We start from the raw sequence: 72,089 nt of genomic DNA on the forward strand, positions 1-72,089 counted from the left end.
AACAATTTAAGCAAGACTTACCTTCTTAGGGGTCAAACAGCGAATATTCTTTCTCTTTTTCTATTAGTAGAAAATCTCCGATAACAGCAACTTCAATTCCCCAAAAAAATAAAAAAAAACATCATTAATCAAAATTCAATGACATAGAAATCCACCCCCACTATCCACGTGGCGACGCAGACACCTGGGAAGCCCGCGAAGGGACGCGTTTAACTGTGAAGGTATCCGCGTGCGCTCGCCACGCTTCGGGCCTCGGTGGCTCGCTGCGCTCGCCACACTATTATATTCTCAACTCCACGCCGACGTGGATAGTAGGGCATGAAAAGGTCGGAGGACGCGTACCGCCGCCCCTCGCGGGGCTCGCTGCGCTCGCCACGCTTCGGGTGCGCATGGATAGTGGGGGTGTCGTTGGTAATGGGGTGGGAAATTACCATTATCAGTCCAATAAAAATTGCAATCAACTTTTTTGGTCCTTATACCAGACTTAGGTCTACATTTATTAAGTCGACACCGTAAGGTCGACAGGGTTGAATGTCGACATGACGTAAGGCCAACATAGGCCAAGGTTGACATGGGTTTAGGTCGACAGGAGTTTTTCACTGTGTTTTGGGGAAAATGTTGACACAGTCAACATGGACACAGTTGAAGTTGAACTGCATACACTATTTTCTTCTACAATAACGTCCTAGTGCATGGTAGGGCATGAAATACTGCCTGTTGGCACATGTCGGCTCAATATACAGTGCAAAACTCTTGTGAACCTAATGCCTGTTGACCTAAACCCATGTCGACCTTGGCCTATGTTGGCTTGAAGTCATGTCGACCTTCAATTCTGTATCCCCCACAGCCCCACCTCACCCCCCAACAAACACACCCCCCCTCCCCACAGCCACATAAACATGCCCCCCACCCTGTGCATGCCTCCCCCACCCCCATCCCCCCACCCCCATATCTCCCCCATGTCCAGCTATGTGCTGGATTACACTTTTAAGTACTTACTTATTGTAAGTCAGCCAGGGAGCCAGCCACCGATTCTGTGTGCGCAGTGTGTGGTGTGATTTCCTGGTTTCATGTACGTTTTGGTGCCTGTACAATGTGATTGACAAGAGGGCCGGAAATCGCGTCGCCGATGCGACGCGACACGATTTCATAGCTAAATGTATTGGCTGAGACGACTGACTTAACATATTAAACCTATGGGAAACGATAATAAATCGTGTGTCATCGCATCTTATGCCATAAGATTTTGGCATAAGATGCGACCACACTCAATTTAATATTACACTACATTTGTAATGTGCTCTATACCCCAGCACACCCCATACCCAAGCCCCCACTGCTCACCCCAACCACAACCAAAACCCCCCATCCACAATCCTCCACCATATTCAACCCCCCCTTTAGCCCCCCCACTATACATGTTTTGCAGAAGTGTGGCAAGCGCAGCGTGACTGCGCAAGGTGACGCAAATTATTTAACTGCACTCAGCACACATTGTGAAGTCAAGGCCAGTGGGAAGGGGGGGGGGGGTGGAAAGGGGTGGAGGGAAACATTGTTATCAAGCATATCATACCGTATCAATCATATCATACATCTGAGACAGTAAAGATGACCTGCTTTAACAATGGTTTTTTTTATATTATGTTATTAATATACAACTTTAAAGGCAGACAGATCAATTTTTTTTTTTTTTTTCAATAACTGTTTATTAAAAATTTTTGTTAGAAGTATACAATGTTTCCATATCATTTTGCGTACAATGATTGTATAAACATCTTAGGTGGGAACAGACAGTTACAGAAATAGCGATATCTTGAGTTTCTCATGGCGTAATAAGAGTTTTTCAAAGCCTTGCAACCATATATAATCAGCAGAAATACAGAATTAAGATATGGAGTGTACAGTAATATTTCTACTGTCAAACTTGCAAAAACCTGTGTGCGTAAGTACGTTTACAATGCAATACAACAAAACATGACAAAGGGAGGAGACAATAACCTGTAGGGGAGGGGGGGGGGGGGGTACAGCCCCGAAGTGTTACATCTTGATCTTCATACTAGTGTTATATTACATTATGAGAGAGCTTAATTACACATGTTGTATTATACATAAAAGTCATGAAACATACATTTAATATATATGATAGATGTGTCGTGTGCCAGCCATCCTATCGCATGGTTTGGCATCGTAAGCCAGAATTAGTAAGTATCGCATCTCAGAAGTTTCTCCTATTTGCCAGTGTTATTTTTACGTAGAAGGGCCCAAGTGGTGTTATCAAAAAGGCGTAGGATATGTTGTCGGACAGATTCATCTAGTGATTCTAAATAAATTCCCCACTTTTTGTAAAAGGTAATAACTCCATTTTCAACATCTGGCGTAATGGCTTGCCTCTCGTAATAAATTATTCTCAATATCATATTCGTTAGGTCAGATAGCCTAGGGGTAGACTTGTTAATCCAATGAAGTAGTATACATTTTTGAGCAACCACTAAAATGAGTGGCAATACCCTTTCAATTTCTTTCTGTCTGGGACCCAAATCCCACCCTTTAAAGTTGAGTAACAAACATGCCTGAGGGAGCCTCACCAGAGAGATGTGAAAGGTTTTGTTGATGAATTGAATTACTTTGTTCCAGAAAAGGGCTACTTTGCCACATTTCCACACATTATGGAAAAAATCCGCTATCTTTATTTTGCATTTTGGGCAACTCTGCGAGGCATCCTGCACCATGTGTGCCCTCTGGGCTTGCGACACAAAGGCTCTGTTTAGCATTTTGACATATGTTTCCTGTAACGATGCAGAAGACAAAGCCTTTGTGCCCGTATTTATAAATCTAAGCATATCTTCTATGCTGTTGAGGTCAGGGATGTCTTCTCTCCAGGTCCTGTATGATCTTCCCCAAATTTTGTGGACAGGAGGCTTATTAACGTAGCTGTAATAATATTTTACTTTAATGGGGAGACAACATCAACACAATTATCACAAGTGACAGAACCCATTAAAGCCTTAGGTGACTTTTGCACCTTCTGGCTAACCTGTGAATTCGGGCTTCCAGTAAAGTATTTAGACATATAACGTTCAAAACCTGGAGCTAGCTCTCTTGCCACTCCCGACCAGTCTGAGATAGTCAACAGTGACTAGGCATTCAAATGGAACAAATAACATAGATCTATTAACCACAACGTCTAATATGTAAACTGCAGATCTATTACTATCTTGCGCAACTTGCATTATACATTAAGCTACAAGCCTGAGACGCCTACACATTATGAGCAGCATAACAGTAGCATGTATGTATCACTTATCGTGAAAGGAGATTATGATTATTGAGCCGCATTATCTAGCTGATACTAGGCGAACAAAGCAAATGCTGGGGGAAGGTGTTGTAAGGGAAAGTTCAACTTCCAGGCATATAAGTCCCCAGAACATAAATGGACGTCCTGCCTCGCCAATGCGGCCTCCAAAGCAACGTTCAGGGAGCCTGTGCAGACGACTCAGCAAGTCCCTCTTCTACGTATGCTTCTGCGTCTTCCACCCTGGAGAATTCCTTGTAAGTATCTCCCTCAAAGACCCTCAGTTTTGCAGGGTATATCAGTGCAAACCGACGGGACGCCTTGTATAGCCTTGTGCACAGGGGAGAAAAGGCTTTCCTAGCCCTCGTTACTTCAGAAGAATAGTCCTGAAACATCCTCAAACGGGCTCCTTTCCAGGACAAGTCAGGCAACTTCCTCGATGCCCTCCATAACTCCTCTTTGTGCGTGTAGTTTAGGACTTTGAAAATTACAATTCTCGGTCTGGTTTCAGAGTCTCTGTTAGGCGGGCCCAGCCTATGTGCTCGTTCCACCACCATTCCCTCACAAGCATCTTTAACCCCCAGTAAATCAGGGAGAGTGTCCCGAATAAAGGTGTGTAACGCCTGGCCCTTTAAGGACTCCTCTAACCCTGAGATCCTCAGATTGCATCTCCTGGATCGATTCTCCAAATCGTCCAATTTGTTAATCATCTGGAGGTGATCTTTTTGAAGTGTTTCATGTGCCTGCTTCAATGTGGCCAAATCGTGGAACATATCGCCCACTCTGTTATCCACAACGGTGATGCGCTGTGAGAGCCCCTTAACTTGAGACTTGATGTCCAAAACAGCTCTATCTAGTTTGGCAGCTTGCGCCTCCATTAAAGGACCCATGGTTTCCTGGATCGCGTGTACTACTTCCCTGTAGGTGACAGGGGCGTCCCCTGGGGTAAGGGGGTCTAGTACTGACCTGCGACTGTTCTGTGAGGAGGGCAGAGAAGATGCGGTGGCTGAGGAATCCTCCTCGCGGCTGGGCTGCGCATTCAGTTCTGCCGGCGCCATATTGGATTCGGTGGCGCGGCGTTCCGTTCTGGTTTTACTCGATTTCCCCGGCATCTGGGCAGTCAGAAATCGGTCCATCTACTGGTAACAGGTACCGGGCACTCTGCGGTGGCTATTACAGCCTGTTGTGACCGCCGCAGCGGCACTGTAACGGTGGGTTGGTCGGGGTATGCACGGAGCTCTCTCACTCAGCTTCTGCACGCATCCAAGGCGGAACCGGAAGCCTCAGACAGATCAATTAATGGATTATTCATCCTTAGGGAGGAGGGTTAATGCATAAAGTGCCCTTTGGAAAAGATTATCCCTGGCCAATGTCTGTCTCCAAATGAACTCCTGGAGATATGATTTGAGCATGTGGCGTGCTGTTCCTCTGTGGCGTTTGTTGCGCCACTTGCACGCACCCCACATACGTTCGACGTTTTGTGTATGCACGCCTGTATTTGGGTCCACAAAATGAAATCTATGGTTTACTTGGGCATGAAAATAACCTGCTTGTGTCAGTTCATGGGTCGTATAGCCCCTCCAGCAGTCACTGTAGATTTCAGTCCCAGGCTCAATGTTTTCAATAATGGCGGCCACCAATGTGGCCGCATCCCTCCGCTCCACCATACATAAAAAACACTGGCCTGTCTCACGGCAGATGCCCCCAAAAACCCACTGCTGTGGGAGCATCCTGCCAACATTGTATTTTCTCTTCACAAATAAGGATTCATCTACTTCCACGATCCTTCCTGGACCACCAATCCTGCGCTGTGGCTGCGACAGGAGGTCACAAGTGCAGGCCTCTCTCATAGTGCGGCTATAGAGGACAGCAGTCTTCTTGGACATGGTCAGTTCTTCCGCACAATATTGGATCGAAGTGAGCTCCTTGGTCCAGGAATAAATAAATCTCGCCATGATGACAAGAGGCATGCGGCTTCCTGGGAAACAGCAGGTGGCACGGACGCTCACTTTTTTGCGGCACACTTTAACGTGGCAGCGCCACTTCATCTCTTTGACAGACATCTTCATATTATGCCCATTTTCACATGTCATGACGGAAGGGATCAGACTACAGCGTTGGAAAAACGTAATCGCATCCTCCTCCGATTTAGGCAGCGTAAACAAATTAGTGGCAGATGCCATCTCAGAAGCAAACACTATTAAAATAAAATGAAAAATCCACCATCAGTACTTTATCTGTAATATATTTTATCCACTATTATTACCCATGTTTTTAATCATTCAGTAACTCACCAATAGAATTCAGATGGATACTGGAAGCAGTAAAGGAAGTCTGGGAAATGAAACTCAGTCCAAATTCCAATAAATCGTAAATTATCTGTCAATAATCAGCAGCTCTCACAATATCAACCTCTCTTATCACCAACAAACCCACAAAGATTTCAATGTACAGATGTGACAGGGGGCCGGCTTGGGGCGGCTGTCATGACACTGATAATGATGATGTAATGTGTAACTGTGCAGAAACTGAAGGGGGCAGGATTAGCATGTACATATGAAAACACATTATTTTCAGTGTTTCTGTGCAGATGTGACAAGGGGAGGGCTTTCAAGGGTAAATAAACACAGTAGTGATACAGATGGCCATCCTATGGGCCAACCATAAAAGCGGGAACGAAATCGGATCGGATCGCATCGCATCGTTCAATATCGTGTATGTGCATTTGTGGTATCCGATGCGATCCGATTTTTATACGGAGAATACATAGGAGCGCAATTAACGTAGCGGGCGCCCAGATAGGAAACAAGTACCGAAATAGGATATAAAGGTGTGTTACAAAACTGCAATGTTGTTGCAAACATGGCTGGCTCAGAATCTGAGGAAGACCAGGTGTTGCAGGACCTGTTTGCCCACATGGACTCCAGCACCAGCTATATCCCCCTCAACCCAGACCAGCCATTGGGAGAACAACAGCCAGATGGGCCATCTACATCAGACCAATCGGCAGCTGGTCCATCTTCAGCCTCAGCAGAATCATTGGGAACACAACAGGTGGCTTCCCAACAGAGTAGCCTGGCCAGCACTTCCAGTACAGCGACAGGTGGCCGTGGCCGTGTCGGTGGCAGTGGCAGTGGCCGTGGCCGAAATAGGGCAACAGAGGAACCAAGCAGCAGAAACATGGCATTCGAAGCGCAGGAGCTTGCCATCCTGGTACCCCGCGCACGGGATTGGATCGAGTGTCCACAGGACAGGTTGACACACACAAGGAGATGGAAGATTTGGGAGAACATAACGGCGGAGATTAATGTGGTGGCTCCACAAGTTCGTGAGACGGAGCACGTTAAGAAGAGGCAAGTTCATGTGTGTTACATTTGAGCAGTACAAGACCAGTAATGTTTACATTAGATGTTAGATGGAGTTGGTCAATGGCCGGTCACGTTGCTTGGAGCCACAGACATGTTTGCCATGTCATTTAATCAATAGTTATTGTAGGGTGAGTGTGAATGTATATTCTAAGGGTTGTCTTTATATTTTCATTGAATGTAAGTTGTGTGTAATGAATGAGTGACATGTAGTAATATGTACACTTTGATTGCAGGTGGCACGACTTCAAAACCAACCTCAAGAAGAAATTGACCCAGCGGTGGGAACACAGCCACACCTCTGGGGCTGGCCCCATGCCTGGAAATCTGAAGCTCACCCCCCTGGAGGAGATGGCAAAGTGCTGCATTGCAGTAGAGGAGGTCCAGGGGGTGAGCACCATCGACAGCGAGGCCCCAGCGGAACTCATGGCTTCTTTTCTTGAAGGTCATTATTTGCCATGCCATAAGTAGCTGGTCCTAATTTTGCATGGAATGTGTTGTAATTGTAATTTTCTCTTTCACCAGCATCCTCACCGCTTGGGCCAGAATCTCTTGAGGTTGAGGAGTCTGTGCCACCTGCCACCAGTACCAGGCCCGTGCAGCAGCAGCAGCCACCGCCCGAGGCTGAATTCGACAGGTGGGTGCAGGTGCTTTCCCATATTCAGCAGCAGGGAGACTCGGCATCAGAGCGGATGCGTAGGACCGAGGAGGTCATGCAGGGTTTGGTCAGCACCCAGCAGACTATCGCTGGGAGCCTGCAGGCTATGGCTGCCACCCAGCAATCAATTTCTGCTAGCCTGCAGGTGCTGGCTGATCAAGCCCTGCGCCAAAATGACCTCCTCCTCCACCATAATGAGCTTATGGTGGAGCTAGTTGCCATCAATAGGGTCCTATTGTCATCCGTTTCTGGTGCAGTCCCACCATCAGCACTCCCTGCTGGCAGAGGGGGAACACCATCCCCCCCCCTCACCAGCATCTGCTCCACCTGGCCCATCATCTGAACGTGGCCGAAGAGCTGCTGCACGTGGCAAGGAGCCTGCCAGGGGCAAACGTGCCCGCAGATGAACTTGTGTCCGCACCCTTATGTCTTCCCAAATCTTTCATTGAGCTGTGTGTGTCAGCTTCCTGTGTCCAATTCCGTGCAGAGGGTACCCACATTTGCCCTCGTTTCGAATGTCATGTTTGGTTCCCCTGTTGCCCTCTTTCGGCTACCATTACGGTCTACTGTACTTGAAGTGTTGGTGCTATGCTTTGGTTGTGAAGCCACCTGATGTGTTCCTAATGATTCTGCTGTGGCTATGTATGTCAAAAAATCATGTCTTTATTATATATTTTTTAAATTTTATTCCTGGCATAGTACCTTTTAATTTGTTACAGTTTCCAGTTTATTTGATAAGTTCTGGTAATAAATGTTTTTTTTTTCCCAAAAATGTGTGGCTTAATTGATACATGTAGAAGTGACTTGTGTATTTCTATTATTAATATTAAGTTGTGTCCATTATTTGCAGTGTAAAAGTGTGTGAAAAGTGCAGCATATATGTGTGTGTTCAGTAATGGTCCATCTAAGCTGCAATGGTTCCAATTGAAGCAGTGACAAGCGTGTAATTAATGAGTAAAGGAGTGGATTGTATTGTGTTCAGCTGACATTGGTTGTAGTGATTAGGCGTTCCGATTGCCTAGCGCATGAACGAGTGGTGTCCGCAAAGCAATACTTGCTTATGGACACCGCATATTTCTTGGCTTTTTGTTCGCGTGCATTCGGTGTGCTGTCCGAATGCACGCCTACCAAAATGAGTGCACTCCCTCGTGTCCGCCCATGTTTCCGCCCAGTTTAGCTTACTTTGAAAGTACGCCCCTGTGTAGTTCCGAATGATGCCCATAATACGCCCATATTTCACAAGTGATTGCGGTGCACATTTCTGTACGGTATTACTGAGTACAAGTACGGAGACCATACGTGGCACATGCGCATAGCGTTCCCCACGCATGTGCAGACGGCTAAAAAACGCCATCCGAAAGTATTTGGAAATGTACGCACCGACCAGAATAAGGCCCCATGTGCACTGCAGGTGAGGCAGGTGTAAAACCCCATCCAAATCTAATTCTCTCTGCACAAGTAACACCTGCCTCACCTGCAGTGCACATGGTTTTGTCAGAAAGAGTGAACTAGAATAAGGGCCTCAGTTCCTGCTGTAGCCTACTGAAAAATACCCTGGGTACAGCGGTGCAGTGTCCATATCATGGATAAATAGTGTTATATATATATATATATATATATACACACTAGGTGATTCATCGCGCCCTACGGGCGCTCTTCACACTGCGCCCCCTTAATTTGTGAACATTTGCATATGAGAAAGATGGTTAGAATTGTATGAAAGATGCCATGTATTGCAACTTGAGTTATAGGGGAAATGTGTTAAATATAGAGCATATGATGTGGAGGGGGGTGTGTATTGTTTTGTTTAATTAAAAAGCGGTTACAGAGTAAGATGTACATTGATAGTGTGGAGGGTACAGTGACATTTGTGGGTGTGTGTGGGGGTGTGTGTGCATGTTGTCTAGGTTTGTGTGTGTGCAATAGTATAGTAGGGTGTTTCTGAGTCAGCGGCTCCCCACTGGCTGAGGTCACGACACAGGAAAACAGGAGGCTGGGTAGTGATAGGGGTGTGTGGGCATAAGGGGGACTAAAGAGGAGGGTGGGAGATACTGTGCAGCTTCTGCCAGTGGGTGAGGGGCCAGCGTGGCAGTACAGGAGTACAGGATGGTGGCCCTTAGTCAGTGTCTCCTCCTACTGGGTGGGAGTTCGGGTACATGAGAGCAGGAGGCTGGACTATGAGGCATGATAGGGGCATGTGGGCAAAACAGCGTCAGTGACTCCCCAGTGGTGGAAGTTACGGTTCAGGAGAGCAGGAAGCTGGGTAGTGATAGGGGTGTGGGTAGCGCGAATTGTGGGAGGGGGGGGCGCGGGGGGTTGCAGTGAATTGCGGGAGGGTGGGTCGCGGGGGCGGGGGGTTGCCGCAATGACAGGAGGGGGGGTCAGGGGTGGGGAATCGCGGTAGGGGGGTCGTGGGGGGCACCGTGAACAGCGGGAGGGGGGGCCCGGGGGGTTGGCACGAATCGTGGGAGGGGGGGTCGCGGGTGCCGCAATCGCAGGAGGGGGGGGGTGTCACAGGTGGGGCCGCGAATCGCGGGAGTCACGGGGGTGCCGCAAATTGCGGGGGGTGTGCTGCAAATCGCGGAAGGGGGGTCAAGGGGGGTGCCGCGAATCGCCACAAGATAAAATCAACACAGAAAGTTCAACATATGTAAATGTTGACATAAGTGTGGCACTTCATCTGTGTCCATGTCGACACATGAGAATGAATATGAAAACATTAAAAAAAGAAAAATAAATCTTCAAAAACTCATGTCAACCTTTTTCATTGTCGACCATAGCCGTGCCAGTGTTTTGCATGTGCCATTTAATCCTGGGGTTGCCATGAATCGCGCGCGGGGGAGGGAGGAGGTGAGGGGTGTCCGCGAATCACGGGATTAGGGGACGTGGGTGGATGCCGCGAATTGTGGGAGGGGGTGGGTGCCGCGAATTGTGGGAGGGGGGGCGCGGGGGGTTGCAGTGAATCGCGGGGGCGGGGGGTTGCCGCAATGACAGGAGGGGGGGTCAGGGGGGCACCGTGAACCGCATGAGGGGGGGCCCGGGGGGTTGGCGCGAATCGTGGGAGGGGGGGTCGCGGGGTGCCGCGAATCGCAGGAGGGAGGTGTCACGGGGTGGGGCCGCGAATCGCGGAAGTCACCGGGGGTGCCGCGAATTGCGGGGGGGTGTGCTGCATATCGCGGGAGGGGGGTCGCGGGGGGTGCCGCGAATTGCCACAAGAAAAAATCAACACAGAAAGGTCAACACATGTAAATGTTGACATAAGTGTGGCACTTCATTGGTGTCCATGTCGACACATGAGAATGAATATGAAAACATTGAAAAAGTGAAAACTAAATCTTGTCAACCTTTTTCATTGTCGACCATAGCCATGTCAGTGTTTTGCATGTGCCATTTAATCGTGGGGATGCCGTGAATGGGGGGGGGGGGGGGAGGTGCATACCCAACATGACCCTCTCCAGGAGGGACACATTGCTCTGTTTCTGGACTTTCTTCTTAATTTATGGATTACCATCACCTGTGCTTAAACACCTTTCTTATCAATTACCCGGTTTAAAACAGGTGATGACAATCATAAATTAAGATGGAAGTCCACAACCCAGCGTTACAGCTCCAGACACACTTTGAGTGACAGATGTAGCCAAATATATAAGAGATAGTTCATAAAAGTTTCAGTATAGTGTGAGAAAAAATGTTAATTCATATAAAATGCAATCCTTATATTTGAGGATTATTCTTTTCCACAAATACAGATAAACAGGTCACTAACTGATTAGTTTCTTATGTATAATAATGAGCGTTATGTGCTTTGTGGCAGAGGATAATTATACTCCTGGGTAATTGAACGTATTATAAATAAGGAACAGGAATCACATAGAGGAGATGCTTTATAAATCCTGTATCTCCACAAAACCGACAAGAAGCTCAGAAAAAAGGACACATTTTACTATTATTTATAATTATTTGATTTTATATTTAAATTTTAAAAAAGCACAAGTGATTTTCGTAAACTGTTACCCACTCATAGCAACAATTTACTTCTTTTTGAAACCCCTAAAGTACGTCTTGATAGTGATGGGCATGTAGTTATGTCTTGTATATGAATATTGCTCCTGTGTTACAGAGGAGGTTACTGACATACTGTATCTTGCACGAGACTTGCATTTGTAATTCTATACAAATATATAAGGAAAAAAATCATTTATTTCTGATGACAGGTATTTGGTTCTGGTTTGTTATTTTTGCTCACTAAAATGTGTTTTTAGATTAAACTAATCACATTTTTTAATGATAGTTTCATAGTTATTACGTCTTTATACTTTTCTACATTCTCTTCATAAACCATTTAAAAAAAATGATTCAAAAATGAGATCATTAAAGAAGAATCCTGTCCGTGTTGAATGTTCCATAGTTGAAGTTTATTTTTCATTGATAATCTTAGCTAATTCGATAAGCTTCAAGTCAAGTAAAACTTATTTTCGTTATAGGGCCTACACACATCCCGATTTTGGCCAGAGATATAGCATGCCAGATTTAGCATAGCAGATTTCCTTTGAGCACAAAATCATCTATATTGCTTAGAACGTGCAAAATGTGTCAACGATATGCCTCAGCGATTCTGCTTAGCGATTTAAACATGCCAGATTCTTCTTGGGCTCAGGGAGTGTCCAGATGAGCAAAATCGGTGGTCACTTGAGCACAAAAAAAAGACACCACACAAAAGGCGCCCGATATGCAGGGTCTTGCTAAACGATTTTGCTAGATTGATGGGACATGCTCATTCTTCATCTTAATGCGATTTAGACGCGCGGGGCCGCGCATCTATATCGGTTTAGCCCCCCCACACACACCGATGTATGCTTAGTTTCTAAGCGACCTTGCTAAATCGCTTAGAAAATGGCACAAAATCGGCATGTGTGTAGGCCCCATTAGACTGGTCATGCTAAATTATGGTCTGAAGATGCTGTGATTATGGGGGACATTTACCAAAATGGATTCGTAGAAAAAAGGTGTATTCATAGGGAGAAATACACCTTTTTTTACGAATTTGTATTTTCGGGATTTACAATCCCAAAAATACAACAATTCGTATTCCTAAAGATGGAACATTCGTATTTATATTTACAAATACGAATGTCTACACCATCGATAGGATACGACAGAAATCACCATTCAAAAGAATGGTGGTTTCTGATTTACTAAGCAGCCGTACTGATAATATGGCTGCTTAGTGGTGTAAAACACCCACGCAAATACGACAGGAAAATAGAACACCATTTTCATGTCGTATTTGCGTTTTAGCCTGCACGGATCAGTCAGATCCGTGCAGGCTTCAGTGTAAAAAAAATCGAAAAATTAAATAAATAAAAAAAAAACGGCGTGGGGTCCCCCCCACAGCCGAAACCAGCACCAGGCTGAAAGAGCCGGGGCGGTAATTAAAAATCAGGGAACCCGACAAATAGGGGTTCCCTGATTTTTAACAACTAGCCCCAGGCTCCTGCTCTGGGGCTGGTTCCCAAAATACGGGGGACAAAATGAGTAGGGGTCCCCCGTATTTTAAGAACCAGCCCCAGGCAAAACCAGCCAGCAGGGTAATGCCACAGCCGGGGGGAGACTTTTTATGCAAGTCCCCCCGGCCAAAGCATTAACCCTACCGACCAGTCAGCCTGGCCAGGGGCCCTGGGGGAGTGGGGACCCCCCAATAAAGGGGTCCCCCCCCTCCAGGACTTACCTGACCAGGCTGAAGCCTGGTGCTGTCCTCGATGCCCCTGGGCGGTGGGCATCGAGCTGATAGTTGTGTAAAAAATAGAACAAACTATTGTTTTTTACTGTGGCACTACAAGTGCCAGCAAGCCTCCCCAGCAAGCTGGGACTTGGAGAACCACAAGTCCCAGCCTGCTGGGCATTAAAGGGCCCGCTGGGTCTTGTAGTGCCAAAGTAAAAAAAATAGTTAAATAAAACACACTGACACCCATTTTAAATAAAAGTTTAATACACACATTACATACATACTGATACTTACCTTTCTTGATCCCGTAGGTAGCCCTGGTCCTGATGTCCTGTGTCGTCCTCCAGGTCCATGTCGGCTGTCTGCGTCGTCCTCCAGGTCCATGTCGACGGTCCGTGTCGTCCTCCAGGTCCATGGCGGTGTCCGGGTCCGAAGAAATCCATGTTGGAGCTGTAGAAGGAAATCCTACTCACCTGTTCCTGCGCTGAAGAAGTCTTCTCTTGATCCGACGTAATCCAGGTAATCATCATGCTGTCTCTGCATCGCGCTGAGGAGAGATGCTGAGATGTTTCATATTCGGTGCCTCTCCTCAGACTGAATTCTATTGGCCGCCTAGCAGGCCAATCAGGAGCCGACTTTCTCGTGGGCTCAAATGAAGAGAAAGTGCCAGAGGGTTCAGGTGGGGAATAAATTGGATTAGAGGTTGTGGAAGAGCATACCATTACATCTTGGATGTTTCCAATCTTGTCCTTTAGGTAGGAGGCAAGTTCTTGTTCACTGATCGTAGCTGGTGGGGGGAGGAGGAGAGGGAGGGTACAGAAGAGACTTAAATGTGTTAAAATGTAATTTAGGGTTGGTGGCATGAAAAGAGATGAGAGATTGGAAGTACGTTTGTTTGGCAGTGTCCAAAGCATTGCAGTAGGAGTGGTAGACAGTCTTATATGTGAGGAAATCAGTCAGATTATGAGATTTATGCCATTGGTGTTCTACTTTAAGCTGTAATGTGTATTGAACTGTGGTGCTCTTTTATTTGTACTGTATTTTTGTTATTTATTCAATGTTATGCCAAGTTTTGTCTCCCTGTATTGTTCCTTTGTACGGCGCTGCGAAACACTTGTGGCACCTTATAAATAAAATTATAATAATAATAATAATACTTTACGTGACTGAGTTCGTAACTTGTTATTTTGGTGTGCCACGGTTTGCATCTAAGCCTACGTGGGGTATAATGGGTAGCTGGAGCCACTTCATCAAGGGCTGTTTCAAGAGTCTGGTACAGGTGGGAAACAGCAGAGTCAGGAGAGGTAAGTGTAGAAATGAGTGAGAGCTGTTGTTGCAGAGAGGTGGAAAGTTGTGGAAAATGAATAGCATTAGTATTTCTATGGGTTAGAGTAGGATTGCATGATTGCAGTGTGTCAGTGAGCCTGGGGGTAATGGAGGAGACCGAGAGGGTAATGAGATTGTGATCGGAGAGAGTGAAGGGAGTGTTAGTAAAATCAGAGACTGTGCACAGCCTGGTGAAAACAAGGTCCAAGCAGTGGCCTTCCTCAAGAGTAGAGGCATCAGACAACTGGGAGAGGTCGAGAGAGGAGCTTGGAAGCCTTCAGGGATTGTGGACTGTCAATAGCAATATTGAAGTCACCCAGGATAATGGTGGAGATGTCAGAGGATAAGAAGTTGGGGAGCCAGGCAGAGAAATCGGTACTTGTGTAGTTTCACGGCGGCACCTTACGCTACGCTGTCAGCGCAGTCCAATGGCAGCCTAGTGCAGTCAGTGTATTGTCCCCACGGCAGCCCTGCGTAGTCAGTGTAGTGTCCCCATCAGACAGCGTAGTCACCATACTGCCCCTGCAAGCTGCAGCTCTGTCCCTGGCAATCCGGAAAACCACCAGATCCCCTGCGCTGGCAGATGGCGGCAGAGAGGTGAACATGCGGGCACTGGCGGAGAGGCGCTTCATCTGGCTGAGAAGCATGAGTGCCTCATACACTTGTGCATCTCAGTAAATCTTGCCGCAGGGTACAGCAACCTTGCCCGTGTCCGCTTCAGGGAGACAGACAAGGTTAGGGGTTCAGTCGTGCGTGCATCTCATGCAGAAATTGGGGGTGCATTACGCAAGTGTGTCTCATGCACAATAAAGGACTCATTTGCCAGTGCTCCATGTTACATACTGACAAATCCCCACTACCCATGCCAGCCTAAAGCGTGGCGAGCGTGGCGGTGTGGAGTTGATTTTATAAAGTGTGGCGAGCGGTAGCACAGAATGAGCCATGCAAGATGACGCATATTACTTGACGTGTATTCCACATCCGCTCGCCACGCTTCGGGCTCGGTGGTTCACTGCGCTCGCCACACTTTATAAAATCAACTCGACAACGATGTGGATAGTGGGGGTATGAACAGGTCGGGAGGACACCTACCACGGCATCAGCTTGCCACACTTCGGGCTGGCGTGGTTAGAGGGGGTGTTTCAGGAACACATTCACACCTGTCATGTCATCCATCTGAAACAATAATGATGACGTGTTAACTGTCCTAAGGATTTTACTGACATAAAGAATAAATAAGATAAACAATGAGCAATGTTAAATAATACCGTAGAACAACAAGTCCCAGAAAGGACTAAAACACATTTCTCCGACACAGCAGCTGATGTCGACTTAGCTGCATCATCCTCCGCGTCGGCTGCTTTGTCTGCAGTTGGGACAAGAGTCTGTGCATGTAATATTCGCAGGAAAGCGTCCTCCGCCACCTAGGGTTTTGCGCCATATGAATTCCTGCAAGTTTGAGTCCAGGTACCGGCGTGCAGTGGCCCTCTGCCTCTTATTCCTCCACATACAGGAGCCCCAGAGCCTCTCAATATTCTGGGTATGGACCCCAGTGTCTGGGTCCACAAAGTTATGATGGTGGTTGACGCGCATGTGGTGGTACCCTGTCTGCTGCAATTCTTGCATTTTGTACGCACGCCAACAGTGTGAGTAGATTGGTGTACCTGGCTCTATGTGTGCTTTGATTGCAGACATTGGGGTCCTGGCGTCATGGATGACCATTTGTGCGATGAAGCATTCACCGATCTCCCACTGAAGAGCCACTGCTGTGATAGGACACATATAACGTGGCTCTTATGCTGGACAAACAGACAGGGATGCTGACTACGCTGGCTGCGGGAACACATTGCTGACTACGCTGGCTGCAGGAACACAATGCTGACACTGACAGGGATGCTGACTACGATAACTATGCTAACTGTGGGAACACGACGCTGATACTGACAGGGACGCTGACTACGCTAACTACGTAAGCTCTGGCTAGCCGCAAACATACTGACTAGGCTGACTACGCTGGCTGCAGGAACACAATGCTGATACTGACAGGGATACTGACTACGCTGGCTGCGGGAACACAATGGTGACACTGACAGGGACACTGACTACGATGACTACGCTAACTGCGGGAACATAATGCTTATACTGACAGGGACGCTGACTACGCTAACTATGTAAGCTCTGGCTAGCCGCAAACATACTGACTAGGCTGACTACGCTGGCTGCAGGAACACAATGCTGATACTGACAGGGACGCTGACTACGCTGGCTGCGGGAACACAATGCCGATACTGACAGGGACGCTGACTACGCTAACTGCAGGAACACAACACTGATACTGACAGGGATGCTGACTACGCTGGCTGCGGGAACACAATGCTGATACTGACAGGGACGCTGACTACACTAACTATGTAAGCTCTGGCTAGCCACAAACATACTGACTAGGCTGACTACGCTGGCTGCAGGAACACAATGCTGATACTGACAGGGACGCTGACTACGCTGGCTGCGGGAACACAATGCCGATACTGACAGGGACGCTGACTACGCTAACTGCAGGAACACAACACTGATACTGACAGGGATGCTGACTACGCTGGCTGCGGGAACACAGTGCTGATACTGACAGGGACGCTGACTACAATAACTACGTAAGCTCTGGCTAGCTGCAAACATACTGACTAGGCTGACTACGCTGGCTGCAGGAACATAATGCTGATACTGACAAGGACGCTGACTCCGCTGGCTGCGGGAACACAATGGTGACACTGACAGGGACACTGACTACGCTAACACAATGCTGATACTGACAGGGATGCTGACTACGCTGGCTGCGGGAACACAATGCTGATACTGACAGGGATGCTGACTACGCTGGCTGCGGGAACACAATGCTGATACTGACAGGGACGCTGACTACGCTAACTACGTAAGCTCTGGCTAGCCACAAACATACTGACTAGGCTGACTACGCTGACTGCGGGAACACAACGCTGATACTGACAGGGATGCTGACTACGCTGGCTGCGGGAACACAATGCTGATACTGACAGGGATGCTGACTATGCTGGCTGCGGGAACACAATGGTGACAATGACAGGGACACTGACTACGATGACTACGCTAACTGCGGGAACACAACGCTGATACTGACAGGGACGCTGACTACGCTAACTATGCTCGCTTGGGGAACACTACACTGATTCTGACAAGGACACTACGCTGACTACATAACTGCCGCCATGAAACTATACAAGTACCGAGAAATCTTCCAGAAATTGAGATTTGGGAAGCCCAGGTGGGCGATAGCAGAAACATGCAGAGTGAAGGTGTTAGGGTTCTGGGAGTGTCCCCGCCAATCTAACTCCGTTGCCTCTGGCTGGAATCGACGGACGTGTGCAAGGCTAGGCTTCACCTGGGCCCGTCTCGGCTGAAGGGCGAATTAGGTCCGCCCCACTCCGATACAGGCAGGTCTTATGTATGGACAACACGTCCGCCGAGGCCAGGAGAGAGCAAGGGGACAACTAACTAAAACACCAGAAACGGGGAACTCCCAGAAACCCCAGGGGAGCAACAATGCTCAGCAGATGACACAAAATGAAAATGAATGCACTGGTACCAATAGTGCAATACAGGGTGTGGGTGTAACAATACACTGAGATGTAATAAGCAACTGTAACCATATAAAGCAATAGACAGGTGGGTAATCCCCAACTTAGCTGAGAGATGTAATGCAGCCGAGAAGTTGGGACACCGCAGCACAGCCTTGCAGGACAACCCAGAACAGGTACACTGGATCACGGGGATGACACTCTGGGTACACGGTACATCAAACAGACTGGACAGACAAGGGTTAACCAGCAGGGACCAGGAACACCACTGAACAGCACTTCAGGATCCAGGGAGCACAACAGACCGGCAGGGACACAGCAAGACTGGGATACAGGCTGGACATAAACTGACTGAAGCTGGACAGAGTGGACTACACAGTGAAACTGAACAATCAGGAATGTAAAAGGATATACTGGGGGAACCCCCGGAGGGTGTCCCACCCGGACTCACGGTGACAGGGGTGTCTCGGACGGGACTGTCACGGACCACGGCACCACTGCTTCCCTCACAGGTATGGAAAACTCTGGATAGTAAAACGGTGTACATATATGCCCTTCATGGCAACCAACAGTAATTTATGACATAAAACTGTTAAACTTTATAAGAGTGCCACGAAATGTGTTTTGTTTTGGTTCACGGCATCAGTTCGTGATCCACGGATATTCAAGAACGTACACTGCCTTTTCCTTTTCCTTCTTTATGTTATTTATGTATGTGTGTTCATTCTAGTTACATGTTTGTCTAGTAACCAATTTTAGTAACATTAATTAAAAGTTATATTTTAAGAAATCCATTCTCATAAGGAGAACGTGGGGAACCCCACATAAGGTGCCCCAGTCTCCCTCACTCTGTGTGAACTAGCCAAAACCACTTATAGCTATTTGACCACCAGAAGCATTGCTTCCCTACTTGCAGACCTCTATGCTCCTCCTGATAGGTGCATCTCTGCATATCTATCCAATCTACCCAACAGGTTAAACCAAGTGTAACCCGCTTTAATTTATACTTATTCCTACGACCAATCTAGATACGCAGGGATTCCCCGGCGTTATCTGTAGTTAAAGAGTGCCCCAAAAAACAGAGAGTCTTTCTCTTTCTTCTCCTTACACTCTGGATGGTAACAGGTTCTCAGGACAGAAGCAGCAGGTGACTTGGACAGGCAAACTGAGCTTGACAGACAGGACAAGTCTGTCTGTCAAGACAGGCAGGACAAGCCTCAGGACACGGGAACCAACAGACTGGACAGGTGGGGTAATGCCAAGGAACCGGGAACACTCTGGACATGCAGGACAGAACTATAACCGGCATGGGACTGAATAACCAGAGGGTTTATATAGAGAGCACAATGTGGTGCTGATTACACATTGCCTACAGGTGAGCACTGCAGGCTAGAAGCCTAATTAAGACACACCTGAGTCCTGATAACACACCACTGAAAGTAGCTGCAATGGCCCAGGCTGACCACTGGAGGCCACCAGCGAGTAAACACACACACATGCTGGAATAAACCCAGGGAGCAGAATCCAGGGAAAACAGAAAAACTGCACACAGAATATGTAAAACTGCACATTTACACCGATCCGCTGGAGGCGGATCGTAACAGTACCCCCCCTTAAAGAGGGGTCAAGGGACCCCGATACCAGGTTCTCCAAAACCCTGGCAAGCGGGTACAAACAACAAAAACAGGAACAAGCTGCGGCTGCAGCTTGTAACAGAAGGGGAAGGGTCGAATTTGCAGGGGCGGCACCTAATATGGGCAGCAGGCTGCCTGTGACCATGGCTGAGTGGAGCAGCAGCATGCAGCGGTGAGTGATGAGCAGTGCGTCCCCCTGTCCCTCCACCAGCGGCCTGCTGTCAGCAGCGCGTCCGCCCTGTGCCCCCCTCCCCATCAGCGGCCTGCTGCCGCTGCCGATGAGAAGTCCCAGCAGGGGCAGCGCATCACCGCTCAGGAGACCCGGCACCCACTACATCGGAATAAGCAGCTGCCGCTGCCTGATAAGGATACTTGGCACTGCAGCGTTCTCTATGGCTGATTATGCCCGGTCACACTATAGGTCTGATGTATTAGTGACCGCTGCCAGGTGTCCTGCTGTGAGCTGCCGAAAGTAGATGCGGTGAGTGGGCGGAGCTTTTGATGTGACTTGCTCCGCCTCCTTCAGTTCCTCTCCTCTTGCTGTGGACTTGCAGGTGGGAATTATAACAATGTCATCGTGGGTCCTAGTTTCCTGCCGCAGGCAGAGGATCCATCATCCACCCTCAGAGGACCCATGCGAGTACAGGTTGAACTGGGTACAGGAAAAAATATTGTGCCTACCGGTAGCCTGACCCATGAATATGGCCCTGCTGCTCCCCCGCTCCCTCCCCCACCCGGCTGCGGTCTGGAGGCCACCCAGGTGCGGTGCAAGTGGCACTTACAGTGTGGAGGATGGATGCGGCACTTACAGTTTGGAGGATGCTGCCGGGATACAGCAGCTGTCAGAGGCACCCGGCAGCATAGACGTGCGCATGAGGGGTGCCGGGGGTGCACAGGCACCTCCTAATTGGCCCCCACACGATTGCAGCACCTCCCAACAGTCACAGCTACCCCCCGCCCGCAGCCCGGCCAGCCTGCCAATTTTCAATTGCTGACACTCCCCCCAAACTGTCTGTGACTCGTCTCACACACTGCTGTGGCGCGTGCTGGGACGAGAAGGGACAGTGTGTGTCTGATGTGCCCTCCTGCTCCAGCGGCGCTGCGTGATGAGACACCCGCACTCAGGCACGCCGCTAAGTTTTGCTGTCTGGTCAGTGGTGGTGCAGGGAGGCGTGCGCCATATGGACACAGTCTCCGTTCTCCCGCTGCTTGCACCGCACCTGGGTGGCCTCCAGACCCAAGCCGACTGGCCCAGCCCCAGGACGCAGAGAGCAAGGCAATCAGCAGGAGCAGGTTAGGAAAAATTTAAAAAGGGACAGTCACACAGTCAAAAGGAGACTGTCATTTATTTTTTGGTGTTTGACTGGGTCTGATGTTACTTCGCCCAGCTGGTTGACAGCCCCAGCTGCCCTGGCAGGCCTGCCCATCACAGGCCATCGTTGCCCGGCCATAGATCGCGGAGGAGCCACTGCCACCCTCACAGAACACTGCACAGCACAATTACCACAGGCTAAGTGCATGCAACCCCTGGCATCTAGCATGAAACCCATAGCAACGAGCATAAAACCCATAGCAACAAGCATGTAGGTAAGCGTCACTTATGTGGCATAATATAAAATGGGCATTATGGTGTTAGGGATAACATGTAATGGGCATTATGGTGTGTGGCATAATGTGTAATGGTCATTTGTGGTTTACTGTGTAATGGTTGTGTGACATGTAATAGGCATTATGGTATAAATTTTCAACGCCCACTGTCCCTGCTTTCCCTATTTAAAAAAATATTGTCAAGCTCTGGCATAATGGGCCTTATTCTGGTTGATGCGGTCCTTTCCGAATTCTTTCGGAGGGAGATTTTTAACTATCTGCGCATGCGTAGGCAATGCAATGTGCATGTGCAACACAGTGTCTTCGCACTGGTTCTCACCAATACGTCTACAAATGTGCACCGAACTCCCTCGTGACATATCGGCGTCATGTGGGCGTGCACGAACAGTGGTAGGCATACATACGGACTGGACACCGAGCGCAAGCGAACCAACACGGCAGAAATCTGCGGAGTCCATAAGCAAGTTTCAGTTTGCGGAGAGCACTTGTTCATGCGCTATGCATTCGGATCGCCCAATTAGTACGGCCGCACCTGAAGCACTCTCAGCTGAACACAATACAATCCACTCCTCTACTCATTAGTGATTAATTACACTCTTTTCACAGGTTCAATTGAAAGCATTGCTGGCTAAATGGCCCATTACAAAATACTAGAATATATGCTGCAAACACGACTGGATTGTTGCTATCTGACCCACATTTACACTACAAGCAATGGACCAAAGATAAATGCACATCTGACTATTACATTCATCGGAAACAGCACACATGTGGGGGGGGGGGGGGAATATATCTATTACATAATAACACATTATAACATTATTTCACCATGTAACTTGTCCGAATAGATTACTGAGGTTTGCGCACATACACCAACTCGGTGCGTACGGCCAGGTTCCCGTCCGTTCGCACGCAGTAAGACCGTGCAGAATCTTAGAGTTCGCACCGCACACGCACATTTGGATGCAGTCTGCAGACACTCCCTCTTCTTAGAGAGTCCGTGCGTACGGATGCGGACGACCTGTGGGCGTGTGTTCTTGGAATGTCCGCCGTGCATGGCGTTCGTTCATTTCCAAAAGAATTCGGAACGGGCCGCATCAACCAGAATAAGGCCCAATGTGTAATGGGCATTAATGGCATGTGGCTTTCTGTGTAATGGGCATTACCATTTGTTAGATAGTATGTAATGGGCATTATGGTTTGTTATATAGTATGTAATGGGCATCATGTGTAATGGGCATTATGGCATGTGGCTTTATGTGTAATGGGCATTACAGTTTGTTATATAGTATGTAATGGGCATTATGGTTTGTTAGATAGTATGTAATGGGCATTATGGTTTGTTATATAGTATGTAATGGGCATCATGTGTAATTGGCATTATGGCATGTGGCTTTATGTGTAATGGGTATTACAAAGTTTGCTAAAATGTGCAATGGGCATTACGCTGTGTGGTATAATGTTAGTCTGCACCCCCTTTTTGCCGTGCAAGAACCCCACCTACTACAAATGGGTGCTCCAGCACTGTGGCACCAAGCTACACCACTGGGTACAGTATGTGTATGTGTGCTGCAGCAGTTTCCACATTCCCAGGGCTTCCTTATAGCTATTTAGCTCATATGGAAGCCGGGCTGCTCTGGCCGTGCTCTGTGTGCTGCTGTACATTCCTCAGCAGCAGGGAGGGGGAGGACGGGGGACTGAGGAGAGACAGAGCTGATGAGGAAGTAGGGGGTCGTCAGAGACAGAAGCAGCACTGACTCCTCCTGTACTTACACATTGTTAAAAGCAGCTGGGAGACCAGGATTACTGTGGTCCTGAGGGGTCTGTAATACCCAGTAAGGTATGTGATTAGTCTGACCATGCCGAGTATTGTGTTACATATGTCTGTTCTACTAACAGCGGGCAGTACTGGGGATACCAGCACTGACCACACTGACTGCCCTCTATAAGGGAACCAGTATATATAGCACTGACTCCTCCTGTACTTACACATTGGTACCAGCAGCTGGGAGACCCGGATTACTGTGGTCCTGAGGGGTCTGTAATACCCAGCAAGGTATGTGATTAGTCTGACCATGCCGAGTATTGTGTTATATATGTCTGTTCAACTAAAAATGGGCAGTACTGGGGATAACAGCACTAACTGCCCCCTATAAGGAAATCATGTAACTTAGTGTTCACTCTAGGAGTGACATCGGGCAGGGCGCTAACGTCATGGAGGGGGCGTGCCCGGGCCACCGCCGTAATGAAAGAGGCCTGCTTGGGCCGCCATTGTCATTAAAGGGGGCGGGCCCGGCCGCCACAGTCATCAAAGGGGGCGGGCCCGGACCCTCCGAATACACTGTTCTCCCGGGGAAGCGCCAGGCATCGCCGTCAATGGCGACGCTGGGCTTCCCCGTGAGGCTGTTTTAGCGGGGCGCTGCGAGACGGGCAGGGCGCATTTTGCCCTTTAAAAATCGGGCAGGGCGCAGCGCCCCACTATAACAGCCTAGCGGGAACACTATAACTTACTACATACGCTGTCCATGTGGATTGATGTACGTGGGTAAAACCATTCTTCAGTATATGGGACGCATGGCCCTACACCGTAGCGCGAGTAAACAGGCAACGTCAGGGGAAACCAATGAAACATTGTTGCCAGTTTAAACATAATGTATCATCCTTGAGATATAAAAAATTTGACCATGTACCAATGAACAGGAGGGGTGGCGACAGAAAAGCGGGTAAAGTGGGTAAAGCGCTTCTCCGCAAAGACGCCCAGTGGGTTTATTTCCCGACAACCGTATCACCGCATGTTCTCCATGAATATCTGTCTTTCACCTGCTGCGTCTAGATCGCGTTTACTCATTTTACATGAAGAGCAACTAGTACAATCTCTCACTTGGGATACAAGTTTGTAACATATTAATATTGTTACATTTATATACATGTTACTTTACTTCTTTTGAGCTACTGTCTGAATCATGTTGAGGGATCTTTATTTACAACTTCTTACTATACTGCAGCGTATGCTTTATCTGTGAATACTGTAAGGTATGCTGCTGTTTTCCTATTAACCCTGATTACTATGGGCACTAGTCAATTAATATGAGTGTCACTCAGGCACTCCCCTGTTTAATGTTGATTGACTCGGTACCAATTGTCTCTAGTCCATTTCCAGCAGAATAGTAGTAGCATGTTGGTCATATAAAATACTGCATCTGATCCTTGTTACAGTATGTCTCCCAAATTTATGGATATACAGTATTTCCCTGTTCCATTCACAAACGTCCTTTTTTCTGTACTCTTGTTGTCATTATTGATGTTTTATCATCACTATGGGACCACAGTTGTTGGTACATCAGTCAGATACTGATGATGTCATACGATCACCTGGGCGGGGTTGTCTGTGAGTTCTCTTGCACATGTCTGTATACTGGTACTTAAGCACACTCCGTTACACTGTTTGCTGGTGATTCCTGATGAAGCATTTGAAGCTGCTTTTACGATTGTAAGGGTATTATTTCTACAAATACTGAGAGTGCCGCCACACACAACTACCTACCGACTAAGTCATGGGATGGCACCTGGTGCATAAATAAAATCATTTATACCATTGAGTGCCAAGTCTGCAGGACTGTGTAGTGTATATATATATATATATATATATATATATATATATATATATATCCTCTGTTAGGCTGTGTACACACAGGGGCGATTTTGTCTAATATCGCGGGAAATATGGTCGCTGAGCGACCATATTGGCCACGATGGGAGTGTGCACTGGCGATATATCGCCGGGTGCGCGCTCCTGTTTTTACCCCCGTAATGATCACTTGTCGCAGGAACATGCTACTGCGACCAGCTCCCCCGGCAGTTTATTTTTCATCAGCGACCATCTCTGGTCGCTGATGCAAACGGAACACTGAGCGATATATCCCCACGTGTGTACGGAGCTTTACTGTGATCATAGCTTTCTCATGCACCCTAGATAAGCTCATTTACCTGAAACCTGGGACAGCTGCCCCTTTACTACTAATTCAGGTGCTGTGTTTGGGATGTCTCACCTTTAAAAGCCATAAGGTACTTGGCAGTTGAGCTTTAACCCAATAAAATAACACATGTTCATTTTAGCTATGATGTGTAAGCAGGTGCCAGGTTCCTAAGAAAACCAGTTGTTAGTGTAGGACTTGCAGTAAAATGGGGTCCCTTGGCGATGGGCTGCAAGCTTAAATGCATTGATCAATTCATGAACTAAAACCCCATTATTTATTTAATTGTGAACGTTTGTACTGTGAGAAATATGGTTAGAATTGTATGAAAGATGCCTGTATTGCAACTTGAGTTATAGGTGAAATGTGTTACATAGAGAGCATATGATTTGGAAGGGGGTGTGTATTCTTTTGTTTAATTAAAAAGCGGTTACAGAGTAAGATGTACATTGATAGTGTGGATGGTACAGTGACATTTGTGGGTGTGGGGGGGGGCTGTGTGTGCATGTTGTTGAGGTGTGTGTGTGTTCAATAGTATAGTACGGTGTTTTTGAGTTAGCGGTTCCCCACTGGCGGAGGTCACGACACAGGAAACAGGAGGCTGGGTAGTGATAGGGGTGTGTGGGCATAAGGGGGACTAAAGAGGAGGGTGGGGGACACTGTGCAGCTTCTGCCAGTGGGTGAGGGTCCAGCGTGGCAGCACAGGAGTACAGGACGGTGGCCCTGAGTCAGTGTCTCCTCCTACTGGGTGGGAGTTAGGGTGCATGAGAGCAGGAGGCTGGGCTTTGAGGCATGATAGTGGTATGTGGGCAACACAGGGTGAGCGACTCCCCAGTGGTGGAAGTTACAGGGCAGGAGAGCAGGAAGCTGGGTAGTGATAGGAGTGTCTGGGCATACGGGGGACTAAAGAGGAGGGTGGGGGACACTGTGCAGCTTCTGCCAGTGGGTGAGGGTCCAGTGTGGCAGCACAGGAGTACAGTATGGTGCCCCTGAGTCAGTGTCTCCTCCTACTGGATTGGAGTTAGGGTGGATGAGAGCAGGAGGCTGGGTATGATAGGGGAATGTGGTAGACACAGGGTGAGCGGGTCCCCACTGGCGGAATTTACGGGACAGGAGAACAGGAGGCAGGGCAGTGATAGAAGTGTGTGGGAATGAGGTGTAGTAAAGGTTTTTGGCTGTTGCTGAGTAGGGATGGGCATTGGTGCAGACGCCATTGATGGTTGGCATTGATGGCGATTTTGCACCCTGCCATCGATAGTAGTAACATATTACTTGGATAACCATCAATTGTTGTAGCTATCGATAGTCATCCATTATAGCTGACTGAATAGGCCGTGGGTCAATCAGAACTTGGTGGCGGGACTTCCGGGTGCGGGGGGCGGATCTATGCTCCGTGTCCCGGCACCTTAAAATTGCGGGAGGGGGGTTGTCGGGGTCAGTGAATTGCGGGGGGGGGGGGGTGTGGAGGTCCATGAATTGCGGGAGGGGCGCGGGGGTGCCGTGAATCAAGGGAGGGGGGGCGCAGGGGGGTGGTGCGGGGGTCCGTGAATCGCGGGAGGGGGCATGAATCGCAGGAGGGGGGGTCGTGTGGGGCTGCGAATCGCAGGAGGGGGTGTGGGTGGTGCCATGAGAGGGGGCGTGAATCGCGGAAGGGGGTCTGCAAATTGCGGGAGGGGGCGCTGGAGGGGGGTGTGAATCGCGGGGGGCACGAATCGCGGGAGGGGGACGGGAGGTAGAGGGGGTGTCCGCAAATTGCGGGAGGGGGGCGCTATGGGGGGTTCTGTGAATCGCGGAAGGGGGGGTCGCAAATCGCTTGAGGGGGGGTGCAGTGAATCGCGGGAGGGGGCGGTGGTCCGCAAATCACGGAAGGGGGGGTCGCGGGGGGCCTGCGAATTGCGGGAGGGGGGGTCGCAGGGGTCCCGCAAATCGTGGGAGGGGGGTCACGGGGGGCCTGCGAATCACGGAAGGGGGGTCGCTGAGGGCACGCGTATGGAGCGAGGGGGGGTCGCGGGGGTCCCTCGAATCGCGGAAGGTGCGGGTCGCGGAGGTCCCGCGAATCACGGAAGGGGGGGTCGCGGGGGCCCACAAATCGCGGGAGGGGGTGGTCGGGGGGAGCCCGCAAATTGCGCAAGGGGGGGTCCCGCGAATCGCGGGAGAGGGGGTCGCGGGGGTCCCGCGAATCGCGGGAGGGGGTGCTGGCAGAGGGTAGGGGGTGCGGGAGTTAAGGTGGCTATACACAAGCAGATTTATCTGCAGATCTGTCTGGTTGGAACAAAAACATGGTTACGGATGAGAGTAAATGACAGTTGACCATTGCTTGGAAATGCTGGAAAACTGCCAAACTGTCACTCATGCATAACCATGTTTTTGTTCCAACCAGCCAGATCTGAAGATAAATCTTACTAGTGTATGGGCACCTTAATGGTGGATGGTGGCTGTGGAGTAATGGTGGATGGTGGGCGTGTACTGTAGCCCTGGCTGGGCGGGGGGAGGTGATGTCAAGGGGGTGGAACATTATACACATGAAAATGTTATACACAGAAAACAATTGTGTATGCCGCTGGGCGGGAACGTTAGCTACACAGGGGATGAGTGACAGATATGGCTAAATATATTATATATATATATATATATATATATATATATATATCCAGTACCTAGGTTCTAAAAATATGGAGGACCCCTGCTAGTTTTGTCCCCCATATTTTAGGAACCAGGACCGACCCTGGAGCCTTGTGCTGGTTTTAAAAAGTACGGGGAACCCTAACTTAATATGTTCCCTGATGTTTAAAACCAGGAGTGGCTCTTTGAGCCTGGTGCTGAGTACATCCATGGGGGGGGTGTTTTACCCCCACGCCGTTTAAAAAAAAAATCTTTTTCTTCTTTAACACTGCAGCCGATACAAATATGTATTTTTAAATACGAATTGGTAATTGAAAATACAAGTAGATACGACATCGGAAAATACTAATCAGTCAAATTATGCATATGGCTATAACAGCCGTATGCATTTGTATTCAGGCGTATTAAGAATATAAATATGAATTTTCGTATTTGTATTCTTAGTAAATGTCCCCCTATATTAGTTATGTAATAGGAGATTCCTGCTATTACAAGGTATCATAGAAAGTATAGTTACAGAATACGTGACAGTGTATGACGTCTGTTTCTGTCTGAGCCTGAAGCAGTTAACAAACTAAAGGAAAGACCAATGTATAGATTTCCCCAGAAATAACACAGAACAGATGGTAAGAGGCCCCCGAGCTACAGGAAACCGCTGACCACATTCCATGTAACTTATATCGTATGCAGCTGAACAGAGAACATGCACTGAAGACCAACCCCATATAGGGGAGCAGAGTGTAATGTAAGAATCAGTGGTAGTTACAGAGGAATATAACGTCATTCAGATTCACACAAAGCACATTGATCCATTTTCTTTGTGATCCCTCCTAAAGGGAAGATTATATGTGACTAGGTATGTTCCTAATATCCCCTCCTCTGAAGCGAGGGGATGCCTGTGTGTCTTTGCTATAAATATATGAGAGCTTTAATGAGCACGTTGACTCATACTTGCCTACTTTTGAAACCTAGTTTCAGGGAGAATCCAGGTGCTAGTAAAATGTGCCGTGCCGTTGAGGGGGAGGGACATCTTGCTCCATGCCAAAGGCGTGTCTAGCTCCACCCATTTACTGACACTCAGGGGTGTGTTCTGCATGGCAGGTGACAAGTATAGCTGACTTCACAACTTTTTGTTTGCTTGAAACTGCGACCTGCCGCGCTGAAGGCACAGCCGGTGACGGCTCCATCATAGTATCTTACATATTACTCTGTGCAGCAGGTTACTGTATATAAAGGGGTATCTAGGTGACGGTTCCATCATAGTATCTTACATATTACTCTGTGTAGCAGGTTAGTGTATATAAAGGGGTATCTAGGTGACAGCACCATCATAGTATCTTACATATTACTCTGTGCAGCAGGTTAGTGTATATAAAGGGGTATCTAGGTGACAGCTCCATCATAGTATCTTTCATATTACTCTGTGCATCAGGTTAGTGTATATAAAGGGGTATCTAGGTGACCGCTCCATCATAGTATGTTACATATTACTCTGTGCAGCAGGTTAGTGTATATAAAGGGGTATCTAGGTGGCAGCTCCATCATAGTATCTTACATATTACTCTGTGCAGCAGGTTAGTGTATATAAAGGGGTATCTAGGTGACCGCTCCATCATAGTATCTTACATATTACTCTGTGCAGCAGGTTAGTGTATATAAAGGTATATCTAGGTGACAGCTCCATCATAGTATCTTACATATTACTGTGCAGCAGGTTAGTGTATATAAAGGGGTATCTAGGTGACAGCTCCATCATAGTATCTTACATATTACTCTGTGCTGCAGGTTAGTGTATATAAAGGGGTATCTAGGTGACATCTCCATCATAGTATCTTACATATTACTCTGTGCAGCAGGTTGGTGTATATAAAGGGGTATCTAGGTGACAGCTCCATCATAGTATCTTACATATTACTCTGTGCAGCAGGTTAGTGTATATAAGGGGTATCTAGGTGACAGATCCATCATAGTATCCTATATATTACTCTGTGCATCAGGTTAGTGTATATAAAGGGGTATCTAGGTGACGGCTCCATCATAGTATCTTACATATTACTCTGTGCAGCAAGTTAGTGTATATAAAGGTGTATCTAGGTGACAGCTCCATCATAATATCTTACATATTACTCTGTGCAGCAGGTTAGTGTATATAAAGGGGTATCTAGGTGACAGCTCCATCATAGTATCTTACATATTACTCTGGGCAGCAGGTTAGTGTATATAAAGGGGTATATAGGTGACAGCTCCATCATAGTATCTTACATATTACTCTGTGCAGCAGGTTAGTGTATATAAAGGGGTATCTAGGTGACCGCTCCATCATAGTATCTTACATATTACTCTGTGCAGCAGGTTAGTGTATATGAAGGGGTATCTAGGTGACAGCTCCATCATAGTATCTTACATATCACTCTGTGCATCAGGTTAGTGTATATAAAGGGGTATCTAGGTGACGGCTCTATCATAGTATCTTACATATTACTCTGTGCAGCAGGTTAGTGTATATAAAGGGGTATCTAGGTGACTGCTCCATCATAGTATCCTACATATTACTCTGTGCAGCAGGTTAGTGTATATAAAGGGGTATCTAGGTGATCGCTCCATCATAGTATCTTACATATTACTCTGTGCAGCAGGTTAGTGTATTGAAAGGGGTATCTAGGTGACGGCTCCATCATAGTATCTTACATATATCTCTGTGCAGCAGGTTGGTGTATATAAAGGGGTATCTAGGTGACAGCTCCATCATAGTATCTTACATATTACTATGTGCAGCAGGTTAGTGTATATAAAGGGGTATCTAGGTGATCGCTCCATCATAGTATCTTACATATTACTCTGTGCAGCAGGTTAGTGTATTTAAAGGGGTATCTAGGTGACGGCTCCATCATAGTATCTTACATATATCTCTGTGCAGCAGGTTGGTGTATATAAAGGGGTATCTATGTGACGGCTCCATCATAGTATCTTATATATCACTCTGTACATCAGGTTGGTGTATATAAAGGTGTATCTAGGTGACCGCTCCATCATAGTATCTTACATATTACTCAGTGCAGCAGGTTAGTGTATATAATGGGGTATCTAGGTGACAGCTCAATTAAAGTATCTTACATATTACTCTGTGCATCAGGTTAGTGTATATAAAGGGGTATCTAGGTGATAGATCCATCATAGTATTTTACATATTACTCTGTGCAGCAGGTTAGTGTATATAAAGGGGTATCTAGGTGACAGCACCATCATAGTATCTTACATATTACTCTGTGCAGCAGGTTGGTGTATATAAAGGGGTATCTATGTGACGGCTCCATCATAGTATCTTACATATTACTCTGTGCATCAGGTTAGTGTATATAAAGGGGTATCTAGGTGACAGCGTAAATCATAGTATCTTACATATTACTCTGGGCAGCAGGTTAGTGTATATAAAGGGGTATCTAGGTGACAGCTCCATCATAGTATCTTACATATTACTCTGTACAGCAGGTTAGTGTATATAAAGGAGTATCTAGGTGTTGGCTCCATCATAGTATCTTACATATTACTCTGTGCAGCAGGTTAGTGTATATAAAGGGGTATCTAGGTGACCGCTCCATCATAGTATGTTACAGATTACTCTGTGCAGCAGGTTAGTGTATATAAAGGGGTATCTAGGTGACAGCTCTATCATAGTATCTTACATATTACTCTGTGCATCAGGTTAGTGTATATAAAGGGGTATCTGGGTGACAGATCCATCATAGTATCTTACATATTACTCTGTGCAGCAGGTTAGTGTATATAAAGGGGTATCTAGGTGACGGCTCCATCATAGTATCTTACATATTACTCTGTGCAGCAGGTTAGTGTATATAAAGGGGTATCTAGGTGAAAGTGTCACCCTCCTTTCAGGTAAGTATCTTCCCAGGCTTGGTGACGTAGATTCTTTTCTTCTTTATAAATACTACACGTAGTGATAGTTTAACAGTTTCTTTATTACAATATTTTTGCTCAGGCAAACCTGCCAATGTAATAACAATAACGGTATAATAGGTATAACAGATGCCTATTAGTGTACCACCAACATATAACTCAAGTTTTATTATACCGGAACATGCCTCCAACCGCGCGGATGGGACCCTCCTGATGATTCCTCTATATATCAATAAGACAATCCTACCTTAGTTGACTCAGGTAACCCTAGGGTAGCAACGGGTTAATACAGATACAATTTCACTGTAATTTCCTTAATCATCCAAATTACATTCGTCATTCAGGTGAGTATTATTGCGCAATAATGGTGTAATTAAGGGTTTGTATGACTATCTTCCTAATGATCCCTTCTTTCTGCAGGTCCTTCGGTATCTCAGTGTCTACTACTACTTTCGGTAAGTATAACTTAAGAACAATTCTATTCTAAACAATTACGGCTAAAATATTCTTAACACTACTAATACTCTGCAGATTCCATCCGCAATACTATGCATTCAATTAAATCTAACACTGTCCATATATAATCCTTTTTAATGAGTTCCTTTAACCTTCACTGTGCACAGACTCTTTAGATGGGTACCATTAATCCTTGTGGGTATATGCTGATAGGCTATGACTCTAGGGAGCTACTTCTTCTGACTGTACTGTATTATCCTGTAGCGATGGCTGAATCTTCTGTGGGCGTCCCCTGACCTTTAGTCGGGTTTAGCCCGCCTCTTTCCCCCAGTAGGGTAATTGGATTACTGTACTAGTTAACGCCTGTACTGCCTTGATACGGTGGTTGATATTAGGGGCGTCCCCTGACCTGAGTCGGGTTTAGCCCTTGTACAGATGCTGCCTGATGAGTCTCTATACACTCCAGTATGGTGGCAATGTTCCTAGGCTACTTATATATTTTTCCTGAGACTGGAGGTGAGTCAAGTACTATCTGACTTTAAGCACTGTCCATGAAACCACTATGATTTCCTGACTGCCTCTACTGTAGATAAAAGGTCTGTAATAGTGTTTATCACTCTGACTGAACTTGACTGAGTGCTATAACTGGAGGGCAGGCTGTCAGGGGACTGACTTGGACCATGCTTAGGGATAGATTACTACTCACCGCCCCTCTGTCTGGTCTCCGCCTCAGGACTGCCTGATATCTGCCTCAGAAACTTGGTCCCAGCCTTCACTGATGCCAGAGAGCTGTCACTTAACTCTGGGCCGGCCTTCTACTTCATCCCGCCTTCCAGCTGATGCGTAACTCTTACACCGCCCACTTCCTCGTCTGGCTGGACCAGAGACCCAATGCTGAATACCGGATCTCTCACCGGAGCTGCAGTCCACTCCACGGAGCCTCCGGTAAATACGCTGCTGCTCACAGCACTGCTTCTGCCTTGCCTGCTGCGCAGCTCTGCTTTCAATCTCTCTCTCAGGGAACTCCCCGCCGGGATTTTCACTCCAGTCACCGCCGGAGGTCTCCGTGAGGAAGCTGGTGACACTGATAAGTCCTACTACTGACACAGCACCGCTCTCCGCGTCTATGCTGCGTTACTCTGCTTGTCACTATTTCCCTCAGGGATTTCCTCCGCAGCTCTGCCGGTTTCTAAACTTTCCGGGGGCACTGCGACACAGCTCCAATGGCTGTCCCTTTTATATCCATCCCCGTGCACACCGCTCTGAGTCAGCCTGTCCACGCTCCATTAAACTTTATTGTTCCCCACTCTTCCACCTATCAAACCCCATCCATCAGCAGGGCAGATGTAAGGTGCTGCGAGTCTATGGGGACATGCTAATTACATAGTCCAGCACTAAGCAGGCAACATACTTCCTATATACATACTGTGAATGCAACTAGCATATTTGGGGAATACCACATTCTTCCCCTCTAAATAATTGCATGTCCTCATGCATTGTTAGAACCATCTTTAACTTTCATAAGGTATAAACATCAATAACTAAATACACAGAACATAGGTACTAACTACCATGCTGAGAACTTGGTGGTCATATGCATCTCTTCTTATCTCATGCACCTCAGTGTCGGTAGCTGGAAGATGGACAATGACACCTGTTTCAGATCCCCAGGAGGGAGCTAACTCATTACTCTGTTGATCATCTATCCTCCCATCTCGGTCTCCCACTTGGAATGAGGCAGTATTAGTGTCTTGACCATAACTTAGCCCTGGTCGGGGATAGGCTGTCTCCGTCCTTTCTTTCACTACATTCTCGGCCAATTCAAGCCGATGCTCAGGTTCTTTTACCCCGTCAAGCGGTATAACTTCGGTTCTCTCGGGGGGGGGGGGGGGGCGTTAAGTTTCTGATGCGTGGCTCTATTTTTCCTACCAGAAGATCGTCTTCGGAAGAAGGGCGGTGGACTGTTGCACGGAACATATCTCCGCTGAGGGAACATTTCCTCCACTCTCTCCTCTTCACTCGCTTGGTACATACTGACTCCTTCTCCTCTAGCTTCTGCAGCAACCTCTACTTTTGGTGAGTAGGACCGTCTGCGGACGCGGTGTCTGTTGGGAGCAAACCGGCTTCCTTTAACCGGTAGACCGCCAGGGCCAGTCACGTTGGCTGCCTCAGTACCCTTCTCTCCTTCGACCACATCAAACTCCACCACCTCGCCGTCTCAGACACTACGCAGCAACTTCCGGGGGTTGTTTCTGGCTATAGCGGTCTGATGAACGAAGACATCAATTTTAGTGTCGTTCCGGTTAATGAAACCATACTTCTTACGGACATTAAACCACGTAACCGTTCCTTGTACTTGAGTAGCCAGCACTCTCTTCCCTGCCGGACTTCGCCGGCCATAAATAGCTGCATAATTTGGTTCAGAGTCTGGGGTTGGCTGTACGATTTTTGGGTCAGTATCGAGGTTAGTTCGGCAGGGCAATTTCTTAGGACATTCATGCCCACGATGATTGCAGGAACTAACGGGTCATTCACATCGGTGATCAAACATCCCTGATTGGGCATAACAGCTCCTCTAACTTGCATGGTCATTTCACAGTAACCGATGCATGAAATGTCTTGACCATTGCTGGCCAAAAGTCTCAGCCATGCTGGTGGCGTAGGCAAAGCCTCTGTGGTTCCCCAATGCTGTACAAAGAATCCTCGTTGTATAGTGGTGACAGGATATCCCGTGTCAAGTAGAAATAACACTTCTTTTCCACCGATAGTGATGGGCACAATGGGGCAATGTCCAATATATTGAGAACTCCACTCTTCAGACGAGGGACCTTGAGCTATGAATGCCCCCGAGGATCGGTCTCCATCCTCGGGGGTTGTGTGTTTAACGCCTCCTCACTGCGACACCCTCTTTCCACGTGACCGCTTTGTCCACACCTTCTACAGATAGGTCGACCTTGGGGATCAAAACGATCAGTAGAACGACGTCCTCCCCCTGTTGGGGTTGTTCTCCATTCACTTCGCTCTTGTCTATTGTTTGCTCGCCAGCCACCTTCACTGGGGGGTGATACGCTTCTCTGAGCAAGCTTCTGTAAATCACGCTTAATCTGGTTCACACTGACAGCCAGATCCTCAACCTGCCCCTTTAATGTATAGGTTAGATCAGCTGCGGGATTTTGCACACCCTGTGCGATTGCCGGCCGCATCTTGATATCTTCTCCGGCTACAGCTCCATCCCACTCACCGCTGTTCACTTCCGGATACCCGATGGATTCCGAGAAGGTCACTTCCTTTGGCTTTTTAGTTCCCATCACTTTAATAGCTGTTTCTTTAAATTCTGCAAACGTTTTGGGCCCATTTTGTAATTTTAACATTTTCAATTGGATTTTTATCCCCTCATGGTAAGCTCCTTCAATAAACTGGGTGATTAACGTATCATCGTCTTCCTTTCTTCCCTCCACGTGGCCTTCTCCGTTGATGTCACGTAACGCCTCCTGCAGTCCCAACGCAAAGTCTCTGAGCGTTTCTCCTGCCTTTTGTTTCCGGCTATAGAAGCGACTTTTGCGCTCTGGCAGCGTACTTGTATCAAAGGTCGTGGCCAATTTTTGAAAAATCTGTTCTGCCGTCCGCTTCTGTTTTGAGGGCCAAGATGCCACCTCCCTGGCAGCTGCTCCTTTGAGTTGACCCAGCAGGATTTCTATTTGCTGTTCACTTCCTGGCTTATACAATTTAAACATGGACCTGATCCTTTTTCTGAATGCCTTGAACACGCTTCCATCTCCGTCTGCTTCTTCCCCCGAATACATGGGGAGCCATGGTGCTCCGAAGTAATAGGGCAAAGTGATGGGATTCGTACCCGTCTCCATAGGCTCCGTTTGTGCACTAGATGACACACCACTTCCCTGGTCTCCCAGCACTTCATCTTGTTCGTCCGCAGACATGTTATAACTTTGTCCTGATCCTGTTCGAATGACGCCAAATGTCACCCTCCTTTCAGGTAAGTATCTTCCCAGGCTAGGTGACGTAGATTCTTTTCTTCTTTATAAATACTACACGTAGTGATAGTTTAACAGTTTCTTTATTACAATATTTTTGCTCAGGCAAACCTGCCAATGTAATAACAATAACGGTATAATAGGTATAACAGATGCCTAATAGTGTACCACCAACATATAACTCAAGTTTTATTATACCGGAACATGCCTCCAACCGCGCGGATGGGACCCTCCTGATGATTCCTCTATATATCAATAAGACAATCCTACCTTAGTTGACTCAGGTAACCCTAGGGTAGCAACGGGTTAATACAGATACAATTTCACTGTAATTTCCTTAATCATCCAAATTACATTCGTCATTCAGGTGAGTATTATTGCGCAATAATGGTGTAATTAAGGGTTTGTATGACTATCTTCCTAATGATCCCTTCTTTCTGCAGGTCCTTCGGTATCTCAGTGTCTACTACTACTTTCGGTAAGTATAACTTAAGAACAATTCTATTCTAAACAATTACGGCTAAAATATTCTTAACACTACTAATACTCTGCAGATTCCATCCGCAATACTATGCATTCAATTAAATCTAACACTGTCCATATATAATCCTTTTTAATGAGTTCCTTTAACCTTCACTGTGCACAGACTCTTTAGATGGGTATCATTAATCCTTGTGGGTATATGCTGATAGGCTACGACTCTAGGGAGCTACTTCTTCTGACTGTACTGTATTATCCTGTAGCGATGACTGAATCTTCTGTGGGCGTCCCCTGACCTTTAGTCGGGTTTAGCCCGCCTCTTTCCCCCAGTAGGGTAATTGGATTACTGTACTAGTTAACGCCTGTACTGCCTTGATACGGTGGTTGATATTAGGGGAGTCCCCTGACCTGAGTCGGGTTTAGCCCTTGTACAGATGCTGCCTGATGAGTCTCTATACACTCCAGTACGGTGGCAATGTTCCTAGGCTACTTATATATTTTTCCTGAGACTGGAGGTGAGTCAAGTACTATCTGACTTTAAGCACTGTCCATGAAACCACTATGATTTCCTGACTGCCTCTACTGTAGATAAAAGGTCTGTAATAGTGTTTATCACTCTGACTGAACTTGACTGAGTGCTATAACTGGAGGGCAGGCTGTCAGGGGACTGACTTGGACCATGCTTAGGGATAGATCACTACTCACCGCCCCTCTGTCTGGTCTCCGCCTCAGGACTGCCTGATATCTGCCTCAGAAACTTGGTCCCAGCCTTCACTGATGCCAGAGAGCTGTCACTTAACTCTGGGCCGGCCTTTTACTTGATCCCGCCTTCCAGCTGATGCGTAACTCTTACGCCGCCCACTTCCTCGTCTGGCTGGACCAGAGACCCGATGCTGAATACCGGATCTCTCAACGGAGCTGCAGTCCACTCCACGGAGCCTCCGGTAAATACGCTGCTGCTCACAGCACTGCTTCTGCCTTGCCTGCTGCGCAGCTCTGCTTTCAATCTCTCTCTCAGGGAACTCCCCGCCGGGATCTTCACTCCAGTCACCACCGGAGGTCTCCGTGAGGAAGCTGGTGACACTGATAAGTCCTACTACTGACACAGCACCGCTCTCCGCGTCTATGCTGCGTTACTCTGCTTGTCACTATTTCCCTCAGGGATTTCCTCCGCAGCTCTGCCGGTTTCTAAACTTTCCGGGGGCACTGCGACACAGCTCCAACGGCTGTCCCTTTTATATCCATCCCCGTGCACACCGCTCTGAGTCAGCCTGTCCACGCTCCATTAAACTTTATTGTTCCCCACTCTTCCACCTATCAAACCCCATCCATCAGCAGGGCAGATGTAAGGTGCTGCGAGTCTATGGGCACATGCTAATTACATAGTCCAGCACTAAGCAGGCAACATACTTCCTATATACATACTGTGAATGCAACTAGCATATTTGGGGAATACCACATTCTTCCCCTCTAAATAATTGCATGTCCTCATGCATTGTTAGAACCATCTTTAACTTTCATAAGGTATAAACATCAATAACTAAATACACAGAACATAGGTACTAACTACCATGCTGAGAACTTGGTGGTCATATGCATCTCTTCTTATCTCATGCACCTCAGTGTCGGTAGCTGGAAGATGGACAATGACACCTGTTTCAGATCCCCAGGAGGGAGCTAACTCATTACTCCGTTGATCATCTATCCTCCCATCTCGGTCTCCCACTTGGAATGAGGCAGTATTAGTTTCTTGACCATAACTTAGCCCTGGTCGGGGATAGGCCGTCCTTTCTTTCACTACATTCTCGGCCAATTCAAGCCGATGCTCAGGTTCTTTTACCCCGTCAAGCGGTATAACTTCGGTTCTCTCGGGGGGGGGGCGTTAAGTTTCTGATGCGTGGCTCTATTTTTCCTACCAGAAGATCGTCTTCGGAAGAAGGACGGTGGACTGTTGCACGGAACTGTTGCACGGAACAGATCTCCGCTGAGGGAACATTTCCTCCACTCTCTCCTCTTCACTCGCTTGGTACATACTGACTCCTTCTCCTCTAGCTTCTGCAGCAACCTCTACTTTTGGTGAGTAGGACCGTCTGCGGACCCGGCGTCTGTTGGGAGCAAACCGGCTTCCTTTAACCGGTAGACCGCCAGGGCCAGTCACGTTGGCTGCCTCAGTACCCTTCTCTCCTTCGACCACATCAAACTCCACCACCTCGCCGTCTCCGACACTACGCAGCAACTTCCGGGGGTTGTTTCTGGCTATACCGGTCTGATGAACGAAGACATCAATTTTAGTGTCGTTCCGGTTAATGAAACCATACTTCTTACGGACATTAAACCACGTAACAGTTCCTTGTACTTGAGTAGCCAGCACTCTCTTCCCTGCCGGAGTTCGCCGGCCATAAATAGAGTGCTGCATAATTTGGTTCAGAGTCTGGGGTTGGCTGTACGATTTTTGGGTCAGTATCGAGGTTAGTTCGGCAGGGCAATTTCTTAGGACATTCATGCCCACGATGATTGCAGGAACTAACGGGTCATTCACATCGGTGATCAAACATCCCTGATTGGGCATAACAGCTCCTCTAACTTGCATGGTCATTTCACAGTAACCGATGCATGAAATGTCTTGACCATTGCTGGCCAAAAGTCTCAGCCATGCTGGTGGCGTAGGCAAAGCCTCTGTGGTTCCCCAATGCTGTACAAATAATCCTCGTTGTATAGTGGTGACAGGAGATCCCGTGTCAAGTAGAACTAACACTTCTTTTCCACCGATAGTGATGGGCACAATGGGGCAATGTCCAATGTATTGAGAACTCCACTCTTCAGACGAGGGACCTTGAGCTATGAATGCCCCCAAGGATCGGTCTCCATCCTCGGGGGTTGTGTGTTTAACGCCTCCTCACTGCGACACCCTCTTTCCACGTGACCGCTTTGTCCACACCTTCTACAGATAGGTCGACCTTGGGGATCAAAACGATCAGTAGAACGACGTCCTCCCCCTGTTGGGGTTGTTCTCCATTGAATTCGCTCTTGTCTATTGTTTGCTCGCCAGCCACCTTCACTGGGGGGTGATACGCTTCTCTGAGCAAGCTTCTGTAAATCACGCTTAATCTGGTTCACACTGACAGCCAGATCCTCAACCTGCCCCTTTAATGTATAGGTTAGATCAGCTGCGGGATTTTGCACACCCTGTGCGATTGCCGGCCGCATCTTGATATCTTCTCCGGCTACAGCTCCATCCCACTCACCGCTGTTCACTTCCGGATACCCGATGGATTCCGAGAAGGTCACTTCCTTTGGCTTTTTATTTCCCATCACTTTAATAGCTGTTTCTTTAAATTCTGCAAACGTTTTGGGCCCATTTTGTAATTTTAACATTTTCAATTGGGTTTTTATCCCCTCATGGTAAGCTCCTTCAATAAACTGGGTGATTAACGTATCATCGTCTTCCTTTCTTCCCTCCACGTGGCCTTCTCCGTTGATGTCATGTAACGCCTCCTGCAGTCCCAACGCAAAGTCTCTGAGCGTTTCTCCTGCCTTTTGTTTCCGGCTATAGAAGCGACTTTTGCGCTCTGGCAGCGTACTTGTATCAAAGGTCGTGGCCAATTTTTGAAAAATCTGTTCTGCCGTCCGCTTCTGTTTTGAGGGCCAAGATGCCACCTCCCTGGCAGCTGCTCCTTTGAGTTGACCCAGCAGGAATTCTATTTGCTGTTCACTTCCTGGCTTATACAATTTAAACATGGACCTGATCCTTTTTCTGAATGCCTTGAACACGCTTCCATCTCCGTCTGCTTCTTCCCCCGAATACATGGGGAGCCATGGTGCTCCGAAGGGTACTTGTGAGTTATCTGGGCGCCCGATTTTTTGATTGTATGCCTTAAGTTAAGGCATACAATGTTATGATATGCGGGAGTCCTCGCCAACCCTAACTCCGTTGTCATCGAATGGGATTGATGGCTGCGTGCTAGTGCTAGGCTTCGCCTATAATAGCCGCGTTCGACAGAGCCCGTTAGTCAGGCTCCGCCCCCGATGCCACCAGGTCTTGAGGGTTGACAACGCTGCCACCAATGTCAAGGATGAACAAGGGGATGACTAACTACCCCAAGAAGGCGAGGTCACCCTTGCTCAGTAGCAAACTGGGTAAACGTAATAATACGTAGAGATGTAACACAAACCTATACCAAACAGGTGTAACAATACACAGAGGTGTTTCATAAGAATCCAGATACGAGTAAGGGCAGTCTGGGGATAAACCCCACTTATCTGTGCTCCGAGGAGACAACGGCAGCGGGAACCAGGGTACAGACAGCTGGACAACGCACGAACACCAGGAGGACAGGAGACAGAACGGAGGACACGGCTGGGAATGAACGACAGGACACAGGACGACTGGGCACAGGAACCAGGAGCAGTGAGTAAGCGGGAACCAGGAACACTTGAGACCCTGAGGTGCAAAACCTATAACCGGCGTCTGTCCTGGGCAGACGCCGGCTCTTTATTCAAAATCCCCGCTGACGCTGACGTGCGCCGCACTGCCGGGCGCATGACCTCAGCGCGCCGGCACGCCGACGGAGACGCTCGGGGACGTTGCCCGGCAACGCCCCGATGCCTGCTGACGATGCCGTGGGGACGGAAGCCAGGGGCGTTGCTGCGCGACGCCGCTAACGTCTCCCCCGGCACTCGTCTACACTGTCTGTCCCGGCGGGTCCGGGACAGAAGTGTAACAGTACCCCCCCCCCTTGAGGAGGGGTCACCGAACCCTTAGAACCCGGTTTCCAGGGAAATTTTCTAAAAAACTCCGCTCTTAGCCGGGGCGCATGCAAAAACTTTTCTGGGACCCAAGATCTTTCCTCATCTCCAAACCCCTTCCAATGGACAAGAAACTTGAGCTGACCCCTGACTACCTTGGAATCCAAGATATGTTTCACCACATACTCCTTATGCCCTTGAACCAAGACAGGTCTTTGAGTACGTGTAGAGCTGGATGGAAGGGTTCCGATGACAGGTTTGAGCAGGGAACAATGAAAGACATTATTGATGCGCAGAGACCTGGGAAGCTGAAGTCTGAATGCCACAGGGTTAATTTGTCCGATAATCGGAAATGGACCGATAAACCTGGGACCCAACTTGGGACATTGCTGTCGAAGTCTAATATGGCGTGTGGATAACCATACTCTCTGACCCACTTTAAAGAGACACGGTCTTCTGTGCCTATCAAAGAAAATCTTAGACCGGGCTGAGGATTGTCTAAGGGCTATGTGTACATTCTTCCAGGCTTTCCTAAAAAACGAGACAGTGGAAGAGGATCTTGACGGATCAACCGGGGGCATGAATGAACTACATTTGGGGTGCAAACCTGAGTTGCAGAAAAAAGGAGAGCTCTTGATGGCTGAATGATAAGAGTTATTGTATGCGAACTCTGCTAATGGAATAAGCTCAGCCCAATTGTCCTGGCACTTTGAAACGAAACAGCGGAGGTATTGTTCCAAAGCCTGGTTGACCCTCTCGGTCTGTCCATTCGACTGTGGGTGATAGCCAGAGGAGAGACTGACCTGAATCCCTAAGGCAGCACAAAACTGTCTCCAAAACCTGGCCACGAACTGGGAACCTCTATCCGAGACAATATCGACCGGGAGTCCGTGAAGCCTAAAGATGTTGGTGATGAATAAATTTGCTAGGATTTTTGCAGTAGGAAGCCCATGTAATGGAGTAAAGTGAGCCATTTTGGAAAATCTATCCACAGTAACCCAGATGGTGGTGAACTTGCTAGACGGAGGCAGGTCAACTATAAAGTCCATAGAAATATGGGACCATGGTTTCTTGGGAATGGACAGGGGGAACAGCGGCCCAATAGGAGACTGTCGAGACGATTTGTGTCGCGCACAGACCAGACATGAGGCCACAAATTTGTCGACATCTTGCCTCATAGAGGGCCACCAAACAGTCCTGGCTAACTGTTCAAAAGTTTTGGCAATACCTGGATGCCCGGAACTTTTTGCTGAGTGAAAGTCCCTGAGAACCGCCTGCCGTAATTTCTGGGGAATAAATAAACGGTCCTGTGGGGTCTGTTGAGGAGCCGACGCTTGGGCAGCAATGACTAAGGTGGCTAAATCTTGGGTCAGGCCCGCCATGATTACTGAGCAAGGGACAATGGGGGATGCTTTCACCTCAGACCCCTGGACAGTCTGAAAACTGCGGGAGAGGGCATCCGCCTTCACGTTCTTAGATCCCGGCCTAAAGGTGATAATAAACCGGAATCTGGTGAAGAATAGTGCCCACCGAGCCTGTCGTGGGTTGAGGCGTTTGGCGGACTCAATATAAGAGAGATTCTTGTGATCGGTGATCACGGTGATGGTATGCTGAGCTCCCTCAAGCCAGTGACGCCACTCCTCAAACGCCCATTTGATGGCCAACAACTCACGATTGCCTACATCATAATTTCTCTCGGCTGGAGAGAATTTGCGGGAGAAGTAAGCACATGGATGAATCTTTAGATCCAGTGGCCCCTTCTGAGATCTATTTTGGAAAAAATCACTGCCTCCCGAATCTGGTCAAATAATACGGAGATGAGGGGTAATGGGTAGGAATTTTTTACCGTAATTTTGTTAAGGGCTCTGTAATCAATACAGGGCCGTAAAGACCCATCTTTCTTCTCAACAAAGAAAAACCCCGCCCCCACCGGTGATTTAGAGGGCCGAATGAACCCCTTTTCAAGGCTTTCTTTAATGTAGAGGTCCACGGCTTGGGACTCAGGTGCGGATAACGCATATAAACGACCCTTAGGAAGTCTGGCATTAGACACTAAATCAATGGCACAATCAAAGGGGTGATGAGGAGGCAAGGTGTTGGCTTCCTTTTTAGAAAAAACATCTGAAAAATCACGGTACTGAGAAGGGAGAGCTTGAAAATCGGGGTGCATCACACGGAGAGGGAGAGTGAGACAAACATCCGAACAGGACCCTCCCCACCGAGTGATCTCACCAGTTTCCCAATTAAATTCAGGGTTGTGTTTTTTCAACCAGGGCAGCCCCAGGACTATAGGAGTGAGAGGACAGTGAAAAATAAGAAAGGTGATATCTTCGGAGTGAAGAGCCCCCACCGACAGCCGAAGGGGGGGAGTCCTAAAAGATATACCGCCTTTAGACAGTGGACGGCCATCCAACCCACAAACAGAAACGGGATTTTCCAAGGGTATGGGCATAAGGCCCAATTGTTGCACCAGGCCTTCATCTATAAAGTTACCGGCCGCCCCACAATCCACAAAGGCAGATCCGTTCCAAGAACGGTCGGTAACAGAGACTGATACCTGAATTAATACAGAATCTGAGGGAGAAAAGCTCGACAGGCCCAAGTGAACCCCCCAAGTATCACTTAGGCCCTGTCTTTTCCCGCCTTCAGCGGACAAGCAACAGCAAGATGACCGGGACCCCCACAATACAAACAGAGGCCCTTGAGACGTCGGCGGTTTTTTTCGGATGAAGATAGTCGAGTGGCCCCCAACTGCATAGGCTCGTCTCCGGGTACCTCGGTAGACTCGTCTACAGATGAGGAAGGCAACACTCCAGACCGTCTCTCTCTCTGCCGCTCCCGAAATCTCCTATCCACCTTAATGGCTAACTGCATGATCCCATCAATGTCTTTGGGAGTGGGGTACTGTACTAATGCATCCTTAAGGGATTCGGATAACCCAATCCGAAACTGACTACGAAGCGCTGGGTCGTTCCAGCCAGAATCAATAGCCCAACGTCTGAACTTAGTACAGTATGCCTCAGCTGTGTCCTGCCCCTGACGCAGGGCCCTAAGATTTGACTCGGCCGAGGCCGCCCGGTCCGGGTCATCATATAATAACCCCATTGCTGAGAAGAATGCATCCACTGAAGAGAGAGCCTCAGCACCATCTGGAAGGCCGAAGGCCCAAGACTGAGGATCTCCCTGCAGGAGTGATATAACCATTCCAACCCGTTGAGCCTCAGAACCAGAAGATCCTGGGCGCAATTTGAAATAAAGCCTGCATGACTGTTTAAAATTAAAAAACAAAGACCGGTCACCAGAAAAACGGTCAGGGAGATTTAACCTGGGCTCCAGACTCCCACCGGAGGAGGAGCTAGACTGAGACCGTTGCTCGTGTGAGTTTACCCGTAGGGTGAGCTCTTGCAATTTCTGCATCAGTGTGTGCATCTGTCCTGCAAGAGAATGGGCAGCAGCCTGCTGTGACGGATCCATGATTGGGTTTCCCCACGACTACCGAACCTCTGAGCTGTAGGGGCAACAACAGTCTCAGAGTATGGTCTGGCCGGTTATAATGTTATGATATGCGGGAGTCCTCGCCAACCCTAACTCCGTTGTCATCGAATGGGATTGATGGCTGCGTGCTAGTGCTAGGCTTCGCCTATAATAGCCGCGTTCGACAGAGCCCGTTAGTCAGGCTCCGCCCCCGATGCCACCAGGTCTTGAGGGTTGACAACGCTGCCACCAATGTCAAGGATGAACAAGGGGATGACTAACTACCCCAAGAAGGCGAGGTCACCCTTGCTCAGTAGCAAACTGGGTAAACGTAACAATACGTAGAGATGTAACACAAACCTATACCAAACAGGTGTAACAATACACAGAGGTGTTTCATAAGAATCCAGATACGAGTAAGGGCAGTCTGGGGATAAACCCCACTTATCTGTGCTCCGAGGAGACAACGGCAGCGGGAACCAGGGTACAGACAGCTGGACAACGCACGAACACCAGGAGGACAGGAGACAGAACGGAGGACACGGCTCCGAATGAACGACAGGACACAGGACGACTGGGCACAGGAACCAGGAGCAGTGAGCAAGCGGGAACCAGGAACACTTGAGACCCTGAGGTGCAAAAGCTATAACCGGCGTCTGTCCTGGGCAGACGCCGGCTCTTTATTCAAAATCCCCGCTGACGCTGACGTGCGCCGCACTGCCGGGCGCATGACCTCAGCGCGCCGGCACGCCGACGGAGACGCTCGGGGACGTTGCCCGGCAACGCCCCGATGCCTGCTGACGATGCCGTGGGGACGGAAGCCAGGGGCGTTGCTGCGCGACGCCGCTAACGTCTCCCCCGGCACTCGTCTACACTGTCTGTCCCGGCGGGTCCGGGACAGAAGTGTAACATACAATCAGATGCGATGCGATGCGATATCGCATCGCATCGCATCGCATGCGACCATCGGATGCGATGACCCGATTTTTCCATAGGAATCAATGTTAAAATGATTCCTATGGAAAAAGGGGTCCTTTTCATACCCCTACTATCCAAGTGGGCATGGAGTTGGATATAAACCTGTGGCGAGCGTAGCGAGCCACCGAGCCCGAAGCGTGGCGAGCGTAGCGAGCCCCGCGAGGGGACGATATTCCGTGTCCCCTCGCGGGGCTCGCTACGCTCGCCACGCTTCGGGCTCGGTGGCTCGCTACGCTCGCCACAGGTTTATATCCAACTCCATGCCCACTTGGATAGTAGGGGTATGAAAAGGACCCCTTTTTCCCATTGAATTCCATGTTAAAATGGACTCAGTCCATTTTAACATTGATTCCTATGGAAAAATCGGGTCATCGCATCGCATCGCATCCGATGGTCGCATGCGATGCGATGCGATGTGCCCGATCCGACCCGATTTAGAAATCGGGCGCCCAGATAACTCACAAGTACCCTCCGAAGTAATAGGGCAAAGTGATGGGATTCGTACCCGTCTCCATAGGCTCCGTTTGTGCACTAGATGACACACCACTTCCCTGGTCTCCCAGCACTTCATCTTGTTCGTCCGCAGACATGTTATAACTTTGTCCTGATCCTGTTCGAATGACGCCAAATGTCACCCTCCTTTCAGGTAAGTATCTTCCCAGGCTAGGTGACGTAGATTCTTTTCTTCTTTATAAATACAACACGTAGTGATAGTTTAACAGTTTCTTTATTACAATATTTTTGCTCAGGCAAACCTGCCAATGTAATAACAATAACGGTATAATAGGTATAACAGATGCCTAATAGTGTACCACCAACATATAACTCAAGTTTTATTATACCGGAACATGCCTCCAACCGCACGGATGGGACCCTCCTGATGATTCCTCTATATATCAATAAGACAATCCTACCTTAGTTGACTCAGGTAACCCTAGGGTAGCAACGGGTTAATACAGATACAATTTCACTGTAATTTCCTTAATCATCCAAATTACATTCGTCATTATTATTGCGCAATAATGTGCAATATTATTGCGCAATAATGGTGTAATTAAGGGTTTGTATGACTATCTTCCTAATGATCCCTTCTTTCTGCAGGTCCTTCGGTATCTCAGTGTCTACTACTACTTTCGGTAAGTATAACTTAAGAACAATTCTATTCTAAACAATTACGGCTAAAATATTCTTAACACTACTAATACTCTGCAGATTCCATCCGCAATACTATGCATTCAATTAAATCTAACACTGTCCATATATAATCCTTTTTAATGAGTTCCTTTAACCTTCACTGTGCACAGACTCTTTAGATGGGTATCATTAATCCTTGTGGGTATATGCTGATAGGCTACGACTCTAGGGAGCTACTTCTTCTGACTGTACTGTATTATCCTGTAGCGATGGCTGAATCTTCTGTGGGCGTCCCCTGACCTTTAGTCGGGTTTAGCCCGCCTCTTTCCCCCAGTAGGGTAATTGGATTACTGTACTAGTTAACGCCTGTACTGCCTTGATACGGTGGTTGATATTAGGGGAGTCCCCTGACCTGAGTCGGGTTTAGCCCTTGTACAGATGCTGCCTGATGAGTCTCTATACACTCCAGTACGGTGGCAATGTTCCTAGGCTACTTATATATTTTTCCTGAGACTGGAGGTGAGTCAAGTACTATCTGACTTTAAGCACTGTCCATGAAACCACTATGATTTCCTGACTGCCTCTACTGTAGATAAAAGGTCTGTAATAGTGTTTATCACTCTGACAGAACTTGACTGAGTGCTATAACTGGAGGGCAGGCTGTCAGGGGACTGACTTGGACCATGCTTAGGGATAGATCACTACTCACCGCCCCTCTGTCTGGTCTCCGCCTCAGGACTGCCTGATATCTGCCTCAGAAACTTGGTCCCAGCCTTCACTGATGCCAGAGAGCTGTCACTTAACTCTGGGCCGGCCTTCTACTTGATCCCGCCTTCCAGCTGATGCGTAACTCTTACACCGCCCACTTCCTCGTCTGGCTGGACCAGAGACCCGATGCTGAATACCGGATCTCTCACCGGAGCTGCAGTCCACTCCACGGAGCCTCCGGTAAATACGCTGCTGCTCACAGCACTGCTTCTGCCTTGCCTGCTGCGCAGCTCTGCTTTCAATCTCTCTCTCAGGGAACTCCCCGCCGGGATCTTCACTCCAGTTACCGCCGGAGGTCTCTCCGCGTCTATGCTGCGTTACTCTGCTTGTCACTATTTCCCTCAGGGATTTCCTCCGCAGCTCTGCCGGTTTCTAAACTTTCCGGGGGCACTGCGACACAGCTCCAACGGCTGTCCCTTTTATATCCATCCCCGTGCACACCGCTCTGAGTCAGCCTGTCCACGCTCCATTAAACTTTATTGTTCCCCACTCTTCCACCTATCAAACCCCATCCATCAGCAGGGCAGATGTAAGGTGCTGCGAGTCTATGGGGACATGCTAATTACATAGTCCAGCACTAAGCAGGCAACATACTTCCTATATACATACTGTGAATGCAACTAGCATATTTGGGGAATACCACAAAAGCTCCATCATAGTATCTTACATATTACTCTGTGCAGCAGGTTAGTGTATATAAAGGGGTATCTAGGTGACAGTTACATCATAGTATCTTACATATTACTATGTGCAGCAGGTTAGTGTATATAAAGGGGTATCTAGGTGATGGCACCATCATAGTATCTTACATATTACTCTGTGCAGCAGGTTAGTGTATATAAAGGGGTATCTAGGTGACGGCTCCATCATAGTATCCTACATATTACTCTGTGCAGCAGGTTAGTGTATATAAAGGGGTATCTAGGTGACGGCTCCATCATAGTATCTTACATATTACTCTGTGCATCAGGTTAGTGTATATAAAGGGGTATCTAGGTGACTGCTCCATCATAGTATCTTACATATTACTCTGTGCAGCAGGTTAGTGTATATAAAGGGGTATCTAGGTGACATCTCCCTCATAGTATCTTACATATTACTCTGTACATCAGGTTAGTGTATATAAAGGGGTATCTAGGTGACAGCTCCATCATAGTATCTTACATATTACTCTGTGCAACAGGTTATTGTATATAATGAGGTATCTCGGTCTCAGCTCCATCATAGTATCTTACATATTACTCTGTGTAGCAGGTTAGTGTATATAAAGGGGTATCTAGGTGACATCTCCATCATAGTATCTTACATATTACTCTGTGCAGCAGGTTAGTGTATATAAAGGGGTATCTAGGTGACAGCTCCATCATAGTATCTTACATATTACTCTGTGCATCAGGTTAGTGTATATAAAGTGGTATCTAGGTGACAGCTGCATCATAGTATATTACATATTACTCTGTGTAGCAGGTTAGTGTATATAAAGGGGTATCTAGGTGACAGCTCCATCATAGTATCCTACATATTACTCTGCGCATCAGGTTAGTGTATATAAAGGGGTATCTAGGTGACAGCTCCATCATAGTATCTTACATATTACTCTGTGCAGCAGGTTAGTGTATATAAAGGGGTATCTAGGTGACAGCTCCATCATAGTATCTTACATTTTTCTCTGTGCAGCAGGTTAGTGTATATAAAGGGGTATCTAGGTGACATCTCCATCATAGTATCTTACATATTACTCTGTACATCAGGTTAGTGTATATAAAGGAGTATCTAGGTGACAGCTCCATCATAGTATCTTACATATTACTCTGTGCAGCAGGTTCGTGTATATAAAGGGGTATCTAGGTGACAGCCCCATCATAGTATCTTACATATTACTCTGGGCAGCAGGTTAGTGTATATAAAGGGGTATCTAAGTGACAGCTCCATCATAGTATCTTACATATTACTCTGTGCAGCAGGTTAGTGTATTTAAAGGGGTATCTAGGTGACAGCTCCATCATAGTATCTTACATATTACACTGTGCAGCAGGTTAGTGTATATAAAGGGGTATCTAGGTGACAGCTACATCATAGTATCTTACATATTACTCTGTGCAGCAGGTTAGTGTATATAAAGGGGTATCTAGGTGACGGCTCCATCATAGTATCTTACATATTACTCTCTGCATCAGGTTAGTGTATATAAGGTGGTATCTAGGTGACAGCGCCATCATAGTATCTTACATATTACTCTGTGCATCAGGTTAGTGTATATAAAGGGGTATCTAGGTGACCGCTCCATCATACTATCTTACATATTACTCTGTGCAGCAGGTTAGTGTATATAAAGGGGTATCTAGGTGACCGCTCCATCATAGTATCTTACATATTACTCTGGGCAGCAGGTTAGTGTATATAAAGGGGTATCTAGGTGACAGCTCCATCATAGTATCTTACATATTACTCTGGGCAGCAGGTTAGTGTATATAAAGGGATATCTGGGTGACGGCTCCATCATAGTATCTTACATATTACTCTGTGCAGCAGGTTAGTGTATATAAAGGGGTATCTAGGTGACTTCACCATCATAGTATCTTACATATTACTATGTGCAGCAGGTTAGTGTATATAAAGGGATAACTAGGTGACAGCTCCAACATAGTATCTTACATATTACTCTGTGCAGCAGGTTAGTGTATATAAAGGGGTATCTAGGTGACAGCTCCATCATAGTATCATACATATTACTCTGTGCAGCAGGTTAGTGTATATAAAGGGGTATCTAGGTGACATCTCCATCATAGTATCTTACATATTACTCTGTACATCAGGTTAGTGTATATAAAGGGGTATCTAGGTGACAGCTCCATCATAGTATCTTACATATTACTCTGTGCAACAGGTTATTGTATATAATGGGGTATCTCGGTCTCAGCTCCATCATAGTATCTTACATATTACTCTGTGTAGCAGGTTAGTGTATATAAAGGGGTATCTAGGTGACAGCTCCATCATAGTATCATACATATTACTCTGTGCAGCAGGTTAGTGTATATAAAGGGGTATCTAGGTGACTGCACCATCATAGTATCTTACATATTACTCTGTGCAGCAGGTTATTGTATATAATGGGGTATCTCGGTGTCAGCTCCATCATAGTATCTTACATATTACTCTGTGTAGCAGGTTAGTGTATATAAAGGGGTATCTAGGTGACATCTCCATCATAGTATCTTACATATTACTCTGTGCAGCAGGTTAGTGTATATAAAGGGGTATCTAGGTGACAGCTCCATCATAGTATCTTACATATTACTCTGTGCATCAGGTTAGTGTATATAAAGTGGTATCTAGGTGACAGCTGCATCATAGTATATTACATATTACTCTGTGTAGCAGGTTAGTGTATATAAAGAGGTATCTAGGTGACAGCTCAATCATAGTATCCTACATATTACTGTGCGCATCAGGTTAGTGTATATAAAGGGGTATCTAGGTGACAGCTCCATCATAGTATCTTACATATTACTCTGTGCAGCAGGTTAGTGTATATAAAGGGGTATCTAGGTGACAGCTCCATCATAGTATCTTACATATTACTCTGTGCAGCAGGTTAGTGTATATAAAGGGGTATCTAGGTGACATCTCCATCATAGTATCTTACATATTACTCTGTACATCAGGTTAGTGTATATAAAGGGGTATCTAGGTGACAGCTCCATCATAGTATCTTACATATTACTCTGTGCAGCAGGTTCGTGTATATAAAGGGGTATCTAGGTGACAGCCCCATCATAGTATCTTACATATTACTCTGGGCAGCAGGTTAGTGTATATAAAGGGGTAACTAAGTGACAGCTCCATCATAGTATCTTACATATTACTCTGTGCAGCAGGTTAGTGTATATAAAGGGGTATCTAGGTGACAGCTCCATCATAGTATCTTACATATTACACTGTGCAGCAGGTTAGTGTATATAAAGGGGTATCTAGGTGACAGCTACATCATAGTATCTTACATATTACTCTGTGCAGCAGGTTAGTGTATATAAAGGGGTATCTAGGTGACGGCTCCATCATAGTATCTTACATATTACTCTCTGCATCAGGTTAGTGTATATAAGGTGGTATCTAGGTGACAGCGCCATCATAGTATCTTACATATTACTCTGTGCATTAGGTTAGTGTATATAAAGGGGTATCTAGGTGACCGCTCCATCATACTATCTTACATATTACTCTGTGCAGCAGGTTAGTGTATATAAAGGGGTATCTAGGTGACCGCTCCATCATAGTATCTTACATATTACTCTGGGCAGCAGGTTAGTGTATATAAAGGGGTATCTAGGTGACAGCCCCATCATAGTATCTTACATATTACTCTGGGCAGCAGGTTAGTGTATATAAAGGGGTAACTAAGTGACAGCTCCATCATAGTATCTTACATATTACTCTGTGCAGCAGGTTAGTGTATATAAAGGGGTATCTAGGTGACAGCTCCATCATAGTATCTTACATATTACACTGTGCAGCAGGTTAGTGTATATAAAGGGGTATCTAGGTGACAGCTACATCATAGTATCTTACATATTACTCTGTGCAGCAGGTTAGTGTATATAAAGGGGTATCTAGGTGACGGCTCCATCATAGTATCTTACATATTACTCTCTGCATCAGGTTAGTGTATATAAGGTGGTATCTAGGTGACAGCGCCATCATAGTATCTTACATATTACTCTGTGCATTAGGTTAGTGTATATAAAGGGGTATCTAGGTGACCGCTCCATCATACTATCTTACATATTACTCTGTGCAGCAGGTTAGTGTATATAAAGGGGTATCTAGGTGACCGCTCCATCATAGTATCTTACATATTACTCTGGGCAGCAGGTTAGTGTATATAAAGGGGTATCTAGGTGACAGCCCCATCATAGTATCTTACATATTACTCTGGGCAGCAGGTTAGTGTATATAAAGGGGTAACTAAGTGACAGCTCCATCATAGTATCTTACATATTACTCTGTGCAGCAGGTTAGTGTATATAAAGGGGTATCTAGGTGACAGCTCCATCATAGTATCTTACATATTACACTGTGCAGCAGGTTAGTGTATATAAAGGGGTATCTAGGTGACAGCTACATCATAGTATCTTACATATTACTCTGTGCAGCAGGTTAGTGTATATAAAGGGGTATCTAGGTGACGGCTCCATCATAGTATCTTACATATTACTCTCTGCATCAGGTTAGTGTATATAAGGTGGTATCTAGGTGACAGCGCCATCATAGTATCTTACATATTACTCTGTGCATTAGGTTAGTGTATATAAAGGGGTATCTAGGTGACCGCTCCATCATACTATCTTACATATTACTCTGTGCAGCAGGTTAGTGTATATAAAGGGGTATCTATGTGACCGCTCCATCATAGTATCTTACATATTACTCTGGGCAGCAGGTTAGTGTATATAAAGGGGTATCTAGGTGACAGCTCCATCATAGTATCTTACATATTACTCTGGGCAGCAGGTTAGTGTATATAAAGGGATATCTGGGTGACGGCTCCATCATAGTATCTTACATATTACTCTGTGCAGCAGGTTAGTGTATATAAAGGGGTATCTAGGTGACAGCGCCATCATAGTATCTTACATATTACTCTGTGCATCAGGTTAGTGTATATAAAGGGGTATCTAGGTGACCGCTCCATCATACTATCTTACATATTACTCTGTGCAGCAGGTTAGTGTATATAAAGGGGTATCTAGGTGACAGCTCCATCATAGTATCTTACATATTACTCTGGGCAGCAGGTTAGTGTATATAAAGGGGTATCTAGGTGACAGCTCCATCATAGTATCTTACATATTACTCTGTGCATCAGGCTAGTGTATATAAAGGGGTATCTAGGTGAAAGCTCCATCATAGTATCTTACATGTTACTCTGTGCAGCAGGTTAGTGTATATAAAGGGGTATCTAGGTGACAGCGCCATCATAGTATCTTACATGTTACTCTGTGCAGCAGGTTAGTGTATATAAAGGGGTATCTAGGTGACAGCTCCATCATAGTATCTTACATATTACTCTGTGCAGCAGGTTAGTGTATATAAAGGGGTATCTAGGTGACAGATCCATCATAGTATCTTACATATTACTCTGTGCAGCAGGTTAGTGTATATAAAGGGGTATCTAGGTGACGGCTCCATCATAGTATCTTACATATTACTCTGTGCAGCAGGTTAGTGTATATAAAGGGGTATCTAGGTGACAGCTCCATCATAGTATATTACATATTACTCTGTGCAGCAGGTTAGTGTATATAAAGGGGTATCTAGGTGACGGCTCCATCATAGTATCTCACATACTACTCTGTGACGCAGGTTAGTGTGTATAGAGGGGTATCTAGGTGACCGCTCCATCATAGTATCTTACATATTACTCTGTGCAGCAGGTTAGTGTATATAAAGGGGTATCTAGGTGACCGCTCCATCATAGTATCTTACATATTACTCTGTGCAGCAGGTTAGTGTATATAAAGGGGTATCTAGGTGACGGCGCCATCATAGTATCTTACATATTACCCTGTGCAGCAGGTTATTGTATATAAAGGGGTATCTCGGTGACAGCTCCATCATAGTATCTTACATATTACTCTGTGCAGCAGGTTAGTGTATATAAAGGGGTATCTAGGTGACAGCTCCATCATAGTATCTTACATATTACTCTGTGCAGCAGGTTAGTGTATATAAAGGGGTATCTAAGTGACCGCTCCATCATAGTATCTTACATATTACTCTGTGCAGCAGGTTAGTGTATATAAAGGGGTATCTAGGTGACAGCTCCATCATAGTATCTTACATATTACTCTGTGCAGCAGGTTAGTGTATATAAAGGGGTATCTAGGTGACAGCTCCATCATAGTATCTTACATATTACTCTGTGCAGCAGGTTAGTGTATATAAAGGGGTATCTAGGTGACGGCTCCATCATAGTATCTTACATATTACTCTGGGCAGCAGGTTAGTGTATATAAAGGGGTATCTAGGTGACAGCTCCATCATAGTATCTTACATATTACTCTGTGCAGCAGGTTAGTGTATATAAAGGGGTATCTAGGTGACGGCTCCATCATAGTATCTTACATATTACTCTGTGCAGCAGGATAGTGTATATAAAGGGGTATCTAGGTGACAGCTCCATCATAGTATCTTACATATTACTCTGTGCAGCAGGTTAGTGTATATAAAGGGGTATCTAGGTGACCGCTCCATCATAGTATCTTACATATTACTCTGTGCAGCAGGTTAGTGTATATAAAGTGGTATCTAGGTGACAGCTCCATCATAGTATCTTACATATTACTCTGTGCAGCAGGTTAGTGTATATAAAGGGATATCTAGGTGACGGCTCCATCATAGTATCTCACATACTACTCTGTGACGCAGGTTAGTGTGTATAGAGGGGTATCTAGGTGACCGCTCCATCACAGTATCTTACATATTACTCCCCCATTCGCGACCAGTCGGGTTACACCTAACATGAGAGTGCACTTTATCTCAGTAGCGCCAATTGTCTTTTAATGTGACTTTTTTGTTAAATGCCTATTATTTACAAAGTGATGCGAATAGGACACACAAGCAGCTTCTGTTTATTAAAATATGTGGCATTCCTATATACTGTGTGTGACCACTGCTGTATCTGTATAGGAAAAACTGGAAAACACTAAAGTAGCATTTCGGTACTCTTTACTTAGCACGGCGGGCATTGAATGCACTTAAAAATCGGGTGCGACGCGACCGACGCGATGGTCGCGATTTCCCATAGGGAACAATGTTAAAAGTCTCAATGGACGCGATTTTACTGTTCAATGCCTCAATGGACCCGATTTTTCCATAGGAAACAATGTTAAATGGGCCACAGAGCCCAAATACTCCCCCTGAAGTGTGAAATGGCCCCCACAATTGTTAACGCCACCCCACGATCAACGTGAACCCGAAGCGTGGCGAGCGCAGCGAGCCCGCGAGGGGCGGCGGTACACGTCCTCCGACCTTTTCATACCCCCACTATCCACGTCGGCGTGGAGTTGAGAACAGAATAGTGTGGCGAGCGCAGCGAGCCACCGAGCCCGAAGCGTGGCGAGGGGACGCGGATACCTTCACAGGTAAACGCGTCCCTTCGCGGGCTTCACAGGTATACGCGTCCCCTCACGGGGCTCGCTGCGCTCGCCACGCTTCGGGCTCGATTGCTCGCTGCGCTCGCCACACTATTCTATTCTCAACTCCACGCCGATGTGGATAGTGGGGGTATGAAAAGGTCGGAGGACGCGTACCGCTGCGCTCGCCACGCTTCGGGTTCACGTTGATCGTGGGGTGGCGTTAACAATTGTGGGGGCCATTTCACACTTCAGGGGGAGTATTTGGGCTCTGTGGCCCATTTAACATTGTTTCCTATGGAAAAATCGGGTCCATTGAGGCATTGAACAGTAAAATCACGTCCATTGAGACTTTTAACATTGTTTCCTATGGGAAATCACGTCGGTCGCGTCGCACCCGTTTTTTTAGTGCATGCGATGGCCGCGATGCCCGCGATTTTTTACCCCCGATGACCGCGATCACAATCGTGGGCGCCGTGCTAAGTAAAGAGTACCAGCATTTCTTCTGTAGATGCAATGCAGGGATTCCACATATTTTAATTATCAGAAGCTGCTTGTGCATCCTTGTCACATCACTTTGCGAATAAGATGCATTTATGGAAAAGACGCTCAGGGTGAAATTTAATAGGATGAGAGATTCAGAAAGTGAGAGATTTGGTAAGAAATGTCCAGTTTTTTTTAAATCGGCAATCATGTACACTGCAAAATCAAACTGGTTTTGCAGCATAAAGGATTGGCACTTTTAAAAAACTGGTGATTTCTTACCCAAATCTCTCACTTTCTGAATCTCTCATCCTATTAAATTTCACCCTCAGTGCTACAGTCCCACTATGGAAGGGAGCAACTAGAAGGACTGTTTAACGCACAAGGAGGCTGGATGTATGTGGACACATCTGTACACAAATGTAACATCATGGTCAGTGTCTGTGATATTTGCTATTGTGTCATTATATATACGTCTTATACAATAAAAGTAGTGTTATCCTGGTAACCATTATACTTTTACATATTAACTTTCTTACAGGACATATAAGGAGCAGGATTCAAATTAAGAGGATTTTGAAAAAGGAGAAGAAGAAATTGTTCTCTGCTCAAGCCAACTAAATACATCATATCTCCTTACACCTCAGGAGGAGGAACAAACACAATTTTATTTTCTGGATAGAAACATTTAGCAACTAATTTGTTCTCACCTCATACATGATGAGTCTCAAAGGAGAGAAGCCACATGTGTGCTCTGAGTGTGACAAAGGCTTTAAATGTAAATCACAGCTTCTGACACATCAGAGGAGTCACACAGGAGAGAAGCCACATGTGTGCTCTGAGTGTGACAAAGGCTTTACATATAAATCACAGCTTCTGACACATCAGAGGAGTCACACAGGAGAGAAGCCATATACATGTTCTGAATGCAGCAAATGTTTTTCCCAAAAGTCACATCTTGTCCTACATCAGAGGAGTCACACAGGAGAGAGGCCATATAAATGTTCTGAATGCAGCAAATGTTTTTCCCATAAGTCACATCTTGTCCGACATCAGAGGAGTCACACAGGAGAGAGGCCATATAAATGTTCTGAATGCAGCAAATGTTTTTCCCATAAGTCACATCTTGTCCGACATCAGAGGAGTCACACAGGAGAGAAGCCATATAAATGTTCTGAATGCAGCAAATATTTTTCCCGGCAGTCAGATCTTGTCGAACATCAGAGGAGTCACACAGGAGAGAAACCATATAAATGTTCTGAATGCAACAAATGTTTTTCCCAAAAGTCACATCTTGTCCTACATCAGAGGAGTCACACAGGAGAGAAGCCATATACATGTTCTGAATGCAGCAAATGTTTTTCCCAGAAGTCACTTCTTGTCCTACATCAGAGGAGTCACACAGGAGAGAAGCCATATAAATGTTCTGAATGCAGCAAATGTTTTTCCCAGAAGTCACTTCTTGTCCGACATCAGATGAGTCACACAGGAGAGAGGCCATATAAATGTTCTGAATGCAGCAAATGTTTTTCCCAGAAGTCACAGCTTGTCCTACATCAGAGGAGTCACACAGGAGAGAAGCCATATAAATGTTCTGAATGCAGCAAATGTTTTTCCCAGAAGTCACTTCTTGTCCGACATCAGATGAGTCACACAGGAGAGAAGCCATATAAATGTTCTGAATGCAGCAAATGTTTTTCCCGGAAGTCAGATCTTGTCCAACATAAGAGGAGTCACACAGGATAAACTAAAAATGTTGTGTTGGCGGTATTGATAGACAGATGGACAGATAACACTATATGGGGTAAAGACAAACAGAGCATCAGGTATAGACAGATTGGATGTGTGATACAGACAAATGTATGGATAGAACACCATAAGGGGGTATAGAAGGATGGACAGGTGACTAGGAGGACAGACAGAGCACCATATGGGGAGTAGCTTGCCAGGAAGGGGCATACAGACATGGCTGGACCCTCTAACTATACAGGTACATGGGATGCAGCTGTTATGGGACATGGTGGCTTGTGGGGGCCCTGAAGACAATCCCACTGCACCCGCTAGTTTTTTTTAATGTGTAATCACTGCTGCCAGTCTGGGGCCTGGTATTGTACTTATTGGGAGTGAGGTGGCAGGTGACTTTACAGTGTATGTACCCAATTGTGCTTGTACAGTGCCACATCCGTCAGCAGCACAGTACCATCACCACTACTGCAGGCACAGCCATACTTCCGGATTCTGCACTACAAGCAGCTCTACCTCCCTCCCTGTACATGCACTGCTGGGCTCTACCTCCCTCCCTGTGTATGTACAGTGCTGTGCACTGCCTCCCTCCCTGTACATACTCTGCTGGGCTCTGCCTCCCTCCCTGTACATACACTGCCGGGCTCTGCCTCCCTCCCTGTATATACACTGCTGGGCTCTGCCTCCCTCCCTGTACATACACTGCTGGGCTCTACCACCCTCCCTGTACATACACTGCTGGGCTCTGCCTCCCTCCCTGTACATACACTGCTGGGCTCTGCCTCCCTCCCTGTACATACACTGCCGGGCTCTGCCTCCCTCCCTGTATATACACTGCTGGGCTCTGCCTCCCTCCCTGTACATACACTGCTGGGCTCTACCACCCTCCCTGTACATACACTGCTGGGCTCTGCCTCCCTCCCTGTACATACACTGCCGGGCTCTGCCTCCCTCCCTGTATATACACTGCTGGGCTCTGCCTCCCTCCCTGTACATACACTGCTGGGCTCTACCACCCTCCCTGTACATACACTGCTGGGCTCTACCTCCCTCCCTGTGTATGTACAGTGCTGTGCACTGCCTCCCTCCCTGTACATACTCTGCTGGGCTCTGCCTCCCTCCCTGTACATACACTGCCGGGCTCTGCCTCCCTCCCTGTATATACACTGCTGGGCTCTGCCTCCCTCCCTGTACATACACTGCTGGGCTCTACCACCCTCCCTGTACATACACTGCTGGGCTCTGCCTCCCTCCCTGTACATACACTGCTGGGCTCTGCCTCCCTCCCTGTACATACACTGCTGGGCTCTGCCTCCCTCCCTGTACATACTCTGCTGGGCTCTACCTCCCTCCGTGTGCATACACTGCTGGGCTCTGCCTCCCTCCCTATACATACACTGCTGGGCTCTACCTCCCTCCCTGTACATACTCTGCTGGGCTCTGCCTCCCTCCCTGTGTACATACACTGCTGGGCTCTACCACCCTCCCTGTACATACACTGCTGGGCTCTGCCTCCCTCCCTGTACATACTCTGCTGGGCTCTACCTCCCTTCCTGTACATACACTGCTGGGCTCTGCCTCCCTCCCTGTACATACTCTGCTGGGCTCTGCCTCCCTCCCTGTACATACACTGCTGGGCTCTACCTCCCTCCCTGTACATACACAGCTGGGCTCTGCCTCCCTTCCTGTACATACACTGCTGGGCTCTGCCTCCCTCCCTGTACATACTCTGCTGGGCTCTGCCTCCCTCCCTGTACATACACTGCTGGGCTCTACCTCCCTCCCTGTGTATACACTGCTGGGCTCTGCCTCCCTCCCTGTACATGCACTGCTGGGCTCTGCCTCCCTCCCTGTATATACACTGCTGGGCTCTACCTCCCTCCCTGTGTATGTACAGTGCTGGGCTCTGCCTCCCTCCCTGTGTACAGACACTGCTGGGCTCTGCCTACCTCCCTGTACATACACTGCTGTGCTCTGCCACCCTCCCTGTATATACACTGCTGGTCTCTACCTCTCTCCTTCCCTGTGTACGTACACTGCTGGTCTCTGCCTCCCTCCCTGTACATACACTGCTGGGCTCTACCACCCTCCCTGTACATACACTGCTGGGCTCTGCCTCCCTCCCTGTATGTACACTGCTGGTCTCTACCTCTCTCCTTCCCTGTGTACGTACACTGCTGGTCTCTGCCTCCCTCCCTGTACATACACTGCTGGGCTCTACCTCCCTCCCTGTACATACACTGCTGGGCTCTACCTTCCTCCCTGTATATACACTGCTGGGCTCTACCTCCTTCCCTCCCTCCCTGTGTATGTACAATGCTGTGCTCTGCCTCCCTCCCTGTGTACATACACTGCTGGGCGCTGCCTCCCTCCCTTTTCATGTGCACTACTGGGTTCTACCTCCCTCCCTGTACATACACTGCTGGGCTCTGCCTCCCTCCCTGTGTACATACACTGCTGGGCACTGCCTCCCTCCCTGTTCATGTGCACTGCTGGGCTCTGCCTCCCTCCCTGTTCATGTGCACTGCTGGGCTCTGCCTCCCTCCCTGTGTACGTGAACTGCTGGGCTCTGCCTCCCTCCCTGTGTACATACACTGCTGTGCTTTGCCTCCCTGCCTGTGTACATACTCTGCTGGGCCCTGCCTCCCTCCCTGTGTACATACACTTCTGGGTTCTGCCTCCCTCCCTGTGTACATACACTGCTGGGCTCTGCCTCCCTCCCTGTTCATGTGCACTACTGGGTTCTACCTCCCTCCCTGTACATACACTGCTGGGCTCTGCCTCCCTCCCTGTGTACATACACTGCTGGGCGCTGCCTCCCTCCCTGTTCGTGTGAACTGCTGGGCTTTGCCTCCCTCCCTGTGTACGTGAACTGCTGGGCTCTGCCTCCCTCCCTGTGTACGTACACTGCTGTGCTTTGCCTCCATCCCTGTGTACATACACTGCTGGACTCTGCCTCCCTTCCTCCCTGGGTACATACACTGCTGGGCCCTACGTCCCTCCCTGTGTACATACACTTCTGGGCTCTGCTTCCCTCCCTGTGTACATACACTGCTGGGCTCTGCCTCCCACCCTGTTCATGTGCACTGCTGAGCTCTTCCTCCATCCCTGTGTACATACACTTCTGGGCTCTGCCTCCCTCCCTGTGTACATACTCTGCTGGGCTCTGCCTCTTTCCCTGTGTACATACACTGCTGGGCTCTGTCTCCTTCTCTGTGTACATACACTGCTGGGCTCTGCCTCCCTCCCTGTGTACATACACTGCTGGGCTCTGCCTCCCTCCCTGTGTACGTACACTGCTGGGCTCTGCCTCCCTCCCTGTGTACGTACACTGCTGGGCTCTGCCTCCCTCCCTGTGTACATACACTGCTGGGCTCTGCCTCCCTCCCTGTGTACGTACACTGCTGGGCTCTGCCTCCCTCCCTGTGTACGTGCACTGATGGACTCTGCCTCCCTCCCTGTGTACATACAATGCTGGACTCTGCCTCCCTCCCTGTGTACATACACTGCTGGGCTCTGCCTCCCTCCCTGTACGTGTACACTGCTGGGCTCTTCCTCCCTCCCTGTACGTAAACTGCTGGGCTTTGCCTCCCTCCCTGTACGTACACTGCTGGGCTCTGCCTCCCTCCCTGTGTACATACACTGCCGGGCTCTGCCTCCCTCCCTGTACGTACACTGCTGGGCTCTGCCTCCCTCCCTGTACATGTACACTGCTGGGATCTTCCTCCCTCCCTGTACGTAAACTGCTGGGCTTTGCCTCCCTCCCTGTACGTACACTGCTGGGCTCTGCCTCCCTCCCTGTGTACATACAATGCTGGACTCTGCCTCCCTCCCTGTGTACATACACTGCTGGGCTCTGCCTCCCTCCCTGTACGTGTACACTGCTGGGCTCTTCCTCCCTCCCTGTACGTAAACTGCTGGGCTCTGCCTCCCTCCCTGTGTACGTACACTGCTGGTCTCTACCTCTCTCCTTCCCTGTGTACGTACACTGCTGGTCTCTGCCTCCCTCCCTGTACATACACTGCTGGGCTCTACCTCCCTCCCTGTACATACACTGCTGGGCTCTACCTTCCTCCCTGTATATACACTGCTGGGCTCTGATTACAGATAAAAAAATCTATTTTTTTTAAAGATTGCAGTGGGATTGCCTTTGAGGCCTCCGAAAGCAGACGGGTCCCATAGCAACTGCATCCTCTTCATCCTCTATAGTTACACCACTGATTATAGGAACCCTGTATGCGGCCTTGTACCACCCTACAAGTCTCCTCTGGTCTCTCTCCTTTCCCTCATGCCTCCATATTGCTGCCTTACCTCACTCTCTCTGAATACTATGTACTACCTGTATCACATAGTAACCAATCATTATTACATGTGTTAGGTCGCTGACACTAGAATGCTAATAGTGGATTTCTAGTTGCTATGGGTTACAGCACCTCCTTGCTTCTCACATGTTATTAACCAGGTCTGATGGAGAGCACATTGTGTAACAGGCTAATACTATCATCCTCCATAATAATTAGCAGCCCAGTAACAGTATACACGTTACTATGACACAGTATATAGTGATATAATCTGCGTGTAGACTGAAGGACGATGATCTAACAATATCTGTAATAACCATGTATATTACTAGTAGCTGTCCCCAGAACAGGGGAATAAAAGCTGATCTGGATAAATGGGATTCTGTTACTGATTGTATAACTATATACTTTGTTTCTCTATAATACTTTGTACATTCTTCTACATGTTACAGATAGTTAGGTGGTCCTGTAATGATGACCATCTGGTAACCCATAATAACAACCTAAATAAACTAATGATCCTTCAGCAAATGGATTATTGATGTCTTTATTACTGGTGCTGACATATAACCACAGCGACTACCTGCCAATCGGGGATTGCTCAGTACAAGGAGAGATGCATTATATTCCCTGCTTGCTGTGGTCCTTTCTTGTCTGCTGTCCTCCAGATGGAACTCTCAGACTAGATCAGTTGCTGTGACACATAACAGCTTGGCCATCTTATGTCCCTGGGCCTGATTCAGAGATGATCAGTAATCTGAGAAAATGGCAGGTGACTGTGAGTAGAAAGCTGCCGCTCAGACAGAAAGCGAAAACACCTTGGGTGACATTTAATGGGATGCGATTTTTAGTAAGGTTCTGAAATCGCAAATTATCGCATTTTCCGAAATCTGGAATTTTTTGAGAAAATCAACTATTTGAATTAGATGCGAACTCGCGGCAAAAAATGTGATTATTAGTCATGAAAATGTGCGAATTACTGCACGTGTGGTTTGTGTAAAATAAATACATAGGGTCCCCCCTCCTGAGCAAAAGCAGCCCCGTGCTGGTGTTACCATATACAATTTTGTACAAATAGATATGTCAGAAAATGCCAGGAACAGCACAAATATTTTGAGTTAAATTATGTTTTATGATGTGTGTTGTCAATCATGATTAATTGTTCCTTACTGCAAGAATTTGGATCATTGGGTACTGGACAGGGTGTAGTGAGCAATCCATATAGACAGGAGGCCAAATGCTTAATACATTATACACAAAACTGATTAACCCCTTCCCGACATTTGACGTATATATACGTCATGGCCGGGATGTACTTCCCGACACATGACGTATATATACGTCATGACTTTAAACTGTCCCCGCGTCTATAGACGCGGTGACAGTTTAAACATGTCTGCTGTCCCTGACAGCAGACATGTCCCTGCATGCCCAGGGGGGGCGGCGATGCCTCCCCCCAGTCGGCGATCGCTGTGATTGGCTGTTCAATGTGAACAGCCAATCGCAGCGTTTTCCTGTGTTACCGGCGAATATGACGCTCGGTAACACAGGTGTCAATCACCGCCGGGTGTGAGGGGGCATGAGGGGGTCACCGGTGATGACGACACCTCACCCCACCTGACCCCAAGGCTGTGATTGGTCCGTCGGACCGACGGACCAATCACAGCCATGGCGCGTCATTTAAACTAACGGTTTAAACTAACTAATTATTTTTCTCTGATGATTTTATAAATTTAATGGTGGACCAAAGTATGCCCAGCAGTTTATTGCTCAAAACCCCACGTCATCATTTGCTAGGTGGACCCCTGTAGATGCAGTAGAGATGATGACGTTTTGGGGTCTGGTGTTACATATGGGCATAGTAAAAAAGCCAGAAATTAGGCAATATTGGAGTACAGATGTTCTGTACAGCATCCCATTTTACCGTATGGCCATGACTCGGACTCGTTTTGAGACAATCCTTAAATTTTTACATTACACCGATAATGCACAGTGCCCACCCAGAGATGATCCCACCTTTGACCGGCTATTCAAAGTCAGGCCGGTCATTGATCATTTCAGTGCCAAATTTGCAGAGATGTACATCCCTGAAAAATTTATTTGTATCGACGAGTCCCTTATACATTTTAAAGGAAGGGTTAAATTCCGCCAGTACCTTCCCAATAAGAGGGCAAGGTATGGCATAAAAATGTATAAGCTGTGTGAAAGCACCTCAGGGTACACCCACAGGTTTAGGGTATATGAAGGGAAGGATTCAACAATTGAACCGCCAGAATGCCCCCCCTCCCTCGTAGGTGTTAGTGGAAAAATTGTCTGGGATTTAGTGCACCCCTTCCTGGATAAAGGTTATCACCTCTATGTGGATAACTTTTACACTAGCATCCCCCTTTTTAAGGCCCTTGGTTCAAGAGGTACAGCAGCTTGCGGTACTGTGCGCAAGAACCAAAGAGGCCTCCCAAAAACGCACATTGCCCAAGTACTGAGAAGGGGTGAAAGCAGGGCACAATCCACCGAAAATATGTTGTTGGTCAAATATAAGGACAAGAGGGATGTCCTTATACTGACAACAATTCATGGAGACAGTACCACCTCCGTCCCTGTACGAGGTACCAGTACCCACACCTCAAAACCTAATTGTATCCTAGATTACAATAAGTACATGGGCGGAGTGGATCTTTCAGATCAGGTACTGAAGCCGTACAGTCCCCTGCGGAAAACAAAAATCTGGTACAAGAAGCTGGCCGTGTATATCATCCAGATGGCACTGTATAACGCTTACGTGCTATTCCGTTCTACCAGCCAGAGGGGGACATTTATGCACTTTCAAGAGGAAGTCATAAAGGGCCTAATATTTGGGAACCAGCAGGCAGAGGGCCCCAGTACTTCTAGTACTGGCCACCGTATTGTATCAGGGCAGCATTTTCCTAATGAAATCCCCTCCACTGCAAAAAAGGGCAGGACACAAAAAAGGTGCAAAGTTTGCTATAAACAGGGAATAAGAAAGGATACTATTTTCCACTGTGAAACTTGCCCCGACAAACCCGGCCTATGTATAAAGGAGTGTTTTAAAATATACCACACATCTATGGATTATTAGGTTCATCATTTCACCATGCTTCGGGGGTCTTGCTAATGCCACATAGCACCCACCATTCATTCCACCAGAATCTGAGCTGCAAAATCCAAAAATCACTCCTTCCCTTCTGAGTCCTGCCATGCACCCAACTGGTATTTTTTGGTCACATATGAGGCATTGCCATACTCGGGAGAAATTGGGGCACAGATTTTGGGGTGATTTTTCTCCTTCATACCTTATGAAAATGAAAAATTTTGAGCCAGAACTGCATTTTTGTGTAAAAAAATTTAATTTTTCATTTGCACAGCCCAGTTGTATCAAAATTGGTGAAACCCCTGGGGGTTTGAAATGTACACTATACCCCTAGATGAATTCCCTGAGGGGTGTAGTTTGCAAAATGGGGTCACTTGTGGGGGGGTTCCACTGTATTGGTGCTTTGGGGGTCTTGCTAATGCGACATAGAACCCACCAACATTCCACCAGAATCTGTGCTGCAAAATCCAAATATCACTCCTTCCCTTCTGAGTCCTGCCATTTTTTGGTCACACATGAGGCATTGCCGTACTCGGGAGAAATTGGGGCACAGATTTTGGGGTGCTTTGTCTCCTTCATTCCTTGTGAAAATGAAAAATTTTGAGCCAGAACAGCATTTTTGTGTAAAAAAATTTAATTTTTCATTTGCACAGCCCAGTTGTATCAAAATTGGTGAAACCCCTGGGGGTTTGAAATGTACACTATACCCCTAGATGAATTCCCTGAGGGGTGTAGTTTGCAAAATGGGGTCACTTGTGGGGGGGGGTTCCACTGTATTGGTGCTTTGGGGGTCTTGCTAATGCGACATAGCACCCACCAACATTCCACCAGAATCTGTGCTGCAAAATCCAAATATCACTCCTTCCTTTCTGAGTCCTGCCATTTTTTGGTCACACATGAGGCATTGCCGTACTCGGGAGAAATTGGGGCACAGATTTTGGGGTGCTTTGTCTCCTTCATTCCTTGTTAAAATGAAAAATTTTGAGCCAGAACTGCATTTTTGTGTAAAAAAAATAATTTTTCATTTTCACTGCCCAGTTGTACCACAATTGGTGAAACCCCTGGGGGTTTGAAATGTACACTATACCCCTAGTTGAATTCCCTGAGGGGTGTAGTTTGCAAAATGGGGTCACTTGTGGGGGGGTTCCACTGTATTGGTGCTTCGGGGGTCTTGCTAATGCGACATAGCACCCACCAACATTCCACCAGAATCTGAGCTGCAAAATCCAAAAATCACTCCTTCCCTTCTGAGTCCTTTGTCTCCTTCATTCCTTGTGAAAATGAAACATTTTGAGCCAGAACTGCATTTTTGTGTAAAAAAATGTAATTTTTCATTTGCACAGCCCAGTTGTATCAAAATTGGTGAAACCCCTGGGGGTTTGAAATGTACACTATACCCCTAGATGAATTCCCTGAGGGGTGTAGTTTGCAAAATGGGGTCACTTGTGGGGGGGGGTTCCACTGTATTGGTGCTTTGGGGGTCTTGCTAATGCGACATAGCACCCACCAACATTCCACCAGAATCTGTGCTGCAAAATCCAAATATCACTCCTTCCCTTCTGAGTCCTGCCATTTTTTGGTCACACATGAGGCATTGCCGTACTCGGGAGAAATTGGGGCACAGATTTTGGGGTGCTTTGTCTCCTTCATTCCTTGTGAAAAATTTTGAGCCAGAACTGCATTTTTGTGTAAAAAATTTAATTTTTCATTTTCACTGCCCAGTTGTACCACAATTGGTGAAACCCCTGGGGGTTTGAAATGTACACTATACCCCTAGTTGAATTCCCTGAGGGGTGTAGTTTGCAAAATGGGGTCACTTGTGGGGGGGTTCCACTGTATTGGTGCTTCGGGGGTCTTGCTAATGCGACATAGCACCCACCAACATTCCACCAGAATCTGAGCTGCAAAATCCAAAAATCACTCCTTCCCTTTTGAGTCCTGCCATGCACCCAATTGGTATTTTTTGGTCACATGTGAGGCATTGCCGTACTCGGGAGAAATTGGGGCACAGATTTTGGGGTGCTTTGTCTCCTTCATTCCTTGTGAAAATGAAAAATTTTGAGCCAGAACTGCATTTTTGTGTAAAAAAATAAATTTTTCATTTTCACTGCCCAGTTGTACCACAATTGGTAAAACCCCTGGGGGTTTGAAATGTACACTATACCCCTAGATGAATTCCCTGAGGGGTGTAGTTTGCAAAATGGGGTCACTTGTGGGGGGGTTCCACTGTATTGGTGCTTCGGGGGTCTTGCTAATGCGACATAGCACCCACCAACATTCCACCAGAATCTGAGCTGCAAAATCCAAAAATCACTCCTTCCCTTCTGAGTCCTGCCATGCACCCAAATGGTATTTTTTGGTCACATGTGAGGCATTGCCGTACTCGGGAGAAATTGGGGCACATATTTTGGGGTGCTTTGTCTCCTTCATTCCTTGTGAAAATGAAAAATTTTGAGCCAGAACTGCATTTTTGTGTAAAAAAATTAATTTTTCATTTTCACTGCCCAGTTGTACCACAATTGGTGAAACCCCTGGGGGTTTGAAATGTACACTATACCCCTAGTTGAATTCCCTGAGGGGTGTAGTTTGCAAAATGGGGTCACTTGTGGGGGGGTTCCACTGTATTGGTGCTTCGGGGGTCTTGCTAATGCGACATAGCACCCACCAACATTCCACCAGAATCTGAGCTGCAAAATCCAAAAATCACTCCTTCCCTTCTGAGTCCTGCCATGCACCCAAATGGTATTTTTTGGTCACATGTGAGGCATTGCCGTACTCGGGAGAAATTGGGGCACAGATTTTGGGGTGCTTTGTCTCCTTCATTCCTTGTGAAAATGAAAAATTTTGGGCCAGAACTGCATTTTTGTGTAAAAAATTAAATTTTTCATTTTCACTGCCCAGTTGTACCACAATTGGTGATACCCCTGGGGGTTTGAAATGTACACTATACCCCTAGATGAATTCCCTGAGGGGTGTAGTTTGCAAAATGGGGTCACTTGTGGGGGGGTTCCTAACTTTTAGCATCTTATGGTGCCTAGAAACCTACATGGTGCCTAAAAAATAATCTCATAAAAAGGAGGCTCCAAAATCAAGTAGGTGCTCCTTCTATTATGAAGCCTGTGGTTTGGTCAATGTGCACACTAGGGCCACATATAGGATATTTATGAAAACAAAATTTCTCTAGTAAAATCTACTGTGTTCCTTAGAAAAATGTATTAAAATTGAAAATCTGCAAAAAAAATGAAATTTTGAAATTTCACCTACACTTTGTTTTAATTCCTGTGAAACACCTAAAGGGTTAACAAACTTCCAAAATGCTGTTTTGAATACTGTGAGGGGTGCAGTTTTTGAAATGGCATCATTTATGGGGGTGTCTCACATACAAGTCCCTTAAAGTCACTTCAGAACTGAACTGGTCCCTAAAAAAATCAGTGTTTGAAATTTTCTTGAAAATTTGAGAATTTGCTATTCATATTTTAAGCCTCCTAGTGTCCAAAAAAATTAAAAGGAGGTTGAAATAATGATGGAAACATAAAGTAGACATATGGTCTATGTTAGTTATTAACTATTTTGAGTGGTATGATTATTTGGCTCACAAGCAGAAAATTTAACATTTTGAAAATTGCTAAATTTTCCATTTTTTTACGACATTTTGGTATTTTTCACAAAAAAACACAGACTGTATCGACCCAAATTTACCACTAATTTGAAGTACAATGTGTCACGAGAAAACAATCTCAAAATCACTGGGATAAGTAAAAGCAAACAAAAGTTATCCCCACTTAAGTGATACATGTCAGATTTGAAAAAAAGGGCTCTGTCAGGAAGGCAAAAACAGGCTGCGGCGGGAAGGGGTTAATCCCATGTTTTATTAATTGAGTAAGCAAATTCATATAAACACTACTATGGGCCTGACTCCAGCACCTAGATAGCCACCTGGTCACCAATATTGCTTCTTGCCTTGAGGATGTCAGATAGCTGATTTATCATCCAAGTTATATTGCAGGACAGGACACAAAGTCTGGGTACACAGGAAAAGCCCATTAACAGAAATGCGGAATAAGCAGGAAACCCCTGCCCCATTGGCATCGGGAAATTCTCATGGTAACAGACAACTTCAATCCGTGTATTTGGGATATAAGGGAAAGACATGGGCCCTTATTCTGATCGGTGCGGCCAGAGCCGATTATGCGGCCAGGACCGTGCGTGCGAAACCCCGCCTTCCATACGGATCGCCAACTCCGTCCGTATGCGGTAAGAAGCTGGCCGAACGGACTGCACGTGTATTTTTCACGGAATACGCCTCCTCCATCTAAGGGAACCTCCCCCATCATTCGATGGTTGCAGGACCGAGTGCTCCACCAGCACCCGCAACCTCAGACCACACAGAAATTTTTCCGTGCAAAAGCAGGGATCTGGGCGGGCAGCTGACATCCGGCGATGTCATATGTCCGCCCCCCACACGTGCGTCACGGCCGCATTACCATACGTACGCCCAGCGTTTTCATGGGAACTCCCATGAAACGCGGGGCGTATGCATATGGTAATGAGCCCAAATAGCCCTTCGCGCCCCTCTCCACCCCCTGTTCGGAGTGTTCACATATCATGCAGGATTTGGCCGTACGCCCTGCTCGCACATGTGCAGAGAGACGCCTCTGCACATGCGCAGACTCAAAACATCGGCGGGCCGAACGCACGCGGATATATCCGCACCGATCAGAATAAGGGCCATTGAGACAGTTACAGATGTCCAGTATGGAAGTCAATGTTTAAGCCCCCAGGGTGTAGAGTTTTCAGATTGAAAATCCAAAAGAGCTCTCTTTTGTTCAGTAACTCGATGTAGTCACCCCCACTCCAATTTCTTGAGGGTGATTCAATGGCTGTGAACATGAGTCCCGCAGGATTGGAACCATGTGCCTGTTTAAAGTGCATGGATACGCTATGTTTTTCGTAACCTATTTTTATGTTGCGTATGTGTTCATACATTCTAACTTTCAATGCTCTAATAGTCCTCCCTACGTACTCCAATCCGCAGGGGCACTGTAACAAGTAAATCACCCCATTGGATTCGCAGGAGAGGTGTTGTCTGTATTGGAAGGTGCTGTTGGTGGTCACGGATGTCCAGGTGTGGTGACTTTTGGTTGTCTTAGTGGTGAGGTTATTGCAGCCTGTGAATCTACCACATTGGAAGAAGCCTTTTGTGTCTGTGAGTCTTGTTTGTGTAGTTTGTTTGGGTTTTATGTGGTTTTCACTAGTCGCTGTCTCAAGTCTGGCGCTTTTCTGAATACAAGTGTTGGTTTCTCTGATAAGTGATGCTGTAGATCTTGGTCCTGTCTTAGTATGTGCCAATGTTTTTGGAGTATCTATCGGAGTTGTTGAGAAGACTGGTTGAATTGTGTGATAAATGAGACATCTTATGGGCCCTGTTTATTGTGGGTATTGGTCTTAATTAATGTTTTGTCCCTGTCTAGTGTGGCTATCTCGTGGTATGCGTCATTCACCAATTCCTCATCATAATGTTTGACTAGGAATTGGTCCCTCATGTGACTTGCTTGTTTCTCAAAATCTTGTGTCTTGGAGCAGTTTCGTTTCAGACGACGGAACTGCCCTTTGGGTATCCCAGCCAAACAGGGTTTGTAATGACCACTGGTGTACAAAATATAACTGTTTACATCTATGGCCTTTCTATATGTTTTTGTATGTATGGTGTTATCCTCTACTGTATCTTCATTTGGAAGGGCTCGCAGGATTCACTCACACAATTCATGGACTACCTCAATAGAAATCTACAATTTACAACTCAAATCAGCCAACAATCAGTACAATTTCTAGACCTAGAAATCTTCATAGAGGATAACACCATACATACAAAAACAGAACATTGCACACAGGTCCAGTCCTCATCACCATGTACTGTGCTATCTGCAGATCATTGCACTGTGCCCCAGTCCTCCTCACCATGTATGCTCAGGGTTGCCGACTCTCCCGGAATGTCCGTGAGACTCCCGGAATCATGGGACATCTCACAGACTCCCGGAAGAGGGCCCCATTCTCCTGCAGCTGCTGGTGCTTACTGCTTCCCTTGCGCGATCTGCACCTGGGTCATACACCGGCACCTGGTCCTCGCAGCGGCTTTATACTGCAGCGGCTGCCGCCGCTGGCTGGTGGTGCATGGACCAGGCTGACAAGTAGAGTGCAGCACAGCCCACAGGTGGTGGTGACCCTATATTAAGAGGAAAGTCCAGAAATAGAGCATTGTGTCCCTCCTGGAGAGGTTCATGTTGGGAGGTATGCTACCACAGGGCTATTACCACAGGGTTATTACCACAGGGTTATTACCACAGGGCTGTTACCACAGGGTTGTTACCACAGGGTTGTTACCACAGGGTTATTACCACAGGGTTATTACCACAGGGCTATTACCACAGGGCTGTTACCACAGGGTTATTACCACAGGGTTGTTACCACAGGGATATTACCACAGGGCTATTACCACAGGGTTATTACCACAGGGGCACCACAGGGTTATTACCACAGGGTCACCACAGGGTTATTAC

At 47.1% G+C, this 72,089-nt stretch overlaps 2 long non-coding RNA genes across 3 annotated transcripts; both read left to right on the forward strand.

Annotated features, from left to right (window-relative positions):
• Nucleotides 1-22,948: 22,948 nt before the first annotated feature.
• Nucleotides 22,949-33,124, forward strand: LOC146072871 (uncharacterized). The gene is made up of 3 exons (XR_014473252.1): nucleotides 22,949-23,059; nucleotides 32,151-32,185; nucleotides 32,920-33,124. It is a non-coding gene; the product is annotated as an uncharacterized LOC146072871 (long non-coding RNA).
• A 3,496-nt stretch (nucleotides 33,125-36,620) lies between these two features.
• Nucleotides 36,621-47,884, forward strand: LOC146072872 (uncharacterized). Of its 2 annotated transcripts, none has more exons than XR_014473254.1 (3): nucleotides 36,621-36,656; nucleotides 46,958-46,992; nucleotides 47,727-47,884. It is a non-coding gene; the product is annotated as an uncharacterized LOC146072872 (long non-coding RNA). The 2 variants fall into 2 exon arrangements; XR_014473253.1 differs by lacking the exon at nucleotides 36,621-36,656 and adding an exon at nucleotides 37,539-37,602.
• The last annotated feature ends 24,205 nt before the right edge of the window (nucleotides 47,885-72,089 follow it).

This window comes from Crinia signifera, chromosome 4 (assembly GCF_055691185.1).
Source record: "Crinia signifera chromosome 4, ASM5569118v1, whole genome shotgun sequence".
Lineage (NCBI taxonomy): Eukaryota > Metazoa > Chordata > Amphibia > Anura > Myobatrachidae > Crinia > Crinia signifera.